At 38.1% G+C, this 72089-nt stretch overlaps 2 protein-coding genes across 2 annotated transcripts; both read right to left on the bottom strand.

Annotated features, from left to right (window-relative positions):
- Positions 1-21548: 21548 nt before the first annotated feature.
- LOC138881673 (uncharacterized) lies at positions 21549-26863 on the bottom strand. The gene is made up of 4 exons (XM_070161923.1): positions 26693-26863; positions 25729-26098; positions 23154-23496; positions 21549-21627 (listed from the first exon to the last, which is right to left on the bottom strand). Exons 1-4 carry the CDS (start codon positions 26861-26863, stop codon positions 21549-21551), a joined length of 963 nt encoding a protein of 320 aa, XP_070018024.1.
- A 38452-nt stretch (positions 26864-65315) lies between these two features.
- On the bottom strand, positions 65316-71734 carry LOC104242532 (double-stranded RNA-binding protein 2). Its single transcript, XM_009797608.2, has 3 exons — positions 71094-71734; positions 67913-68132; positions 65316-66239 (listed from the first exon to the last, which is right to left on the bottom strand). The coding sequence occupies exons 1-3, from the start codon at positions 71337-71339 to the stop codon at positions 65503-65505; spliced, it is 1203 nt and encodes a 400-aa protein (XP_009795910.1). The 5' UTR covers positions 71340-71734; the 3' UTR covers positions 65316-65502.
- Between the last annotated feature and the right edge of the window lie 355 nt (positions 71735-72089).

Here is a 72089-nt window from a genome sequence, read left to right as displayed (position 1 = left end):
AGATATGTCAATAACCACGGGTGCATTGATGTAACGTGGTTCGAGATATATTTTCACGACGTTGCAATTCTCGTAAAAATAATAATAAAAGCGGTCAAGAGTTTAAAACTTGCACATAGGTTTAACATGTACAAAATCAGATAATCAAGCCAAATATAACAGTTGAGCGACCGTGCTAGAACCACGGAACTCGGGAATGCCTAACATCTTCTCCCGGGTTAACAGAATTCCTTATCCAGATTTCTGGTACGCAGACTATAATATGGAGTCATTCTTTTCCTCGATTCGGGATTAAAATTGGTGACTTGGGACACCCTAAACCTCCCAAGTGGTGACTCTGAAATAAATAAACCAATCCCGTTTCGATTGTCCTTTAATTGGAAAAAACTCCCTTGCGCCCTCGCGGGTGTGTAAAAAGGAGGTATGACAGCCGTGCATATGGCCAAGAACACTTTCTGCACTAGCACGACCGTGCTTGTACCGCGCTATGACCGCGCTAGTCCCTCCCACCTGACACATTTTTTTTAACTTAATAATAGTTTTTTTATTTTTTTTCCTTTATTGTGTATGTTAAATCTATTAATTTATTTCCCCTAACTATTCCCCCCCCCCAATCTATTTATTCCCCTCTCTTCACTCCCAAAAATTCCCAAACGCAGAAACAAATCCCCCCAACCCTAACCCCATTATTCTTCAAATTCCATCTTCTTCAAATTCCCAACCCAACTTCCCCAAGTTTCAAGCCACACTCTCCCCTAGTCTTCTTCACTTTTCCCCACATTCTCTCACTACAGGTATGATATCTTTTTGCCATTTCTTTTTTACAGATTTTCGTTTTTATTTTTTTTATTTAGTAGCTTTTTCTTTTCTTTTCTTAGTAGAAATTTGTAGCTTATGTTGTAGTGATTGTGGGTGGTAAGGTTGGAGGAGTTGTAGCTTAACTTAGTAGGTGATTTTGGGGACATTGTGGTGGTATTGGGTTACAACATGCTTGAATTAAGGTGTGGGTATATAATGCCCACAAGGTGTTTGTTTAAATGTCACAGTGAGTGTAAATGAGTAATTATGACCAATTGTGCGCGTTAAGTCTGAGTAACCGCATTGAGTCACATTTATTTTTGGGTTGTGCTAATGTTATTCCTTTTCCAAGTACTATGGTTCCATCTAGGAAATGCCGCACCACATGTGCCTCTTCCAACAGTCAAGCTGGATCGTCCAGGGTGTGCGGGTCAGCTCCTGCTCATCCCTTTGATAGTAGCAGGTTCGTCTCTGCCAAGGCCCACGACCGATTTACGGATAAAGCCCCTAAGAAATCGATACTAGAAAAGGGCATAGATATAGGGTCAGTCCAGCTGGCCCGCCCTCACTTGTATTATGAGCTAGTAAGGCGGGGGGGGGATACAAATCTTTATTGACGAGCCGGACGAGGGAAATGTGATGGTTGTCCATGAGTTTTACGCCAATGTAAAGGAACATGTGAATGACATAGTAACTGTGAGCATAAAGGCGGTGGATGCCTCTGTTGAGGCTATACGGAGGATGTACCAGCTACCCCTCCTATTGATCCATATGAAGACTATTATGAGGGGTATGGAAGATCACACACGCAGTGGGAGATGTTCTTTGAAACAATTTGTGTACCCGGAAAGGAAATTGTCTGGATGAAGTATGGTCAGAAGTTCACTACGCAGCGCTAAACTTTGAAGGTAAGTGCTGGTTGTATGTTATCAACAACCGCCTGATACCGTCCTCCAACACCACAAAGGTGAATGGTCCTCGAACGGATCTGATTTGGTGTTTTATAAATGGTCACAACTTTGACGTGGACAAAGTGATTCACGAGGAGATGTTCACCCGTTGTCCGGTAAAAAGGTATGGGTTCTTCTTCCCTTCATTGGTTACTCGACTTTGCCGGGCAGCTCGGGTGCCGGAAAATCTGGATGTGGATGGGAGAGTGCCAAAAGACCATAAGTTCTGAGCAGATAAGGTCACTACTAGGAAGGAACCGGCGGCAACAGGTGGTGATGATAGTGGTGAATCTGATGACTCTAAGGAAGAAGAGGCTGCACAGGAGGATGTGAGGGCCGATCCACAGGCCCATGAGCAAATTGTAGCAGCTGTAGCGCCATCTGGGACTGCAGCACCATCTGGGTCTGCACGGGTTACTCGGTTCATAGCTTTGGGGCAGAAGGTAGCCAGACTGCGTACCTCGGTCACTGACTTGGGTACACATGTTGACGCACTGGCTACCCAATATGTGAAATCAGAGAAGAAAATATTGGGCTGGCTAAGAGCTCTGGGTTGTGCATGCAATTTGAACCCAGACACGGTCTTTGATCAAGAGTGATCTTTCAAGGAAGTTCCTTTACCTCACTGTTCTTTATTTTGTATGCCATGAGGATATGTCTTTCTTTTAAGTGTGGGGTGGGGGATACTTCAATGTATGTGTGTATATGTAACCGCTTGACTGTTTGATGTTTTCTTTGTTTTTCTTGGTGATTTTGAGTAATAGTCAAATTAGGTAAGTTTAAAGTAGGTAAGTTGACTTGTCCCGACGAGGGATCTCTTTCGAGGGGGTTCTTGAGGGTCTAAGTCGACGTGAAAAAAAAACAAAAATATGTTGGGCTCTTCCTGATGACGGATCTTCTAGACAGTTTTCTTGAGGGAAGTAATTCTAAAAAAAATACCAAAAAGATTTTTTAGGTAGTGTAGTAACTCCCTCTTGGTTTTTCTTTGGGCCAAGGTTCTATTCCAAGGGTTTTGCTTGAACCGGGTGTAGTTAGTATTTTTTTTATTTTGTTTCTAGTTTTTAGTTAGTATTGATGGGCTATGAGCTTTAATAGAAAGAGAAACCCTTGGCGTTGATATACCTGAACACAATAGACACTAGAGTGTAACGCTTAGTCTCAATGGTTGATTCTTACTAAAGTGCCTTAAATTATATGTTTGTAACTGACTTGAATACTCAAACGAGAGTGTCTTGATAATCCAATTTGGGTGATTCATATGTCATGTATGTGTGAGTTGTACTGTATTCTATGCTCTGCATTTGATGCCTAGAACTTGCCCCGTGTGTTTGCAAAGTAAAATAGTAGCTTTATTCAGTCTTAGAAGTGATATAGGCTGTCACACCTCCTTTTGGCCCGCGCCCGTAGTGGCACAGAGGGAGTTTTTCCAATTAAAGGACAATCGAAACGGGATTTGTTGTTTAATTCAGAGTCGCCACTTGGGAGATTTATGGTGTCCCAAGTCACCGGTTTAATCCCGAATCGAGGAAAAGAATGACTCTGTTTAACAGTCAGCGTACCAGAAATCCGGATAAGGAATTCTGTTAACCCGAGAGAAGGTGTTAGGCATTCCCGAGTTCCGTGGTTCTAGCACGGTCGCTCAACTGTCATATTTGGCTTATTTATCTGATTTTAATACATTTTGAACCTATGTACCAATTTTAACCTTGAACCGCTTTTATCATTTATTATTTAAAGAATTGCAACGTCGTGAGAATGCATCTCGAATTGCGCCACATAAATGTACCCGCAATTTTCGATACGTTCCAACTTCGTTGAGATTTGGATTTGGGTCACATAAATGTGCACCCGAGTTTAGGAAGATAACATTGTTAAATACGCGCCTAAAGATACTAACGCGTTGTTATTTTGAGAAAAGTCGTAAAGTTCGTTATGTGGCCTGTCTCGAAATCTAAGCATTTGAAATAACTATCCGTTGAGGGCCCCGCAATTTGTAATTTATTCGGCGAGGCACGCCTCACTTATTTTTAAAAGGGCTAATCAGCCACTTCTATTATTTATTATTTTTAAAGAGATTGCAACGTCGTGAGAATGCATCTCGAACTGCGCCACATAAATGTACCCGCAATTTTGATACGTTCCAACTTCGTTGAGATTTGGATTTGAGTCACATAAATGTGCACTCGAGTTTAGGGAGGTAACATTATTAAATATGCGCCTAAAGATGCTAACGCATTATTATTTTGAGAATGCCGCGAAATTTGCTAAGACTGCATATCCCAAAACCTAAGTGTTTATCATAAGCACCTATTGAGGGCCCCGCAGTTTGCAACTTATTAGGCGAGGCACACCTCGTTTATTTTAAGGATATCCTAAAGCGACTATGGTTCTCTATTTACTTTTGTCTCTAAAGATAGAGAAAAAAGCCTAATTAATTACAAGCGTGCCATATCCCAACTTTTGTTGTTCGAACCAACAACTTAACGATGACGCACCTCAACGACAATGCATACCTTCATTTTAATTGACAGACATGAACTCCAAAATTCCTAAACCAATTTATCAAACCCATTATCTATTACGAACTATGGGTTTTAATGAACCGATTTAATGTAAATGAGCCTTTCTTTTCCTGACTTTTAACTGATTTCAACACTAATCTACCAACAATAATTCAGGTTTTGCTAACTATCGAATTCAGAAACTGTTATTCAAACGAAGACATCCTAATACACTAGCATGATTAATGATAAAATTACTAGCGAGTAGGATGAATATTACTAGATCAGCTCATGAATTGAAATCCTATTACAAGTTCATTACCCTTTTAACCTGACATTAATCTAGATCCACCTATTACTGATGACAATCGAGTTCCTCCAAACTGATTCAACAATCCCATTTCACAAACCTATTGAACTGACTATACTTCATGTCATTCCAAAGGTTCAATTTAACAGTTCAATTTTATACAATGTTTAACAGATAACCCACCTTAAGAAACAATTTTGATTATATACATAACTACCATCTATATAACAGGAAAACATCTAAACTACTATCAATTAAAATGCAGGCAGTCCTCAGTTGAACAATAAACGTGTTCGAACATTTCATTTCAAACTTCAACGAGCTTACATCAATGTGGTTCAGGGTAGTGTACCTGGTATTGGAATACAGGAAGAAGAAGATCAGCAGAGTAGTATGTAACACAACAACATCAACAATAACCAGCAACACAGTGACAGAACAAACCAGTAACAGATTTAAAAGGAACAAGCAGAATTCCAGCAACACCCAATGAAACAGTAGCAAATAACCAATAGCAAACTCAGGAAACCCGTTAGAATTCCAAGCAATACCAACATCAACACAAACACCCAATAACTGACCCCATAGCAGCTTGATAGCAACCAAATATCAATCAAAACACAAGCAGAAACACCCTTGGAATTCAGTAATCAAGAAAAACTCGAAAATACAACTCCACAGTTAAAGCTGAAATTCTTTTTAGTTTCAATGGGATAGCACTAGTTGAACTAGACTAGCTCTTAAAACTCTCTTCCAGTTTTTCAGAATGTTCAAACCCTTAAGATTTCTCGAATCTTTTCTCTTCTAAAGTCTGCCCAAAAGAACAGCCAGACCAGACTAAAAGAGGTCCCCGCCTAATTCTGTCCAGACCCCTATTTATACCCAAACCATAGCCCCTTTCAAGCTCTAAGGAGCACTTAGCTAATTATGAAAGTATTTCTGCCCACTACTACATGTTTTGTTCTCCTTTTAATTCATTTGTTCCCCACTAGAGTATGTTTTGTTCCCCACTAAACTTTTTATTTATTTATTAATCCCACGCATGTATGGACAACCTATTTTTCTATTCAAATCCCTTAAACCTTGTGAAATGGTGCCCATGATCCCTTACACAGCCATCAACCCCCCACTACTGTTTTAAACTATTTCATTAGTTTAATGGTACTTTAGTACCCTACTGTCAGAATATTCAACTAAGCCATTTGCTATACTGATTCAATTATCTAAATGAACTAAATTTAAACTCTAAACACCTCAGCTATAACCAATCCAGCCTATCAAATTCCAAAAATGATTCAATCAGAATTGAAGCCGTATGAATCAAATTATTATCAGGTTATTCTAACATTCAAGCATGTAAAACTAATCGACGACACTTATCCAATCGACTAGACGAATTACAACACATACAATCAATAGAAAATAATCAGAATCGAACAGGCACACAGGTGATTCGAGTCATATTGATAGAAACATGGATTTATAATAAAACTTAACTAGTCGACGGAGCTCATTCGAATCGATTATATAGTTTATTACATACTCGACCATGGCCAAAAAAAGTTTGACCAAATGAAAGGTCTTTGAAGAAGGACAATCAATCGACAAAAAGTTGAAAAATCAATAAAACTACACTAAACAAATAAACAGATATAAACAAATACAAAATGGAACAAACAGGAAAGGAAAAATACCTTAAGAACTCGGAAACTTGACGACCCTGTCTTGGACTCTGACTCGAACCTTTTTTGAGGTCGAACGGACCTTAATCGAGTGTTCTCAACTGAGAACACTTCGACTAAGGTCCACTGGACACCCAAATTCCTTTAATTCGGACAAACTCCAGCATTTGGTTTTCTAGGGTTCTTGGGGTTTGATTTGGGGTTCGAACGGTTTTAGCCTGATTCGAACCAAACCAAAGGTGGTTTGGTAACGAGGGAGGTCTGGGGGTGTCATGGTGTGAGTTTAGGGCTGGTTGGGGTAGTTTCGAGTTTTGCTCGAATCTTCGATTGAAGATTCAAGAAGCTACAGACTGATTCGAGCAAAACGGATAAGGGATTCGTGGAGAGGGTGGTTAGGTGCTCTAGGGGTGTTAGTTTCATGGCCAACGACATCGTTACCGCCGGCTTTCAGGCGAAGGGGTTTCAGGGCGGCTAGGGTTTTGAGGGGTCATCTCTGAGAGACACGATGGGGCGAGGGGGGGTTTGGTTTGGGGGTGGGGTATGGTTTGAAGTGTATATATACGAAGGGACGGAATGAATCCAGGCCGCTCGATCTGATAAGATCAACGGCTTGGATACATTCCTTAATGGGAACGACGTCGCTTCACTTACCTGGATGACCGGATCGGTCTTGGACGGGAATGGGTCGGGTATTGGAGGAGTTGATCTGGATCGTTCGATCCAATCAAACGAATGGTTGAGATTGACTGACTTAAAACGACGTCGTTTGGATTGGTCGCAGGCAGACTGGATTTGGGGCGTGTGAGGTGTGTGAGAGTTTGGGCCTGATTGGTTCAAATTAAGGGATGACCCAGTCCGATTTCATTGCTATTTTTGTTCTTACTTTCTTTTACTTCTTTAAACTAATTTTTCAAAATTAAAAACCTAAAAATCCTAAATTAAATTATAAAATCGACAATTAACTTAAAATATTAGCTCTTAATAATAATTATCACACGAAATTAAACACCAATAAAGATAAAATCACACAATTTGGACATTAAATTCTAAAAATGCAAAGTACATATTTTTTGTGATTTTTCCATTTTGTAAAATAAACTTGATTGTTTAATTAATTCCTAAATTGTAAAATTAAATCCTAAACACAAATGCAACACATATTTTTTATATTTTTCTTAATTAAAGTAGAAATAAACATGCACAGACAAAATATAAATAAATCACAAACAACATAAAGCCATTTTATTTTGAATTTTTGGGAGTAGTTCTCATATGGCAAAAATCACGTGCTCACATAGGCATTTCTTTGTTAAGCCAGATATATAAAGTAGACCCACCTAAATGCAATACATCGTAGTTAACCTCATTGAGCCTATAAGCCTGTTTCCTTGGCAACCACATTACAAACCTTACCCAATTGTTTGAACGACCCATCTGTTTGAACCAATTTACCTCCCATGAACACTTGAATGATTATGAAATATGCAAAACCTAAAGTGTGGGGTGGTGGTTTGGTTTTTGAGTGGAACCGATGAAATAGAGTAAAGGTGCAGTTTTTGAAAATGTAAAAGAATAAGCACCACTTAAAAAAAGAGGAAAAAAATGAGAATGACTAAATGTAGTATTTGATAAGTGGTGACTTGATACAATTGCACCTAATGGAGTGAGATGTTATGAATAGAAATGTGGTGGAATGTCTGGTTGACATAGGTATGGTTTTGAATGTTAATGTGATTGTATTAAAAGTGCTTAGGAAGGTTAGTCATTATATCCAAATATATCCTACTCGTCCCTTAGCCTACATTACAACCAAATGAAGTCCTAATTATTCTTAGACTGAATGGGTTCGATTAGTAGAGTAGTACACTACGGGCAAGCCTATGGTGCATCTGTGTGGCATATGAATTTTCTTTCGGAGAGTGAGCGGATTTTGTCTATATAAGTTCCTAATTATTCTTAATATTATTATTTGTGGAACTACTCTCTTGTGTGATGTGAATGCATGTGATTCACGAAGAAAAGGTAAGTCTTGACTTTTGTATAGAGTAATTTGAGTAAGTACGAATATTGCACGACACGTGAGAGTCGACTTTTGAGGCAAAGATTGTTTACTACTAAATGTAACTTTGGTAATTTGTTCTTGGTGTGATACATTAGGGGAAAAGATTATCGAAGGAACCTTTATAGAGTGTGGTGGATTGCTCGAGGACTAGCAATGATTTAAGTGTGGGGTGTTGATAATAGGCTAGATTCATGTAATTTGGCGACTGTTTATGCCCCAGCTTGACTATGTTTCATTGTTCTAAGATAGTTAAATGACGATAAATTGGCTCTAATTGTGAATTTCATGTTTTGCAGGAGCGAGTTACGCTTATGAGGACTTAGGACTGTGTTTGGAGCTAAATTGAAGCAAGGGAAACCCCCCGAAGCTGAGTACGTTGAGAAGAGATAAAAGAAGAGCTGAAATGATGATCCAGTTTAGCGCGCCTACTAGCGTGACCACGCTAGCCCAGGAATTCGAGGCAAAATACTATGCCATATGCGCGGTCATTAGCGCGACCGCGCTAGTCCAGTTCAGAAAATATAATTCAGGGGTAAACTTGAAAGTTCGGGGGTAATTTCACTTAACCTATAAGGGGTCCAGCTTGCCCAAAGGGACATTATCAAGGTTTTTAAATTGAATTGGAGCAAGAACAAGTGTGAGAAGAGCAATCAACCATTAGAGTTTTCAATCTTCTATTTGTTATCTTTATTTGCACATTATGAATACTTTTGTGGTTTTATCTTGCTTTGCTATGAGTAGCTAAATATATAATCTAGGTTTTTGATGGAACCTGTTGAAGGATGAACTTCGTGTTATGTTAATATAGTTTGCCCGGTTTAATCTCTATTTGTTCAACTACGTTCTTGTTGTAGTTAATTGATAGGATCCTCAATTAGCTGTGCCTATTTAGTATGTATTACTCGGGAGAGAGTGCATATTTAGGTAATTGTTGAACAACACTACTCCCAAAGTATATGAGGGATCAATAACCGAGGGTTTAAAGACAGGATTAGGGATAACGAAGCCTTGGATGCGATCTAAAGTGAGCTGTAATAAAAGCCATCTAGCGTCACTCGGGAGAGTGCGTCTAGTAAATTGCCATGATTATTCGGGAGAGATTTACTGTAATAAGAGTGCTCATGATCGATAGAGACAATTAGGCAAATCTATGCGAAACATAACAGAAAGGGATTCCAGCAATAGGGAAAATCATAACCTTAGATCCTTCTTTTATTTGCATACAACCCAGTCATAGTTATGTTTTAGTTTACTTGCTTACATTCAGTTTTAGTTAGTAAAAATATCTGGAAAGTTGATTACGGAGAATTTAATGAGTCCAACACGAGGAATTGGTAGGTTAATTCCCTGTGGATTCGACTCTGGGCTAAATACTCGAATTATATTTGCGGCGACCGCTTTATCCTTTTTATAAGGCATAGTTGGGCGTGATCAATAACTAAAAATATTTTCGGAGTTCCAAAATTTATAGGGCTAAAACATATGTAGTTGCCTCTTCTTTAACAGAAAGTCGTCTCTGTAAAACTCGTGTTATAAAGTGTCATTTTTTTGTCCATACTGTAGTTATCTTACAAAATTTAATATTAATATTTACATTAGTTTATTTTTTTATTTCTTCTTGTCTGTGGTTTAGTTATCTTACAAAATATAATGTGGAATACTAATATTTATATTGTTAAAAAAATTCAAGTTATTAAGATGTTAGCCACGTATTTACAATGTATAACACTACTAAAACTGCCTAAACCGTTGAGAAATACTAATCGAAATCGGTCAAAAAACTGGAAAAACCGACCGATTTTCGATCAACTTTAATCCATCGAAATTAGATTGGTCGGTAAAAAATAGTGATCGAAGTCGGACACAATTTTTTGAACGATTTTGATCAGTAAATTAATTTTCACAAACGACCCAAAAAAATTCTGTCGAAAAAATCGACCGAATTCGGTCGGTATTTTTAATTATGCAATTAAAAAATGCACCGTCTGGAACTCGATCCAGGGTCTGTACTATGGCAGGATACTATTCTACCACTAGACTATTGGTACATTTTGGTTTAAGACTTTCTTTTAATTTATTTATACTGTTTAATTGCATTTTCACGCGAAAATAACCGACCGATTTCGGTCGGTTTCTTAAAAAATAAATTTCGCAGGATGCTAAAATAATTTCCCGCATTTTTGCGCAAAAAAAATCGACCGAAGTCAACCGATTTCATAAAAAGAAATTAAAAATAAAATATTTTAAAAAATCGATCGACTTCGATCGGTTTTTGACAAGACCAAAGTCGGTTTGTTCGCCGCGGTCGGTTTTGACCGAATTTCTAGTAGTGGTTTCCCGTATAAATAGTCATCAAAAAATTTAATTTTTTTGAATTTTATAAATGATTATATAATTATATTGTTTTCATCAAAATATTTTGAATTTTTTGACCGACCGACCGCGGTCGATTTTGTCGAATTTCTAGTAGTGGTATTACCATGGATCTTATTGTAAAAAATTTAATTTACCAATATAAATATTTGAGTAGCTTAATTCAAAGCTCTAAAATATTTCTATTATTAAAAAATAGACAAGTTTTCTTTCTATTTTCATAAGGGGTTTGTATAAATTTTAATATTGTCTAAGTAAAAATAAAATAAAAAATTTATAACCAAAAATATTTTTGGAATCCCAAAATTTAGAGTCTTTGCTAGCCTTTCCTGCCAACCACCCTGCTTCAACAAGACAATGGCAAGAGGAGAATTACTACGACCAGATAATAGTGTAAATTGATAATGTTGGTGAAAGACAGATCAAATCTAGTTAGTTAGTAGTGATTGAATAGTGGGAAACAATGGTCACATGTCTTGAGGTTTTCAAGTTTGATTGACAATACAATACTTATCATTTTATCTAAATGACCTCAACCTAATCATGGGATTTCAAAATTTTAATCCAATCTCTCAAAGGAAAACAATTTTTTTATATAATTATTTTCTATACAAAATTTAGTGGGATCAGTTGGTTGTGTTGCTGTTTACCATTACTTTTACCCAACTTTTCTTTCTCGTAATTACACTAATTTGCAGTCACATTTGTTAAGTAGAGTAATTAAGAAGGTGGGGTTTTTTGATTTGTCGTTTTCAAGAGTTTAGTTTTTCACATAAATAGTCAAATAGCTTCTTGTTAACATCTAGTTATGCCTCCTTTATTTTTTAACCTTTAGTGGTGTTATGTCTCTCTCATTACCTTTCACTTTTGTTAAAATCTTGCTATCATTACCTTACTTGTTTTCTTTTATTCATAATATTTTTCTTCTTCTTTTCTTCTATTATTTACATTATTATATATAAATATTGTTATGTTGTTTTTGTAAACAGAAAAAGGTTATTATCCATTACCTTCCTGGTTATTTCATACCTCGTGTAATTTAATCATAATTTGTTTTGGTTTGATTTTTAAAATGAATAAAATTTCTTTAGTTCTCATTTGGATTGGTTTTAATACTTAAAAAATTGATTCAATTGGTTTGATTTTAATTTTAACAAAAAAAAAGGATCAAATCCATTAACACTCATAAGTTACACCCTTCCTTCTCGAACCACTCTTTCACGTTTGCAAGTGTGGATCGTCTGGGGTGTCAACAATTATCAACTGAAAAAATATATAACAAAATGAATGTTAAATTGCAATAAATAACTTTATAATTATTTAATATTATCCACAAACACAAATTTTTATTATTATTTAATATCTATTTATAGAATTATTGTTAACTAAATGTGGATACACTGCATGCGAATAATTCAGTTATCACACTAAGTTCGATAGACACGAAGTTTCCTTTCTTTGTATTCTTTTAGTGAAATAATCAAGCGTTGTTGTAAGCCAACTTTAACTTAACTATCTTCTTCAACCAGAAGATATGATGAGCCGATATCATAGTGAAAAACGATTCTATCGATAAAGCTCTTGGAATCCATCAATCTGTTATATATTTTTAACGTGTCTTTAATCCGTTGAGTGAGTGTCCTTCCATACGGTGCATCCGAATCACTACGATCAATTTTATTTATGTTCGATCAGTCAATCTCACGATCACGCAGACTTATACAATTACATTCACGAGCAACATCTTAACTTTAGCCTACCTTCTTCACACATAACAATATAAGAAATTCACACTATTTTACACAAAGGTTGATTTTTTTTAAAAAATCTTCATAAACTTGCAAACTCGCGAAAAAACAAGAATGGTAAGCAAAAATATAAAGGGGTTAAATTTTAAATTAAAAACACAAGGAGGCCTTAGGATATGTGGGAGGAAGAGGGAGGGGACCAGTGAGAAAGTGGATACTGATCTCTCTGAAGGCGGTTTCTTAATTCCGGACCAACACTTGCATTATAAAAGCAATATGCGCATGATGATTATCTCTATATATTATTCTCATTCTTCTGCTTTTCTTTCTGCTCCTCCGGTCCCTCACCTCACATTCCTCGCTCATCACACACTAGTAATATAATGCTCTTTGCCATATCATTTAAGTTTTAAATTCTATAAATTCAACTTTTAAGATTTTTAGTATTGAATTCGTTATATTTTTAAAGTTATGGATTCATATCCATTGTTTGTTATAATTTTAGTAGATATTTACACATAAATTCACAATCATATCACAAAGGTATTAGGTTCAAATGAACTCGCACGGGGCGGATCCACATAAAAATTCACTAAATATATCTTAAGTGAAAAATTAAAAACAATATAGCAGGTTAAATATTATTACAGTGACACAACTTGTAAAAGTGAGGTTCTGCAGGCCACTGGCAACATAGTTCTTTAGCTTAGTGCCTGTCGTGGGTTCGAGTTTGCACTAATTCGAAGAACTTTTCTTACTTTTTCGTCACTAAGTAAGCAAATGATACTATGTGATTTGACCAGATATTTGTTTCCTTTTTATAATTAAGGAAACTTCATTATCGAGGAAAAATATTTAAAATCAAGAAAAAGAATTTAAATATTTTTTTAATAGTATTCTAAATGTTTTACATACCATATGAAAACGAATTTAAATGTTTTTTTAATAGTATTCTAAATGAATTACACACCATTTGTTTACTTTCTTAAGTGTGACACCGCTTATACAAAATCCTGCGTACGCCACTGAACTTGTACTATATCCATCCCTGTCAACGAAAAATTGGTATGGTGAAATAAATAAGATCTGTTCATTCTATATTAAACATTTTGTATTTCAGACTTGAAAATAGAGAAATTTATGAGAAATAATATTTCCTCTAGTGGTCCTAAACAACATGAATCTAAAATTAATTGGACAAAAGGGTTTTGAATAATAAATGATTATACCAAATAGTATGCTTATAAAAATTGAATAACTTTGAATCTCTTTCGAAAGGATATGAGTTACATGCACCTATAGGATATAAGTTACATGCAATTTAAGTGTTTATACCAGTTTTTGTTTTGTTTTGGTTACTATATTAAATATATGCAAAGTTACTGAATGTTATATGTCAACATAATATGACCGTGTAAAAAATCTGTCACGACCCAAAAATTCACCTAGCTATGAGACGTCTAACTCAGCACTAGGTGGATTTTTGGGTCGTGACAAGTTGGTAGCAGAGCAAAATTTTGTGAGAAAAAAAAAGTGACTAAATTCCGGAACAAGTAAAAATAATATAGCAGTGGTTCCACCTTGAATCGGATCCTAGATAATCCCAAAACTCACATTTGATAAGTCCAACATAAGCCTTGTGAGATTACACCCAAGATAACCTTTTGAATCACCCAATTTGGCCTTAAAATGAGGGAGATATGATATTTTGAAGTTTTAAAGGATGTTTGAAAATTTCAGGGATATAATCGGTATTTTCGAAATTGTTTACACCAGAAAAATCAGCAATGACAAAAACTTCGTTTTAGCATCTAAAACTCATTCGGAACCTCCCGGACACAACTGCCATGACCCTAAAACCAACCCGATCGTGATGACGCCTATCATAGAACTAGACCAGCCGACACATTTTTCAAAATAGTTCAACATTTCATTAAGATTTAATAACAACCTTTTTCATACTGAAATCCTCATAAAAAATATAAATTTAAAAACCAAAACACGAAAAATAAAGTCCGACCTCAGGTGTCACTAAGTCATAAGCAATACTACAATTGTTTCGAAATATAACAAGACAAAAATAGTCTGTAAATCAACTACTAATATCTATAGGAAGATAGGAGAGAGAAGGGCAAGGTTGTGATCGCCATACAACTACTTTGCCAACATCAAGTCTCTGCGGCGGATGAAGATCAACGTTCGCTAGCACGTCCGGCAACCCCTGGATCTGCACACAATGTGCAAGGAGTAATGTGAGTACGCCAACTCGGTAAGTAATAAAGATAAATAAAGATTGAGCAGCAAGAAACACAGGAAAATCCACATAACAAAACTCAGTAAGTTCAACATGCTTTCACATCAGTATATGAGTCAAAATCCCCTCGTTAAAAAACCCAGTTTTTCAGAAAAATCATTTGAAGATGCTTTTCAACAGTTTCAACAGAACCTCAATCCAATTTAGAGTAAAAATGATAAAAATCATAATAGCCCCTCGGGAAAAACATAGTTCGTATATAGCCCATCGGGCAACATGAATCATAAACCGCCCATCGGGCATAACATCACTCAGAACCAGCCCCTCGAGCAAATTTCACAGTCACTCGTAGCAGCCCCTCAGGCATAACATCATATCACTCACACAGGGTACCTGCACTCATTGATATAATAAATGAGGGGCTCCTATAGCCCAAATGTTATAACAAGCCACCTCGTGATATAATAAATCAGGCCATCGGCCTCTCATAATCACAAATCAGTAACAACATGCTGCAGCGTATCCCAATCCCATAATATCCTCACAACATAGGCCCTCGGCCTTACTCAGTTAGAAACCTCTCAAGCCACTCGGGCTATTAGTAAAACGAGGTGCTCAGTCCAAAATATTATTTTATGCATCAAACAGAGTAATAAAGATTGAGTTATGAAATCAGTAAAACATAGCATGACTGAGTACAGATCTTAAGTCAAAACAGTGAGAAAATAATAGTAAAAGGCCCCTAAGGGTCCAAACTTGGCACGAGGCCCAAATATGGCATTCAACCCAAACCATAGAAATTCTTTATAAAGCACATAAGTATCAAATAGTTTTCAGTCAAATACGCAACTTAATAGTTGCTAAGGGATAGACCAAGTCACAATCTCCAACGGTGCACGCTCATTACCTAGCATGTCCGTCACCTCAAAATAGTGAAACAATGTGAAATCCAGGGTTTCATACCCTCACAATAAGATTTACAATCATTACTTACCTCGAATCGATCAAATCCCTACTCTACGATGCCCTTGCCTCTGGAATCGGCCTCCAAACGTCCCGAGTCTGACCAAAAGCAATGCAATGCAATCAATATAGGCCAATGAACCAATTCCATACGAAAAACTATTAGATTATAACAAAATCCCAAAATTTACCCAAACCTGGCCACCCGGGCCATGTCTTTGAATCCGACAAAAATCACAAAACTAGAAACTCCTTTCATACCCGAGTCTATACATATCAAGTTCATCAAAATCCGACCTCAAATGGTCCCTTAAATTTCTAAATCAAAGTCTCCAAAACTCAAGCCCTAACCCCTTCGACTTCACCCCGAATTCTCACTAATTTCATGATTAAACAGTAGGAAAATCATCACAAACACAAGTAATAAATCCCAAGTAAACTTACCCAACTGATAACCCTCGATTCCTCTTAAAAATCACTGCCCAAAGCTCAAAACCCAGCCAACAATGGTGAAGAATGGGCAAACATTTGCGAAAGAACTTTATATACATTCTTTCCAGTGATCACTGCCAACTCCACACTACTAAAAAGTAGGAAGAGAGGGTCGCAATAGTTTTTACCCGATATGAGGGTCGGGATCGATTTCCATAGGGAGCTAGGAATGGAGTCAAGTATCTATCTAGACTAGAGTTGTGTAATTGTTCCAAATGTAACTTCCAAACATCTTTTGAATTTTTTTTAACAAAATAATATTATCAATTACTAATTAGAACTAAATTATGCTAATAAAAAAATTGCTAGAGGTGAATCTAATGGATAGAAAGGCACTAGAGTAGTGACTTTCACCTAGGTGGCTAATTGACGGGTAAATGCTTCTAAGGTTCGATTGACATGATTGGGGAAATATGTTATAACCGTTGCACAATTTTACCCACTCGCACACCTCTCGGTAGAGAGAGTGATTTGCCCAATTGACTCTCTTGAGACCAAATGTGTAGGCAAATTAGCTCAAGCAACTAGGGTTCAAGTTGGGTAATTACTCTCTCGAGGTTTAACCCTTTAATTGGGACTATCAATTTTGTTGAGTCCATCCCAATTCCTTGTTGGGTCAATTTTGGAGACTTAGGCTCTCTTTCTCAAGAAGAGCCAAGTCAACTTAGCACAAACCAGTATTTGCAACCACCAATTCATAGATTAAACCATAAAATTGACCCAAATAACAAACACACATAGTCAATCTAACAATAGATGACAACACCCATCAATTATCCACACTAGGGTTGAGCCACAACCCTAGCTAATGGGTTTAGCTACTCATGCTTGAAGGAGAAAATAGAGAAATAGATGAAGAACAAGAAATATTAATTTAAAAGCTAATGTAAATACAGAGAATCTATCGTAAAATCTAAGTTAAGATGCCAAAAATGGCTACACAATAGCTTCTCACGAGCGTAGCTACGTTCTGTAAATAACTAATGACCTAAAAATGGTAAAATGTTCTATTTATACTAGGCTGGAAAAACTGGACAAAAATACCCCTACGGGGTCAGTGCGGGCCGCATAAAATGGACCGCGACCGCACTAGGCTTTTGGACTTCAATTCTGGGCTCTTTAAGCTTGGGCTCCGTGGACCGCGTAGAATGGACCGCGGCAGCGGAGGCAGCTGGCGCGGTCCGCACAATCATGACCGCGGACCGCATGGCTTGAACTTTGGCATTTTCCATCTCTCTGAATCTCTCTTCCTGGGACCGTACAAAAAGGTAGTGCGGCCGTGGAACCTTTACCGCGGATCGCGCAATATGTACTGCGGCCGCATTGCCTGAAGCCTGGTTTTGCCATCTCTCTAAATCACTTAGTGCGGCCACATTCGACTTTGTGTGGTCCGCACTAGGCTTGTTTGCCCTCACTTTACTTTGTCTTTGATACTTGAGCAGATTTCACTCCTTTTGAGCCGATCTTTGACATTTTGTCACTTTGTCGATCAAACTTGCAATCAAGCACAACTTATGAGCCTTTTGGGACTATTTTGTAACAATTTATAATCAAAGCATAGGCAAGAAAGAGCATGAAACTCGTTAAAATCCGTGCTTATCAACTTCCCCAAACTTAAGCCTTTGGTTGTCCTCAAGCAAACAAAATAAGACCTACCCCTTAACGGAAAATCCAAGTATTTCCAACTATCCTAAAGTAACCTCAACAAGCATCAATTGGGACTAACAATTTCCCTCAATGTTAATGAATCATTAATAACATTTAAACTTTGAAAAACTATGGATCAAGTGGGACACAAGAGCATCAAGAGTTGACTCATTACATCAAAGAACTCTCTCAATTACTTTGGTCATTATGGAACCCAAACTCACACATCCTCAACTCTCCCTAAGCAAACCTCACCTTTAAGAGTATTAGCACACAAACCGAGGTTAATGAGAATTCACTCATCTCTCTCAAGGAAAGGCCACAAGTCTGGCTCTAAGTACCATATGCTTGCCCCTCATGTAAGTATCCACTAATGTAAGCGCCATTCAACTCAAGATCATATAGGGCTTTTGACGAGTCAATGTGAAGGCTTTTGGTTCAGGGTAGGAAAAGTTTTTGGTCTAAATGAGTTCCATCTTCCCTTAAGCACTTCTTTTGATTCATTTGGCACAATTCTCTTGACTCTTTGAGTATCTCACTTCTTTTTAAGGGGTTAGAGAGACATAATGTCACTCTTTCTTATGCACTTCAAAGCGTTTCTCCCTTTTCAACTTTTTCCACACCTTTTTCTTGAATCCCTTTTTATTCTTTTTCACATTGGGCTTTCTTTTTGTCTTTTTCTTTTCTTTTCTTTTTCATTGCCTCCTTTTTTCCGCTTTTGTACCTTTTACCACTTTGTTCCCTTTCTCATCTCTCCCCCCAAATTTAGACTTTTGCCATTGCAAGATCGGGTACCAAGAGAGGGTATATTTTAGAAGGGGTATAGTCTTATAGTACTGGTTCTTGAAAGAAAAAGGTTTAAGGCTCAAAAGGGTTAACTAGGGATTATATCATTGGTGGGCTGTGAAATTGTTCAACTATCATTTGGATCAAGGAGAGCCTATAATCACTTCTCAAGCCAAATTTCACTCAAGATTTTGCCTCAACAGACATTCAGTGCAAGTTCTAGACCATTAGCTCGGGACTTGGACTCACAATTCGATTTCTCACCACACAAGCTCAAGTATTGCTAAAGACATAGAGTCGGGGACCACAACAACCTTAGACACGATTGAGCACACAATAGTCCCGAAAGACCACATGATGATTGTTTGGTCAACACAAGAGTCTCAAGGTCACGACTTTCACTATCCTAAACAAAACAACTTGTCTTTGACCATGGGATCAAAGGCAAATGTGTTAGGCCCAAGTGAAGCTTTGCTTGAGGTACCCTTAACTACAACCTACCAAAAATAAAAACAAAAACGGACTCAAACCCTTAAGAAGGTTGTCACGCCATCCATCATCGGGAAGAGCCACCCGATTCACACAATACTCCACCTTTGGAAAGAACCGTGACATTAAGAAAATCAAAGGCTTATTGAAAGCACCAAAAACGAAACAAAAAGCTACGAGCCTATCTAAGAAGCTAAAAACGATTTTTTTTTATGAAAATAGAAAATAGAATGAATATGTACAATAGGGGATTTGAATATAAAACGGGGGATGAATATATACAATAATGTAACTTTATATACAGACCAAAGGGAAGATAAAAATGCGATAAAAGTAGCTAAATGTAAAGTTATATACAGACCAATAGAAAATCAAAAAGGCATAAACTAAATCAGTATATATATACAATCATCCAAAAATAAAATGTAGGGTGTACCCCCTCAAATAAAAGCTGGCATTGTCCCCAATGCCACTAAACAAATAAGCACCAAAAAGTATAAGGAAAGGATATGGGAACTCCCTAAGTTGTGTCCGTCTGCATGGGATCATCAGTGGTCTCCGGGTCCTCTGTATGCGCGGGAACCTCAGACTAGTTCCCGGTCTCCTGATGCTCAGCTGCTAGGACTGGGGCCTGGACCTGGACGGGCTGAATATCAGGAACATCCTGTGGCTGACTGGAGGAAGCCTCCGGTAGGTCCGCCAACTGGATGATCGCCTCATCTGCACTAGGGAGCTTCCTCTTCTTCTTTGGAAGCCTCTGTGTCTGCTCCTGCTGTGGCTCTGCTACTGGAGCTGGATCCTTAAATAACAAATCTAAAGGCAGCTGGTCTGCCTTCAGTTTGTCCACATCCGCTCTAAGCTCCTTCACAGACTCCTTGGAAACCCGTGTTTTGTGCAGCTTCTTGTGCTCCCTGGCAAGCTCCTTCAGGGCCTTGCCATGTGAATCCACTACCTTAGTTAAGGCACCCTAAGTACAGATGATCTTTTCCTGGTTCTCCAGGATCTTCTTCAATGTATCCTCAATGGACTGTGGAATCTGTGCTGGCTGCGGTGTTGACTGAGCCGCAATGGTAGAAGTCAAGGTGGACAACTTGGATGACGCAACTGACATCTAGTTGTTCAAGCTATGAAGTGTCTAGCTCAGCTGGTGGGCAGTGATAGGATGGGCCCGGGAAGATGGAATCCCCGGGCCAGCTGAAGTAGATGGACCATTAGTAGTGGAAGGTCCGGGAGGCATGTCAACAACTGTGGAGGCAGGCTCAGTGGAGATAGGCTCAGTGGAGGGCTCTACCGCAACCGGCTCTTCAGACTGGCCAGTTGGGGCAGAGGCAGACAACTTGTAATTCTTGTCCTTGGGGTTGTCTGGCCCCTTTAAACTGTACCATAAAAATGGAGCCACAGGTTTGACCTTGATGTCAAAAGGTCTCTTCTCCACCTTCAGGTCCCGGAAATACATAGTGGGGGTGTTGGAAAAAAGGTAGTTCCAGTCATGTTCAACCCCCACTGCAGAAATGATGCGGGACATCACATTGCCCATGTTGATAGGGTATCCCGCCATAATAGATGCAACAAGAACAGCCCGGGCAAGTGGAATAGTCTGATCATGGGTAGTGGGGTCAAGCCGACTGCACACAAAAGTCAACCACCCCTAGCCTCAAAGTTAAGGGTCTTTCGAAGGATTTTGGCCCCTGCTGTCAACCACTCTGGAACAGTACCCGGGATTTCCAGGTATGAAGCTAACCACGGACGAACCTCCTCGCCCATTGCGAACTTTTCATTGTAAAGGGATTCATCTTCTTTATTGAAGCGTAGGTATTCATTCAGCGCCTTCCCGGTAAACACCACATTTTTGTTTCGCACCTTGGTCACTTTGGTGCCCTTTAAGATGTGGGCCACATTGCTATAAAACTCCTTGACCATGTGCTCATTCGCCTTTACACAATCATCTATAAAGTGCTCCCAACCTACTCGAGCTCGAAACTGTCTATGCACATTGGGGTGTAGGGGTAGAAGGTCTCTGTCAATGAAGCTCCTCTCAAGAATCAACTTTCATGATGGCCACCATTCTCTTAAACTTGTGGAACGCCACCTGGCTGACGAATCTATCTTCCCAAACAGTGGGATTTCTAGTCCGGTCAACACCCCCAACCTGAGGCACACCACCCCCAGGTACCTCTTCATCTCCCTCATCCTCTCCGTCTGCACTTTCCCCGGATAATAAAGTTGTGGGGGAAGTGGAGTAATCACCGCTGCCGGCTGCTGAGCCCTCAGACGACTCAGTTGAGACATGTTCTGCTGCTTGGGTAGTGGGTGATGCTGGAGGAGAATCATCAGTCAACCCAAATTTGGAGACTAAGTGAGTTGGTACTGAGTCGGAGGAGATGTCTTGAGAAGGCATATACGCATTCCCCGATTGGTCACATGCTCTATCAGCAGCCTTGATTGCTTTCCTTGTGTTCTTTATATTCTGTCTTGCTTGGGGAGTGAGTTCTACTAGTCTGCCTTTGCCTCCACGGGAGGACTCACCTCAGCCGGGTTGTTTTGCGCCTCTACCTCTTTGTTTGACCATTGTCTGCAAGCACAAATATCTAGCTTTGTTAGTATCAGCACAAGCAGTGAATTAGTTGTGGAAAATGAATTGCAGAACAGAAGCCAAAAAATTGCAGAAAATGTTGCAGACACAGTGCACCGTGGCCGGCACAAAAAGGAGTGCGGCCGCACAGGGGGCACCGCGGACCACACCAAAGCCATTGCGGTCCGCATTGGGGCAGGGTCTAGAAAACCACTTCTCTGAATCTCTCCACCGCGGCCCGCACAAAGTGGTATTGCGGCCGCGGTGGGCCAGCGCGGATCGTACAAAGTGGTATCGCGGTCGCGCTAGGCAAGAGATCAAGTTCCTGAAAAAAACCTCACCAAGATACACACATAGTGTTACTGTGGACCGCATCACAGCACCGCGGACCGCACAAAGATGACCGCGGTCCACGGAGGGTGCCAAGTCAAGGCACTGAGTTAGGGTTCTCAAATCTTGCAAATAGTTCAAGATTTTGCCTAATTAATGTCCCTACTCAATTACCCATTTCATTGCACTCACAAAGCAGACAAAGATTACCAGTTAAACCAAACTAACCTAGAAATTTAAGAATTACGGGAAGAAGAAGCTACAGACTAATAAACATGAAAATAACATGAAATTATAAAATTAAACAAAGAAAAATGAATGAAATGTTACCATATGTGACGATGGAATGTAAGTAATCAATCTAAACAAGGATTTACGTGAAAAGAGATGATGAACAGTAGATTTTAGGTCTTTGAGAGTCAATTTTTCGAAAAGGGTAACCGGTGACCCCTGAGGTATATTTATAGAAAACATGTGGGACCCAGCCTCACCTACCAGTACGGCTGCACAAAACAGACCGCGGACCGCGCTGGGTTTGTTCAGAAGAAGTCTGAGAAGGCAACCTCCGCGGTCCACACAAAACAGACCGCGGCCGCGGAGGTTCACCGCGGTCCGCACTAAATGGAATGCGGCCGTAGTGGCAAACTTTAGAGAGTATCTCACTTGGCCTTCACCAGTACAGACCTTAAAAAGTGCAATGCGGCCACACTAGCAACTTTAGAGACTGTTCAAATTTTTTCCTCATGTTTTTGCACTGCATCAACACAATCCCTGCAACATCTCACAACCAATTAGTCCAAAAATCAAACCTAAACTACAAAGAAAATCAAAGAAAATAAGAAGAAAAAGACATGGGTTGCCTCCCAAGAAGTGCCTGATTTAACATCGCGGCATGACGCATGTTACTCGCACATCACTTTAGATTAAGAAGTGCCACCACGTGGTTGTCATCAAATTTTCCAAGATAAAGCTTGACCCGGTGCCCATTAACTCTGAAAACTTCACCATTTTTGTTCCTTAGATCAAGAGCACCAAATAGGGTCACGAACACAACTTCAAATGGCCCACTCTACTTTGACTTGAGCTTACCCAGAAACAGACGTAACCGGGAATTAAACAAGAGGATTATATCTCCAACCTTGAACTCCTTACCCCGAGCATATTTGTTGTGAATGTACTTCATTTTGTCCTTATACAAGGATGAACTTGAGTAGGCAAGGAATCTAAACTCATCGAGCTCATTGAGTTGTTCAACACGAAGAATTGCCACAATATCCCATTCAAAATTCAACTTCCTCAAAGCCCACATGGCCTTGTGCTCTAACTCAAACGGAAGATGACAAGCTTTTCCAAACACCAACTGATACGGAGACATCCCAATTGGGGTTTTGTAAGCTGTCCGATAAGCCCATAGAGCGTCATCCAACTTCTTCGACCAATCGGTCCTATTTGCATTGACCGTCTTTGACAAGATACTTTTAATTTTTCTGTTGGATACTTCCACTTGACCACTAGCTTGAGGATGATAAGGGGTCGAAACTTTATGATTGACACCATACTTGGAAAGCAATGTGTCGAAAGCTTTATTGCAAAAGTGAGACCCCCCATCACTAATAATCGCACGAGGAGTGCCAAACCTTGTGAAGATGCTCATTTTAAGAAATGCAACAATACTCCAGGCTTCATTATTAGGCAAAGCCACGACTTCAACCCATTTTGAGACATAGTCAACCGCCACGAGAATGTAAGTATTCCCACAAGAGCTAACAAATGGACCCATGAAATCGATGCCCAAACATCAAAGATATCCACTTCAAGAATGGTATTGAGAGGCATCTCATCCCTTTTTGAAATTCCGCCCGCTCTTTGGCACTCATCACACCTCTTCACCAAAATGCCCGCATCTTTGAACAAGGTTGGCCAATAGAATCCACAACTAAAAACTTTCGAGGCGGTTCTCACCCCACCATGATAGCCACCATAGGGTGAAGAATGGCAAGCCTCCAAGATACTTAATTGTTCTTCCTCTGGGACATATCTACGAATCACACCTTCCGTGCAAATCTTGAACAAGTATGGCTCATCCCAATAAAAATCCAAGCTATCCCGCTTGAGCTTCTTCCTTTGGTTAGAAGAGAGCTCATACGAGATTATTCCGGTCACAAGGTAATTGGCAACATCGGCAAACCATGGCATATCATTCATTGAAACCGCAAGGAGTTTCGTCGGGAAATGAATCATTTATCTCAAGGCCATCACAAGGCCTCCCCTCCTCCTCAAATGGGATAAGTGGTCCGCCACTTGATTCTCACTACCATTCCGGTACACAAATTCTAGATCAAACTATTGGAGTAGTAGCACCCATCTCATCAATATTGCCTTGGAATCTTTCTTTGTCATCAAGTACCTAAGGGCGGCATGATCGGTGTGCACTATAACTTTGGCCCCCATAAGATAAGATCGAAACTTTTCCATAGCAAACACAATAGTCAACAACTCTTTCTCGGTGACTGTATAGTTCCTTTGAGCCTCATTCATGGTCTTGCTTACGTAGTACACCGGATGAAATATATTGTTGGTCCTTTGGCCCAAAACAGCCCTAACCGCAACGTCACTAGCATCGCACATGAGCTCGAAAGGCAAGATACTATTTGGTGTGGTAATGATGGGGGTAGAAGTCAACTTGAGCTTGAGAAGCTCGAATGCTTGCATATAACTCTCATCGAACAAAAACTTTGCATCTTTCTCTAGCAACTTGCACAAAGGGTGTACCACTTTGGAAAAATCTTTTATGAACCTCCGGTAAAAACCTACGTGCCCAAGAAAACTCCTCACCCCTTTGACATAAATAGGGAGAGGAAGCCTTGAAATCACCTCTATTTTGGATTTGTCAACTTTAATTCCATGCTTTGAGATTTTGTGACCCAACACTATACCCTCTTCAACCATGAAATGACATTTTTCCCAATTGAATACGAGGTTTGTGTCTTCATACCCGGCCAACACTCTATCCAAATTACCCAAACACTCTTCAAAGGAATCACCAACTACGCTGAAATCATCCATGAAGACCTCCAATATATCTTGCACCATGTCGGTGAAAATAACTATCATGCATCTTTGGAATGTCGCCGGAGCATTACACAATCAGAACGGCATCCGAGAGAAGGCAAAGGTTCCATATGGACAAGTAAAGGTGGAAATATCTTCGTCCTCCGGGGCAATTAAGATTTGAATATACCCCGAGTAACCATCCAAAAAGCAATAAAAACACGCCCCGCAAGACGATCAAGCATTTGGTCAAGGAATGGCAATGAGAAATGGTCCTTACGGGTCACCTTGTTTAGCTTGTGGTAGTCCATGCAAACTCTCCAACATGTGACTGTCCGAGTAGGAATAAGTTCATTGTTGTCATTGGTCACCACAGTCATACCACCCTTCTTCGGTACAAATTTCATCGAAGAAGTCCACGAGCTATCAGAAATGGGGTACACCACCCCGACATCCAACTATTTGATCAGCTCTTTCTTCACAACTTCTTGCATAGCCTCGTTCAATCTTCTTTGATGCTTAAAGGAAGGCTTTGCATCCTCTTCCAAGATAATTTTGTGCATGCAAAATGTGGGGCTTATTCCCCGAATGTCAGCTAGAGTCCATCCAATTGCCCTTTTCCGCTTTTGAAGCACCGCCAAAGTGGCCTCAACCTGCATGTTAGTAAGGCAAGAAGAAAGAATAACTGGTAAAGTAGAATTTGAGCCTAAGAATTCATACCTGAGGTGTGGAGGAAGTAGGGCATAACTGATAATTTCCTCGACTCATAAGAATAAGAGCCCATCCCAAGTAGGGCATTCACGCACTCCACTCTACTAACATCATCATTGATATCTATGTTTAAGAGCACTGCTTCAAAAGGATCCTCCATGTTGATCACAACGTTGGTATCAACCACAATCACAGCTATGACAAGGTCTACAAATGAGCACACCTCGGTGCTATTGGGTTGCTTCATAGATTTGCAAACGTGGAAAATGACCTTTTCATCTCCCACTCGGAAAGTGAGCTCACCCACTTCAACATCAACCAATGCCTTCCCCGTTGCAAGGAAATGTCTGTCCAAGATAACAGGAACCTCATAGTCTATCTCATAATCCAAAATCACAAAGTCGGCCGACAATATGAATTTGTCCACCCGGACAAGCACATCATCAATAATGCCCAAAGGTTGATTCATCGATCGATCCGCCATTTGAAGTCTCATTGAAGTTGGCCTAGGTTGCCCGATACCCAAAGTTTTGAAAATCGAGTAGGGCATTAAATTGATACTAGCTCCCAAGTCATAAAGAGCTTTGGCAAAATCCGCACTCCCAATGGTGTAAGGAATGGTAAAAGCACCGGGATCTTCAAGCTTCGAGGCCATTGAGTGCACTATAGCACTAACTTGGTGAGTCATCTTTATAGTTTCACAATCCATAGAACGCTTCTTTGTAACCAAGTCTTTCATGAATTTTGCATAACCCGACATTTGTTCAAGTGCCTCCACCAGAGGCACATTAATAGATAAGCTCTTCATCATGTCAATGAACTTTTTATACTGATTATCATTCTTCTGCTTCACGAGCCTTTGAGGATAAGGTGGAGGTGGTCTTGGCAAAGGAGCCTTGGCTTTTGGCACAACCGGCTTCGGCATGTCAATTATGTGTTCCCTAGATGGGTTCACATCGTTTTGGGTTTCCACCTCGACTTCTTCAATATCAATCCTCACTTCATTGTTCACATTTTCATCAACCACATCTTCAACTACCAAAAGGACTTCGTCCTCTTGCAACTCAACATCATCATCCACGACTTGCTTTTTCTTAGAGGCATTCACATCACTGTCTCTCCCACTTCTTGTTGTGATCGCCATAACATGATTGTTCCCACCCTTTGGGTTCACTACCGTATCACTTGATATAGCACCCTTTCGGGCGAGTATTCAATGACTGAGAGATTTGGCCTAATTGCACCTCCAAGTTTCAGATAGAGGTTTTGTGAGAAGCTAACTGTGCATCCGAATCTGCATTCCTTTTCATCATATGCTCGAACATCATTTCAATTCTACCCATATCATTACCGGAAGAACTAGGACCTTGAGAAGGGAAATGGGGTGGATTGTTCGGTTGTTGGTACATTGGGGGCCTTTGAAAGCCTTGCCCCGGATGCCTTGGTTTCCATTGTTGTTCCACCCACCTTGATTGTTGTTGTTGCCCTAGTTGTTGTTATTTCCATTCCAATTGCCTTGGTTGTTGTTTTGATTACCCCAATTGTTGTTTTGGTTGTTGTTCCAATTGCCTCCACTTTGTTGTTGATTGCCCTAATTTCCTTGGGGTCTTTATTGTTGGTTTGAAGAGTTGGCTCTATTGCATTGATAGTTGTTGACATATTGTACCTCTTCACTTTGGTCATCATAACCATCATTTTGACACCCATCATATTCATCAACAAATTGCTTAGAATTTCCTTGATTTTGTTGCCTCCTTTGCCTTCTCTTGTTGACAAGCATATTAACACCCTCCATGGCATTCACTTGGCGATGATTCTGAACTTGTTGCAACTGCGCCTTAGCTAATTGGTTCATAGTAGTTTTAAGCTCACATATCACTTGCCCGTGATCATGTAATTCCTTGTGCAAATGAATAATCGTAGGGTCACCTTGACTCACATTTGCTCTACTATGCCATGCCGAAGATGTGTCCGCCATTTCATCAAATACATCACATGCCTCCTCATAAGAAAGTTTCATAAAATTGCCCCCGTCCAATTGGTTAACAATGCATTGATTTGTAGTATTTATGCCTCGGTAGAAGGTTTGTTGGATCATGGCCTCGGTCATATCATTATTTGGGCACTCCTTCACCATCGTTCTATATCGCTCCCAAATCTCATGCAAAGGTTCCGTTGGTTCTTGCTTGAAGGCTAATATTTCATCTCGAAGTGCCGCCATATGACTAGGAGAGAAGAATTTGGCAATAAACTTATCCGCCAACTCATCCCAAGTTGTGATGGAATGGTTGGGGAGTCTCTCGAGCCAATCCAATGCCTTTCCCCAAAGTGAGAACAGGAAAAGTCTCAATCTCAACGCATCCTCGGACACATTCGTCTGTTTGCTCCCCGAACATGTATCTACGAACCCCTTGAGATGTTTGTAGGCATTTTGATTTGCAGCGCCCGTGAAGTACCCACGCTGCTCAAGTAAGGTCAACATCACATTGGTTATCTGAAAGTTTCCCTCCCAGATTCGGGGTGGGACAATAGCACTTGCGTAGCCCTGGTTCGATAATACTCTGGGAGCCACTCTTGGAGGAACCGAGAGAGGGTCTGGAATGTTTTCATTTGGATTAGCATTGGCATTCCGGCCTCTTGGTTGACCTAGAGGTGCAAGAGGCACCTCATCTTGCTCAAGATCATCTACCTCCTCCCTGCTATCACGTTTCCAAGAGGATCATTAGCGTTGTTTAAAGCCATGTTGGTACATGAGTAATGACACAAACAAGTAAGTAACAAAGAAGGAAAGAAGAACAATACACAAAACTAACTAAATAGATAGCCAAAACCATTAGCTCCCCGGCAACGGCGCCAAAAAGTGATCACTGCCAACTCCACACTACTAAAAAGTAGGAAGAGAGGGTCGCAATACTTTTACCCGATATGAGGGTCGGGATCGATTTCCACAGGGAGCTAGAAATGGAGTCGAGTATCTATCTAGACTAGAGTTGTGTAATTGTTCCAAATGTCATTTCCAAACATCTTTTGAATTTTCTTTAACAAACTAATATTATCAATTGCTAATTAGAACTAAATTATGCTAATAAGAAAATTGCTAGAGTTGAATCTAATGGGTAGAAATGCACTAGAGTAGTGACTTTCACCTAGGTGGCTAATTGACGGGTAAATGCTTCTAAGGTTCGATTGACATGATTGGGGAAATATGATATAACCGTTGCACAATTTTACCCACTCTCACACCTCTCGGTAGAGAGAGTGATTTTGCCCAATTGACTCTCTTGAGACCAAATGGGTAGGCAAATTAGCTCAAGCAACTAGGGTTCAAGTTGGGTAATTACTCTCTCGAGGTTTAACCCTTGAATTGGGACTATCAATTCTGTTGAGTCCATCCCAATTCCTTGTTGGGTCAATTTTGGAGACTTAGGCTCTCTTTCTCAAGAAGAGCCAAGTCAACTTAGCACAAACCAGTATTTGCAACCACTAATTCATAGATTAAACCATAAAATTAACCCAAATAACAAACACCCAGAGTCAATCTAACAATAGATGGCAACTCCCATCAATTATCCACACTAGGGTTGAGCCACAACCCTAGCTAATGGGTTTAATTACTCATGATTGAAGGAGAAAATAGAGAAATAGATGAAGAACAAGACATATTAATTTAAAAGCTAATGTAAATACAGAGAATCTATCGTAAAATCTAAGTTAAGATGCCCAAAATGGCTACACAATAGCTTCTCACGAGCACAGCTACGTTCTGTAAATAACTAATGACCTAAAAATGGTAAAATGTTCTATTTATACTTGCAGGAAAAAGTGGACAAAAATACCCCTGGGCCAGTGCGGGCCGCATAAAATGGACCGCAACCGCATTAGGCTCTTGGACTTCAATTCTAGGCTCTCTGAGCTTGGGCTCCACGGACCGCGTAGAATGGACCACGGCCGTAGAGGCAGCTGGCGCGGTTCGTACAATCATGACCGCGGACTGCATGGCTTGAACTTTGACATTTTCCATCTCTATGAATCTCTCTTCCGCGGACCGCACAAAAAGGTAGTGCGGCCGCGGAACCTTCTCCGCGGACCGCGCAATGTGTACTGCGACCGCGTTCCCTAAAGCCTGGTTTTGCCATCTCTTTGAATCACCTAGTGCGGCCGCATTCATCTTTGTGCGGTCCGCACTAGGATTGTTTACCCTCAGTTTACTTTGTCTTTAATACTTGAGCAGGTTTCACTCCTTTTGAGCCGATCTTCGACATTTTGTCACTTTGTCGATCAAACCTTCAATCAAGCACAACTTATGATCCTTTTGGGACTATTTTGTAACAATGTATAATCAAATCATAGGCAAGAAGGAGCATGAAACTCGTTAAAATCCCTACTTATCACCCAGCAATTTCCACATCTGTGGTCCTTCTACCGCACCTGCACAACCACTTTTGCGGCCCAATCAACCGCACCTGCAGTTTTCACTTAAACACCCAGGACCGCATCTGCACTCCAGGCACTGCACCTGCAGTCCCGCAAATGCGTCCAGCACAACGCATCTGTGGTTTCTCCTCTTGGCCCCCAAGTTCGTATCTGCGGCTTTCACACCGCATTTGCGACCTCACACTTGTTGTCCCCAATCCGCTTGTACGGAAATAACAAAAGCAACAACTTTAGCTGCACCAACTAAATTTCAACTCTTCCGTTAACCATCCAAATTCATCCCGAGGTCCTCGGGACCTCAACCAAAATACCAACAAGTCACATATCACAAATCAAACTTATTCGAACCTTCGGAACACTCCAAACAACATCAAAACACAAAATACCCCTCGGATTCAAGCCTAAGAACTTCCAAACTTCCGAATTCCGCAAACGATGCCGAAATCAATCAAATCACCTCCGAATGACCTGAAAGCATTACAATAAATTCAAAGCCATGAACAAAGGGGATTGACTGAGAAGTAGAGCTAAGCGATGTAAACCACCCCCTCACCCCCTCTATCTGAAAAGTGGTAAAGAAGGACTCTTTGGGGTCTAATTTTCTTTCTATCTGACAGTACAAAAAACAGGAAGGGGTGGTTCTTTCATTGCTTTGACTTTGAGAAGAGAATCGTTGGTTTAACCGACGAACTACGTGGGAAATATGAGTTGAGAGGACAAGAGGATTCGATCTCCACGAAAGGCTAAAGAAACATAAAAAAAGCGAATCATCTTTATTTCTATATTATACGCAATTTCTAAATAAGGGAAAAAGACATATAGAGAGACGCAAAGGACAGATATGCCAATTAGGGATAAGAAGATAAAGATTTCAATAACTTAGACTCGAATTTTAAAGGACTTCGCGCGAAAGCATTGATTTCCGGTCTCATGGTGGCAAAGAAAAAGAAAGAGGAATGGTTTTTTACTGATCCGCTTTCGAGCTGTCGATGTCACTTGCTCAACAACTGCCTTCTTCCACAGTAGCTTCCCCTCCATCCTGAGGCGAGTCCACAAATCCTATTTTTTCCATTTCAGACGATTGTTCGTGGAGGTTTCTACAGAAAGACCCCTTGGTTCTGGCAAACGGATCACAATTACAGGTACCTGGGAGCTCTACTTGTTCACCTGTGTCGGTTTGGGGTACGGTCAGTTCACCGGGAGGTGATTTTGCACACACGTCACAAATGATACTACGGACCTACTCCAATTTTCAAAATTTCATTCCGACCCCGATATCAAAATTTTCATTGCCGACCGAGAAACGCTAAATTTTTAATTTCGCCAATTCAAGCCTAAATCTACCACGGACCTCCAAATCACATTTCGGACGCGCTCCCAAGTCCTAAATCACCTAACGAAGCTAACCGAACCATTAAAATTCCCATCCGAGATCATTTACATATAAATCAATATCCGATTGGCTTTTCCTACTTAAGCCTACTCAAAAGAGACTAAGTGTCTCAATTCACTCTAAAACCACTCCGAACCCGGTTGGTGAAATACAGCTGAAGGAAACATAAAGAAGCAGAAATGGGGGAAACAAGGCTATAACTCATGAAACGTCCGGCCGAGTCGTTACAACTTACAACAACCATATATGCATTTCAATAATAAAACACACTATGAACCTGCTCGCCACTCAAAACACCGAAAAGAGGTCGTCTTGACCCGATATTGATCGTGGTCAAACTCCAAATTCTTGACTGAACTAGTCTCTCAATTAATGATCCAAAATACACCCGAGCCCCTCCGGATCCCGTCCAATCATATCAAAAAATATAAATACATTATCCAAAGGCTCAAAACATCCATAAGAACACCACAACAAAGAATCGAAACTCAAATCGAATAGAATTTTTCTTTCATTCGTTCAAAAGAGTGACTGAATCACACTTACATACTTTGGATCACTTCCAAACTTTACACACAAATTTAATTCAACTATATAGTTCTATCCAAAGTTTTGGAACACCAATTGGAGTCCAACAAAATCAAAGTCAACTCTTGGTCAAACTTATGAACTTTTAGGTTCTTCAAATTGCCAACTTTCGACAATAGTGTCGAATCCTTCTAGGAACCTCCAAAACCGAATCTGAATACGTATAAGTTCAAAATCATTATACGAACTTATCAGAACTATAAAAACTTGATTTCGAGTCTGTTTACTCAAAAGTCAAACCTTGGTCAACTCTTCCAACTTAAAGCTTCCAAATTGAGAGTCTTTTTTCCAAATCAATCCCGAACTACTCGAAAACTAAAACCGACCATAACGTAATACAAAATTAAAAACGGTAAAGCTCAAAATAGTCGATTAGGCCGTTACATTCTCCTTCACCTAAACATACGTTCATCCTCGAATATGTCAAGAGTTGTTTCAAAGCCATAAAATCACTGTATAAATCCTCCATACACATACTCATGGGGGATTACATGTCTCCTCAATCCATAAATGCCCATCGACACAATCTCGATCGAAAATTCTTCTTTTAACCTTAACCAATAAGCCTTAAAACCAAATTTCAAAATCGAGGACTCCTTCTAAGATCCAATTCTCGGATAAACACTCTGTATCGATCTCAACTAAAGATGTTTATCGGGCGAGCTGAGACGGTTGAACGAAAAAACCAGTCCGTCCGTTATCGGACCAAGTTGGTTAGCGGGCTGGGATAACGGGCTGGTAGAGGATTGGAAATTTTCGGGTTATTTTTGGCCCGTTCGGGTTTGGGCTTAACGAATTCGGGCGGGCCGGGCTAGTGTAATTTTTTTTTCAAAATTAAATTTTATTTTTCTTATTCAATGTTATTGATACTTAAGTGTTTGCAAACTTATAAGGCATAGAATTAAACTTTGAAGTTTAAACTTTAATGTTTTAAATTTGAAATTTAAATTTTAAAATTATAAAATTGATGTCACGCCTTTTTTTTACCTACACCCCGCAAAGGGGCGTAAAGGGAGTTTTTTCCAATTAAAGGACAATCGAAACGAGATTTATTTATTTATTCCAGAGTCGCCACTTGGGAGATTTATGGTGTCCCAAGTCATCGGTTGAATCCCGAATCGAGGAAAGGATTGACTCTGTATTACAGTCCGCGAACCAGAAATCCGAGTAAGGAATTCTGTTGACCCGAGAGAAGGTGTTAGGCATTTTCGGGTTCCGTGGTTCTAGCACGGTCACTCAACTATCATATTCGGCTTATTTATCTGATTTTTAATACATGTTGAACCTATGTGTAATTTTTTTAACTGTTTACCGCTTTTATTATTGTTATTTTTTAACGAGAATTGCAACGTCGGGAAAATACATCTCGAACCATGTCACATCAATGCACCCGTGGTTATTGACACATTTCAACTCTGTTGAGATTTGGATTTGGGTCACATAAATGTGCTCCCGAGTTTAAGAAAGCAAATTATTAAAGACGCGCCTAAAGTGACTAGCGTATCATTATTTTGGGTAAGGCCGTGATATTTTGCTAAAACGGCCCATCCCGAAGTCTAAGTAATTTTACCAACACGTATAGCGGGCCCCGTAGCTTGTGTACTTTTGTTTGTCGAGGCTCGTCTCATTCACTATTTTTAAAGAAATTTACAACGTCGTGGAAATGCATCTCGAACCACGTCACAATCAATGTACCCGTGATTAGCGACACATTTTGACTCCGTTGGGATTTGGATTTGGGTCACATAAATGTACACCCGAATTTGAGAAGGTAAGATTATTAAAATGCGTGCCTAATGCGATTAGCGTATTATTATTTTGGGGAAGGCCGTGAAATTTTGCTAAACGGCCCATCCCGAAGTCTAAGTATTTAAAATAACCAATTATTGAGGGCCCCGCCGTTTGTACGTTTTATTTGGCGAGGCTCGTCTCATATTTTATTTAAAGGATATCCTAAAGCGACTAAGATTTTCTATATTTTTTTTCCTCTAAAGATAAAGAAAAAGTCCTAATTAGTTAATATTATAAAAGCGGGCTTCGAGTTCAAGTTCGAGTCCAAACAAAAGGACGGACCTCTTAATTTGAACTCGCTACCTAACTCAAAGCCCCAAACTTATATTGTGTTAACTATATACTGAAACCTTTAAATCAGGCCCAAATTAAATGGGCCAACTAATTCTACTTGTGAACGAACAACAACAGGTGGGGCTTGAGGCAAGCCCAAAACCGAATGGGGCGTGCCAAGCTGTGTAGGAGAGATCGAGCCCCTGAAGTCAAGCATTTAATTATTCGCTTGCATGTCATTAGATAAGCATCTTGATTTTATAATGAAAGCAGTAAGTCGTTCTACTTGGAACAACTTGAACAAGATAACCACAACACTATTTATGGGCCAACTTAACATGCTATGATGTAGCAAATAAACAGTCCTATTTTAGTACAAAAAATATGACGACCATTACTAAAGGTTTATTGCAATGTGAATCGCTTTCAAATGACTTCACGAAACAAATTACCAAAACTGAAATTAATCTAACTATCCTATTAACCTAACATAAAACTAAATACAAACACTGCTCGAGAACATAGGCTTATATACATTCAAGACATATCGAGTGATAATCTAGCTAATAAAGAAACAGTTTCAGTTTATTTATACAGTCATGTCAAATAGAACTAACAGCTGCATTTCCATTTCTTCTCAACTTCAACTTCAAATTCGAGCTTACATCAACACAGGTTTTTTAGAATGTGTACCTGGAAATGGAATACAATGGAGAAGGAGGAGGAGGATCAGCAGAGCAGTAGCAAACAGCAACAAACAAACAGCAACACAGTGATAGAACAACCCAGTAACAGATTTAAAAGGAACCAGCAGAATTCCAGCAACACCCAATGAAACAGTAGCAAAAAACCAATGACAAACTCAGGAAAACAGTTAGAATTCTCAACAATACCAACAACAACACAAACACCCAGTAACTGACCCCAAAATAGCTTGATATCAACCAAATATCAATCAAAACACAAGTAGAAACACCCCTGGAATTCAGTAATCAAGAAACACTCGAAAATACAACCCCACAGTTAAAGCTGGAACTCTTTTTAGTTTCAATGGGACAACACTAGTTGAACTAGACTAGCTCTTAAAACTCTCTTCCAGTTTTCAGAATGTTCAAACCCTTAAGATTTCCCGAATCCTTTTCTTCTAAAGTCTGCCCAAAAGAACAGCCAGCCCAGACTCTCTGAAAAAAACTGAAAGAGAACTGATTTTTTTTCTCCCCAAAAACCAGCCTCTTTTCTGTTTTGAATGACCCTATTTATACCTAAACCTCAGCCCCTTTCCAGCTCTAAGGAGCACGTAGGCAGAATTTTTTAAACTAATTCTGCCCATGATCTCTTTTTCAATTCCACTAGAATATGTTTTGTTCCCCACTAAACTTCTTTTTATTTATTAATCCCACGCGGGTATGGGTAGCCTATTTTTCTATTCAAATCTCTTAAACCTTGTGAAATGGTGCCCATGATCCCTTGCACAGTCATCAACCCCCCACTACTGTTTTAACTATTTCATTAGTTTAATGGTACTTTAATGTTGCTGACAGAACACTAAGTCATTTTCAAGTTTCAAGTCCAAATGACCCCCTGGGAATATGAACCACTACCCTGTCCTAAACCTCCTAATCTGATTTCTAAGTTATAAACCTAATAACTAATTTCTAACTGATCGCTAAATTACTACAGCTATAACCAATTCACAACCAAATTCAAACACTGATTCAGTCAGAATTGAAGCAGTATGAATCAAATTATCATCAGGTTATACTAACATTCAAGCATGTAAAATTAATCGACGACACTTAACCAATCGATTACACGAATTACAACACACATAATCAGTACAACCAGGTTTTCATTAAACAGGCATGATAGTCTTCAACTGCACAAAAGTTGTGCGGAGAACTAGTAAGAATTGTGCCTGCCATCCAATTCTTGACGCCAATCGAACAGGCACACAGATGGTTCGAGTTGTATTGATAGAAAATAGGGATTTATAATAAAACTTAACTAATCGACAAAACTCATTCAAATCAATTATATAGTTTATCATATACTTGACAACGACCAGAAAAAGTTCGACCAATAAAAGGTCATTGAAGAAGGACAGAATCAATCGACAAAAAAGAATTGAAAAATCAACAAAACTAAACAAAACAATTAAACAGACATAAACAAATACAAAATGGAACAAACAGGAAAGGAAAAATACCTCAAGAACTCGGAAACTGGACGACCCTGACTTGGACTCTGACTAGGACTCTTTGAGGTCGAACGGATCTTAATCGAGTGTTCTCAACTGAGAACACTTCGACTAAGGTCGATTAGACCCCGAATCATCCTTTAATTTGGACAGATTTCAACCTTTGGTTTTCTAGGGTTCTTGGGAGTTCGATTTGGGATTCGAACGGTTCTGGTCTGATTCGAACCAAACCAACGGTGGTCTGGTGACGAGGGAGGTTAGGGAGATGTCCGGTGTGAGTTTGGGACTGGTTGGGGTAGGTTTAGGTTCTGCTCGAATCTTCGATTGAAGATTCGAGAAGCTGGAGGTTGATTCGAGGCAAACGGTTAGCGGATATGTAACGAGGGTGGTCAGATGGCTTAGGGGTGTTAATTTGGTGACCGACGGCGTTGTTTCCGCCGGGTTTCAGGCGGAGGGGTTTCAGGGCGGCTAGGGTTTTGAGGGGTCGTCTCTGAGAGAGACGACTGAACAGGGGGGGGTTTTGGAAATGAAAGGGGGGCAATGGGTCTGGGGTATTTTGGTATATTAGATTGAGGGGATTAATGTGATCCGTTGGATTAGTGAAGATCGACGGTCCAAATTAGGCTGGGGGTCAAACGGGGTCATTTTGGTTAAGTACTGAGGCGGGTTGGTTCGGGGTAGACGGGTCGGGTTCGGTTCTTGGATATGGGTATAGATTGAATCTCAACCGTTGGATCAATTAATCCAACGGCCTTGATTAAGAGTGACCAAACGACGTCTTTTTAAGACGTCTCTGGCCAGGCCAACTGGACCTGGTAAATGGGTGATTTGGGCCTGATCTTTGGTCCAAAATAATAGCCCAATCCGATTTTCACTCTTTCTTCTTTTTCTTTCATTTTCCTTTTAATTCCTAAATACCAAAATTCCTAAAATAAATTGTAAAACCAAGATTATTTAAAAAGATATTAATTAATCCTTAACAACAATTAACACACAAGATCAAATATTGATAAAAATAAAATCACACACAATTAAACAATAAAAATGAGAAAGCTACCAAAAATTCATATTTTTGAGATTTTCATTCTTTAAAATAGGACATGGTTTAATTAATTCAAAAATACATAATTAAATCCTAAATATGCATGCGACATGTATTTTGGTATTTTTTAATTAATTAAAACAAAATAAACATTCACAGACAAAAATAATTATCCAAAATGTCACGCAAAATTCTCAAAATTGTACCCAAAGGCAATTTGTTTTATTTTTCGATTTCTTTTGGAGTAGTTTTCGTGAAGAAAAAATCACGTGCTCACAGCTGCAATTAGAAAGTAAGTGGCTACAAAAATTATTTAATAAGACCAATAGGCAATATGTAAGGAACAAACTCTGAAGGCTTTTATTTTATATTTTTAATACTTCAAATTAATTTGCAAGCTTTTTTTTTTTTTTTGAACTTGCAAATTAAAAGTTTACAACAATTATTAAAATTAAGAAATAGTACATCACATATTTTGCATTATTTTTGTAAGTTCTTCCATGTCAACATCAGGTTCTTGGTTTCTGGCATTGGTTGAATCGAAACCATAAACCATTATATCTCTAATTTTTTGGTCCTCCTCTTCGTCTACCTCAGCACGCCATTGATTTCGCCGTTCTGATCTTATCCAATCTCTGAAGCACACTAGAATTTCCAAAGCGTTGCTGCCCAATGAATGACGAGTATTTCCTAGCTACTGCCTTGCTTGGCTAAATGCGCTCTCTGATGCGACTATTGAAATAAGCACATTTAGCGCGTCTCGAGCCATGGCCGAAAGAACAAGAAATTGATTTGAGTTGCTCTTCCACCAACCCAGCGGTAGAAAATCCTTTGTTAGGGGCTCTGGTGACTTTTTCAAGTAGAATTGGAGTTCATCAATATTTCTGCTACTCGTTTGTTGATGCTTTCCTAGTGTAGACCAAATCAAATAATCTTGAACACCATCATCATCATCTAAAGTTGTTCCAGATGTGGAAGTATCAGTTGAAGGAATATGTGCATCTACAACAGAAGAAGCATCAACAATGTTAGCATAATAATTATATAAAGTTTGTAAATGACTGTGTAGATTAGAAATACAAGTGTCAATATCAGGAGTTTCAGTTGGTCCAATATCCATATAAGTATATAAAGCACTGATTAATTGGCGACACTTTATCCTTTTGATAGTAGGGTTTAAAATAGCACCAATTAGGTAAAATATGGGAAATTGGGTAGAAGTATTTTTTAAACTTATCTAGTATTGATTCAACAACAGAAGTGTATCCTTCTTTCTTCATCAAATTATGTAGTAAAAGAGAAATTCCAGCAATATGAACTAAACCATTTACAATAGTAGGATAATAAGCATTAGAAAACTCAAGTGTAGCCACATAAAATTTTTGTAAAAATTGTACAACATCTTGAATGACATCCCAAGTTCTAGATGTCAACAAACGCCTAGGATCAGTACAATGAGAATTAGCAGCTTCAGTTATAGGCATTCTATATTTATGATAACATCTTAAGAATAAATAAGTATAATTCCACCTAGTAACTACTTCTTCAGACATGAGTCTTGGTTTTAGTCCGTAGTGTACACATATTTTTCTTAAATACATTTAATCTAGCACTTATATTATTTCCTTGAATTACATCGACAGCTCTCCTAACTAAAGTGATTTCATCTCTAAATAATTCAAGGCCACTCTTCACAATCAAGTTATAAATATCACATGAACATCTAACATGAAATATTTCAGGAAGTGGTGGGTGTAGATGCAATTTCAATATTGTAATAGAAGAATTGTTGTTAGAAGCATTATCAAATGACATACACAAAACTTTTTCTGCAAGATTATAAAATATTGCAACTTCATGGATAGTATTACTTATAAATGCACCAGTGTGACTTTGATTTTCATCATATTTAAAAGCAATAATACATTTTTGCATACAAAAATTATCATCTATCCAATGGCATGTAATAGTAAAAAAATCATTTCTATTTACAGCACGACTAATATCAGAAGTAAGAGAAACTCTATAAGAAAGATTTATGAACAAATAACGTATATATGTATGATATAGTCCAAAAAGCTTAAAAATATCACCTCTACAAGTACTTCTAGGAATACCTTTAAACAAAGGGTTATAAATTCTTTGAATATAAGTAACAAGAAACAGTGAAGAAGCAAAACTAGAAGGTAAACAACCTAAAACAATCATTTTAGCTAATTCTTCCCGATCTTTCTTAATATCGTATTTACCCATTAACCCCCAGTACCCGGGTTAAGTTTTTATTGCCCAGATTGCTCATCTACTTTCCAATCAAGAGGTGAATCTCTTCCATATGCCTACGAAGTTGACCCATTCCCCTTCCCTTACCGGGCTCATGTTTATAAAGTTCATTACAAATTTTACATTTTACATAATTTTTTTGATCTTCTAGTCTGTCAAAAAAAATTCAACACTTACTTCTTAATCTTCGATTCTTCTTAATAGGGAGGGGAAGCTTACTTGTTTCATAACATTTTGAGTTTGACTAGCATTACCAGGTGTAGGTGGTGGTGTGTCAAGATTATCGGGTGATTGAATATCATCTAACAAAGCATCTAAATCATCATCTACACCATAATTTTCTTGCATTCGCTCATAATCTACATTTAAATTTTCAGGTGAACTTTCAGAAATATGTGTAAAGCTACTAGAAGAACCAACACCACCTCTTGATCTTTTGAAAGTTTTTTTTACTACCACTACCATCTCTACTAGTGCACGCTTTTTTTGCTGCTCTAAGTAAATCCATTATGTAAATTAAATTAATAATTCTAAATAATAAAATAAGTGTATACCAAATAAGAGAAAGAGATGGAACGAGTGTACCGGAATTTCGGATGCCGCACTAATTTTGATATCAAAAATCAAATTTCAATTGATAGACCGAAAGTCTGAAACTTGATAGTTGATACTCGATAGTACTTGATAATTGATACCACACTTCACTTGAATACTTGATATTTGATAATAATAATTTTGTAATGCCTAAACTAAATAATAGATGAAACTTAAAATAATAAGTAATTGAGATTTGAGAATTTAAGAACAATAATATCAAGAGAGAATTAGAGTAATAAGAGAATGAATTGTGAGAGAAAATGAAGAAGAAGGGGGGATATTTATAGGTTTTAAAAGGTTAAAAATGTAATTTTTCAATTATTAGGGGTGGGAGGGCTACATTTTTAATGGGGGAGGCCGAAATGACCATTTGTGCAAAATCTCGCCGTTCCCCAACAGTCATTTCTGAATTTGACCGTTGGCAACGGTCCAATAATTAAAAAAAAAAATTGTAACAGTAACCGGGCTGAACCGGGCAGCAACCGTTAACAACCCGTTAACGGGTTAGCGGGCTTAGCGGGTTACGGTGCACTGATATCCAAAATGTATTCGTCTAAAACCCGCTCCCGCCCAACCCGTCCCAGGCCGCACCTAAATGCTACAGTACAGGTTGACCCGGGCCGAAGTTGGATTTAAAACGGGTCAGCCCGGCTCGATTAACACCTTTAATCTCAACCAACTGCAATAAATCATAAACATATTCACAAGATATAACCACGTAAGGTAGCTCATCGCTTATATGCCGATAGCAATATCTCTGACCATAAGCACCCAACGTAAACTATTTATGAAAGTGAACTTGTCTTTTCAAAAAATTCAAGCAAACTCTACTTAAAAATGAGTCGTCAAAATATAGCTTAACAATGAAGAGATTACAATTCAAACAAATGTACAAATTTTACATTATTGTACTTTTGAAACGTCGTTACTCAAATTGTCCTTCCTCAATCCTAATTACCCTCGTATTATCAGAATTAGTTTAAAATACTCTCCATTTAAGTATCAGTTCAATTACGGCTTCACCGTTATAGAATTACACTAATATACCCCCTAATTTAAATGGAGGAAGATGTGTCATCCCGTGAACATAAAATTCACATCCAATTTTAATTCCCGATTTCAATTAAAAATTTGCTCCTCATTTTTTATCCATTACCTGACTTAATTTTGCCCAGTTAATATAACCCTTTATTTCGCCATCTTTTAACTTAGAATTTTTCTAAAAAAAAGTAGAGTTTTTTGTATATTTCATGAATGAGATTTATTAAATGAAATTCAAATTAGGCCCATACCTACAGAGACCACCACTCAATTTGTTTTTTAAAAAACAAAATGAAATGGAGTAAACTTTTATGGTATCTTTTTAAATGACATCACATTTTCAAGTGCTTTTAGGAAAGGGCATGCGCAAAAAGAAGCGTCACGTGCTTCCCACGGCTGACCTAGATAACAGAAAAGCCAGCAACTAAGGTAGTACAAATTAATTTTATATTTAAACACAAAAAGTATAAAGTCAATTTTATATGATAGAAGTGGTATTATCTTATTTAATCTCAGTATGAAACGACATGGCTTAACTTTTTCAAAAGCAATGGAGAACAAAGTAAGAGTCAGTGTAACAATTATTTTGAAGTATTTTATAGAGTCGGGTTAGGATCAATCTTTTAGATTCAATCATTGTGTATTTTATTAGGAAATAAATTAAGGGTTTAGTTATTTTTGTTTGTATTTTCTTTCTTTTTGGATATAGGTAGAGAACCATACCTTTCAAAGAACATTCTTATTCTAGAACCATCACATAATAGTAAGTTATGATATTCTAGTATCAAATGAAACTTTAGGAAATGGAAAAAAAAACATGAATATTCCAGGAATATCAGACAACATTACTTGGCTCGTAATTAACCTCATAATTATAAACAGGCTAATTAGAACTTGCGAGATTTTGTTGTTATATACTTATATTGCTAACATTCAATCATGTAGTTTTGTTCATGTTTTTATGTTAGTATGTTATATGTACTCTTAATCAGAAACAGTTAAGATTTTAATTGAAGGGGGTGTTAAAAAATAAGGCCACATAAAACTACTATCTAGACTCACTCTTTTCACATTCATATTGTTGAGATATGTAAGTTGTTTTTATTGAATTCCAACGAATAATTTTATTAGACCCAAGAAGCTACCAGTAAGTTTGCTATAAAATTAAGAGCATGCTCTCAATAAAAATGATTAGCATAATATCTAAGACTCTCTTGCCAACAACAACTAGATTTGTTTGCCTCTTTATCCAAACTAGGAAAATATTAGGATTTTTATTTAGCAAGAAACGACAAACATCTAACGAGGGGCACAAGAGTGCATCGATCAAGTGTAGAATAGGGGTGTTCGTCGGTCGGTGTGGTATGCTATTTAGACATTTCAGTTCGATATTCAGTTTCTTAAAATTCTATACCAATACCGTACCTAATTAAATTCGGTATGGTTTGGTTTTTCTCCTTTCGGTTCGGTAACTTCGGTTTATTCGGTTTGAATACTAACTAGTGCATAGAGCCATAGACTCTAATATTCTTAATTAAAATACTCAAAAATACAAAACTGAAAATATTTGTTTACAAATATTTTGTCCAAAACTAGCAAATATCGACCCAAATAGAGAAAATTATACATAAAAGAATATTTTATCATTAGAAACGTCTTGTTACTTGTTTAGAGTTAATTGATGAACTTAGAGAATAAAGGAAAGTAAAATTTTAGATTTTTTATATTTGTGTTATAATTGATAATATATGTTTTGTGTAATATAATATATATTTCGGTAAGGTATCGGTATTTCGATATTTTATTTTAAAATACCAAATACCATACCTAATACCAATTTTTTTTAAAACTTAAACCAAATACCATACCAAATATCAAAATACCGTATACCAAATACCAAAATTTTCGATTTCGGTACGGTAATTCGGTATTTACCAAATTATGCACAACCCTAGTGTAGAACCATAAAGTTAAGTTTGAGAACTAATGTACATTGGCAAATTTAAACTACCCTTCTTGTTCTGCTTAACATCATTTTTTGTTAAATTCGCATAATTTTCTCCAAAATACCGCACATCATTAAGATAGTCGTACATATTCTACGTATCTTCCTTCTTTTTTCCCCTGTTGGTTACTAATATAAGACTTTTGTTCATATATCCCAATAATCACTTTTTCGAACAAAATTCCACATGGCTCGTCACCAAGCCCCAAAAACTAAGTCACGCATGGCCTATCACCTTGTGGATTTATCTGGAGATTTACTATGTGCTTCCGAGTATTTACGACCACTGAAACCACATTCTAGCTTCTTCTCCAAGCTATCATCGGTAAAGGTAATAAACAACTTAGCTCCACGCCATTATTCCCCTATCTCCGTATGTGTCCCCCATAACCATAGTTGTTGTGTAAATTTATTCCAAAGATGCTTTTAATATAGTACGGTATTGTTTTCTTTGGGTTAATCCCATATAATGTTTCCGCTAAAAAATCTCACATCATTAATAGTATCCCTTCACTCTATATTTAGTTTTCCTTCTTTTTTTTGTTGCTAATAATGTAGAGCTTTTTATGCTCACCCTAACAATATAGTTATATGCACCATAAACAGATCACAACATCGTGACTTTTATATTAGACTAAGTCCGCACAAAAAAATCTTAAGATCACAACATTATGACATTCATATTAGACTAAGTAGCTCAAAAGACACTCTTTAACACACTCTGATTTCGTTTGAAATGGTGTCTGTTTGGTAGAACTAAAATTCTGTTAGTCGCGAATTTGGCCGCTGCGAATCGCAAATTTTAAATTAAAAATTCCGCAAAAAAATATTAGAAAAGAAACTAAATAACAAAAAACTAGAATTAAATTTGGTCCAAAAAATTATCAATCAATCAATTGACCGAAGCCGAAGCCGAGCGAGCGACGACGATGACGACGCGAGGCACCACTCCGTCTCAACTCTTTAAGAGCTAGAAGATGTGCTTTTCTATATAAGCACAAAGATTTCCTTTTTATTTTCCGATGAGGACAAAGTGAATTAGTAAAGGAAACACTTCAAATTTTTCGTTTCCCTCCAAATCTTTTTTCTCTATTTCCTATTCACACCTCTTATTTAATTAGATAAAAAAACTCAGCAATCCCCCACATGAATGGGGAATGACTATCTGAAAATATGCATGCACGAAAAACTGTATGATTTACAAGCAATTATTAATCGCACATGGATAAGTACGTTTCCCTTTGAGATTTTCGTAGTCAACTTATGTTGGATATACTCGGTCAATCGCTAGATTTGATATCTTTGAACCGTCGAACTTTGGTGTATACCTAGACAGCCATAAGTCACACAATCAACCTTTAACTGCCTTTGGTTCTCATTGTTATTTTCGTTCTAGCCATGAACACCGCCTGGTTCATAAGTGCGTAGAGAATTGGACTAACAGAATTCTCCTTGAAGCGGCTAACACTTCACACTTATATATGTGATTCCTAAACGTATTATCTCATAGATACACTATTTGATATACTCCGTATCAAAATTAGAATCCATTACAAAGCCTTAACTCGTTATCCTTGGTACTGAACATTGTCTCATCATGAGAATATACCAAAATTTTATTTGACAATGTTGAACCGTCACTAATGACTTTGTTTGATCTCCTTGAACCTAGATCTTGGAATCTCCACTCTTCTAGGTAGAGTTACCGCCACAGTGGCTTGTTCTCGGCCATAGTCCCATTTTTGTTTAATGATTTATCAACCGCCTATCTATTTAGGCCTTTTATAAGGGAATCCGACACATTATCTTTTGACTTTACATAGTCAATGTGATAATTCCACTAGAGGGTAATTGTCTAACAGTATTATGTCTTTATCGTATATGACAAGATTTTTCGTTATACATAATGCTTCCAGCCCTTTCTATTGCTGCTTGATTATCACGATATATGCATATTTGAGCCGCTAGTTTGGGCCAAAATGGAATATCTTTCAAGAAATTTCGGAGCTATTCAGCTTCTTCTCCAGCCTTATCTAAAGTTATAAACTCAGACTTCATTGTAGAGCGAGCAATGCATGTCTGTTTAGATGATTTCCAAGAAACTGCCCCTCCACCAATGGTAAAAACATATCCACTTGTGGACTTTGTTTATGATGATCCAATGATCCAATTTGCATCACTTTATCCTTCAATTACCGCAGGATACTTACTGTAGTGTAAAGCATAATCTTGGGTATGTCTTAAATACCCCAAAACTCGTTTCATTACCATCTAATGAGTTTGGTCGAGATTACTTGTGTAACGACTCAGTTTATTTACTGCACAAGCTATATCAGGACGTGTATAATTCATGATGTATATTAAACTTCCCAACACACGAGCATAATCCAGCTAAGCTTTGCTTTGACCTAGATTCTTTGTAAGAGCCACATTTACATCAATTGGGGTCTTTGAGACTTGAAATCTAAATACTTTGAATTTTTCAAGAACCATTTTTACGTAATGAGATTGAGACAACGCCAATCCTTGAGGAGTCCTTTGGATTTTAATTCCTAGAATTAAATCGGCAACTCCTAAGTGTGATGACACGCCATGTCATCATGCCACATAGGCGCCATTTGGCATATATTAATGCCATTTGAAAGCTTACATAAGAAGAAGGCTAGCATTTGTGAGAAGATTCTAGAGAGGTATGGACATTTCCTTAGGAATAACCTAGATCCTTATGGATTTGCTAAGAAAGTCCTTGGAATCTTCTAGGCTTGTAGAGAATTCTAGAGAAAGCCCTTATCTTGTAAATATCAAGGACTTGTATAATAATTAATATTTACACACTAGCCCCTTGGAGACTAGTATATAAAGGGGGTCACTCATTTGTAATTCACCAAGCAAACAATTCAAGTTCTCTCTAATACAAAGCTTCGTTTAACAATTCTCTTGTGTTCTTTCTTTCATTATCTTAGCGATCTTGAGTGTAGTAGGGCTGACTTGACATAGCAAGAACGTGAGCAAGTTGTGCAAGATCGTGAGAGTTGTCAAGTGCCGCACATGTACTTAGTTAACAACTAAGGACGTGAAAACATGGTATCAGAGCGAAGGTTTCAACTAAGAGAATGGCGAATGACGGAGAAATTACCGTTGCCAACACCTAAGCCAATGTCATCCAGGATGCTATTGGTAAGAGCGGTCGTAGCAAAAAGAGGAATGCCACCAACAAGAGCCAGGAGGTGCCACTTGAGGTTGTGTCAAACGAAGGGCTTACATCCCAAGAACCATATGCCACAGAGGCGAGCAAGGATGAAGTGGAGGTCCTTCTAGAGGACGTCTCGCTTGGTAAAGAGTGGGTGATGAAGATGAACGCGGGAATGGACGCCGTGGAGATCTTTGGCCAACGCTTGGGGAAGGTGAAAGGCACCCTTAATGTTCTTGAGGGGCACACTCTTGAAGAGATTGAGAGTATCCGAAATGACTTGGAGGTACGTACACAGACAGAGATGGAACTAAGGCAAACCATCACTGCCTTAGAGTGCAGACTCATGGAGGATTTGAGTACTATCGATGCTATGCAGGCAAAGATAGAGTCACTCGAGGAGCATGTCAATGCTGGGGTGACCGAGGTAGCCAGCAATGTTGTGGTGACGAGGGAGGCCAAGATCGAGGCTCCCAAACCCCCGGTGTTCAATGGTGTTCGTGATGCACATGAAGTGGAAAACTTCCTTTGGAACTTGGAGAAATACTTCAGGCACGGCAAAGTGAGGGACGACGAGGCCAAGATCAACACTGCGGTATTGTACCTCTCAGAGACTGCCATGCTATGGTAGAGAAGGAAGATGGCCGACGTGGATAAAGGTCTATGTGCTATTAGCACATGGGATTAGTTCAAAGCGGAGTTCATGCGACAGTTCTTTCCAAACAATGTCTTGTACGAGGCAAGGCACAAACTTAGGGAATTGAAGCAAATAGGGAGCATACGTAACTATGTTAATGAGTTCATTACCCTTATGCTTCAAATCCCCAACCTGACCAATGATGACTTGTTGTTCCACTTCATGGACGGGCTGCAAAATTGGGCTAAGCAGGAGTTGCAACGCCGACAAGTCACTGATATAGACCAAGCCATAGTGGAGGCCGAATCATTGATGGATTTCAGGCATGAAAAGCACGACAAAGGCAATGGCAAGGAGTCAAAGGTTAACAATGTCAAAGGTGAGGGAGACCGTGGCAAAGTCAAGGAGATACAACAACAATACTCCAAGGCTCAAGATTTCAAAAAGTCGAGTGGCCGTCAGGGCTATGCCGAGAAAAAGGTACGGGGTGAGAAGAAGGGATTTTATATATGCGGAGGGCCACATGGCTTCAGGAATTGTCCTGACCTCAATAGCCTCAGTTCCATGGTACGCGAGCGGAAGGAGCAGCCACAAGGAGAGAGTTTGGAAACCGCACAGTTGGGTATGATCAGATTATGTGGTGTTATCACAAAGCAAGCTATCCAACCTACTGAGAATGGCAATTAGTACGTAGGTCTCACCATCAACAACAAGCCCACTCGTGCAATGGTGGATACTGGAGCAACTCATAATTTTGTGACTAAGGCTGCCGCAAAGAGACTAGAATTGAAGCTTGCTCCAACCAACTCTCGCGTCAAGACCGTGAATGCCGAGATACAAAATGCTCGTGGGGTAGCTAATGGAATTGGTGTCAAATTGGGAACTTGGAAAGGTATGATAAACTTTACCTTGACCGTTATGGATATCTTTAACATCATACTGGAGCAAGAGTTCTTTAGACATAGTCATACTTTAATCGACCCCTACCTCCAACGTATCTTGGTTATGGAGCGAGAAGGAGCTTGCATGGTACCTACAGTGACTATGCCACACAGACAGATCCAAGCACAACTCTTAGCTATTTAGGTTGTCAAGGGCATCAAGAAGGGGGAGCCGACATTTGTGGCAACCATTGCAAGTCTAGAGGAAGACAAGAATTTTCAAGAGACAGTGTCGCCTTGCATAGAGAAGTTGCTTGAGGAGAACAAAGATGTCATGCCCGAGGAGTTACCTAAGTACTTGCCGCCTAGGCGAGAGGTGGATCACAAGATTGAGTTGGAGCCAGGGGCTAAGCCACCCGCATTTGCCCCATATCGTATGGCATCACCCGAGCTGGAGGAGCTCAAGAAACAATTGAAAGAGTTGCTGGATGCTAGTCACATTCGCCCATCAAAGGCACCTTTCGGTGCACCAGTATTGTTCCAGAATAAGAAGGATGGATCGTTACGCTTGTGCATAAACTACCGAGCACTTAATAAGGTTACAATGAAGAATAAGTACCCGATCCCGCTCATTACTAATTTGTTCGATAGACTTGGGCTAGCCAAGTACTTTACCAAGGTGGATCTTCGAAAGGGCTACTACCAGGTTCGCATTGCGGAAGGGGATGAGCCAAAGACAGCATGTGTGATGAGATATAGAGCCTTTGAGTGGTTGGTGATGCCCTTCGTCTTAACCAATTCACCGGTCACATTTTGCACCCTTATGAACAGGATTTTTCATCCCTACCTTGATCAGTTCGTGGTAGTCTACCTAGATGACATAGTCATCTACAGCAACACCTTGGAGGAACACATGGAGCACTTAAGTAAGGTTTTCCAAGTCTTGCAGGAGAATGAGCTATACATCAAAAGAGAGAAGTGCGAGTTTGCACAATCAAAGGTGCACTTCTTGGGCCATGTCATTAGCAATGGCGAGCTACGCATGGACGAGGCTAAGGTACATGCTATCCAAGAGTGGGAGGCACCCATAAAGGTAACTAAGTTGAGATCCTTCCTTGGCCTTGTTAACTACTATCGTCGATTCATCAATGGATACTCAGCAAAGGCCGCACCATTGACTAAGTTGCTAAAGAAGAACAAGCCATGAGTTTGGACGGAGCATTGTCAAAAGGCGTTTGAATTCCTTAAGGCAACTGTAACAGAGGAGCCAGTCTTGGTATTACCTGACTTTTCCAAGACATTTGAGGTGCATACAGATGCCTCAAACTTCGCCATTGGGGGTGTCCTGGTGCAGGATAAACATCCCATAGCATTTGAGTGCCGCAAGTTAAATGAGACGGAGCGGCGTTACATGGTGCAAGAGAAGGAAATGACTGTCATTGTGCATTGCCTTCGTACATGGAGACATTATCTGCTCCGGTCGAGGTTCGTGGTCAAGACTGATAATGTGGCTACTAGCTACTTTCAGACACAGAAGAAGATCACACCAAAGCAGGCTAGGTGGCAGGATTTCTTAGCCGAGTTTGATTATGCGCTGGAGTATAAGCCGGGAAAAGGTAATGTTGTAGCCGATACCTTGATCCGAAAAGTCGAGCTTGCTGCAATCACTTTAGTGAGATGGGACATTTGGGAGGCTATAAAAGAAGGCATACAGCATGATCCAGCAGCCAGACAGCTTATCGAGTTAGCTAACAAAGGCAAGACGAGACGGTTTTGGATAGAAGACAGCCTACTACTTACCACAGGTCGGCGGGTCTATGTTCCTAAGTTTGAAGACATTAGACGATGGATCATAAGGGAGATTCATGACACAATATGGGCTGGTCATCCAGGTCAACGTCGCACTAGGGCCTTGGTTGAGTCAGTCTACTATTGGCCACGCATGCGAGATGACATAGAGTGCTATGTGCAGACTTGTCTTATCTGTCAACAGGACAAGGTTGAACAACAACCTGGAGAACTTTTGGAGCTATTATCAGTTACAGAGCATCCATGGGAGAGCGTGACTATGGACATCACTTGCCTACCAAAGTCTGACGGTTATGGTACTATTATGGTGGTTGTGGATAGATTTTCCAAATATGCCACTTTTATGCCCGCCTCACCGGGTTGCATAGCTAAGGAAGCCGCCAAGCTATTCTTTAAGAACGTGGTAAAATATTGGGGCTTACCAAGGCATATGATCAGTGATCGAGACCCCCGCTTCACTGGAAACTTTTGGAGAGAGTTGTTCGACATACTTGGCACGGAACTACACTTTTCTACTAGTTTCCATCTACAAATGGATGGACAAATGGAACGGGTCAAGGCCTTACTAGAATGCTACTTGATGCACTATGTAAGCGCGCATCAGAAAGATTGGGCAAAGCTCCTAGACATAGCCCAATTCTCTTATAACTTGCAGTGGAGTGAGTCCACTGGGCGGACACCATTTGAGCTAGCCACAGGCCAACAACCGCAAACTCCACATTCATTACCGGCCGCCTTCGAGGGAAAAAGTTTGGGGGCTTATCATATGGCCAAAGGATGGAGGAGCAACTCGACACTACTAAGTCCTACTTGGATAAGGCAGCTAAGAATATGAAGCATTTTGCGGACCATAAGCGGTGTCCCACATACTAGAGAGTTAGGGAGATGGTCATGGTGAAGTTTAACCCAAGACAGTTCAAGGCACTACGGGGCATGCATCAGAATCTGATACGTAAGTATGAGGGGTCATTTAAGATCGTCGCCAAGGTACGCAAAATCTCATACAAGCTTGACATGCCATCGTAACTTAAGATCTACCCTGTCTTCCATGCCAGCATGATTAAGCCATATCATAAAGATAAGGATGATCCAAGTAGAGGCCAATCAAGTCGAGCGCCAATGACTATCACCGCCTCGCATGATTGGGAGATTGATGCTATTATAGATTACCAGGCCACGCAAAAACAAGGGCAAAAAGCCACTGCTATGTTCCTCGTCCATTGGAAAGGGCAATCACCGGAGGAGGCCACGTGGGAACGATATGAAGACTTGTGGCAATTCAAAGATAAGATCCGAGAGTTTATGCAACAACAATGCGCCACGGTCGTCGAAATATTGGGTGGGGGAGAGTATCATGACCCGCCATATCATCATGCATATAGGTGCCATTTGGCATATATTAATGCCATTTGGAAGCTTACATAAGAATAAGGCTAGCATTTGTGAGAAGATTCTAGAGAGGTATGGACATTTCCTTAGGAAGAACCTAGATCCTTATGGATTTGCTAAGAAAGTCCTTGGAATCTTCTAGGCTTGTAGAGAATTCTAGAGAAAGCCCTTATCTTGTAAATATCAAGAACTTGTATAATAATTAATATTTACAAACTAGCCCCTAGGAGACTAGTATATAAAGGGGGCCACTCATTTGTAATTCACCAAGCAAACAATTCAAGTTCTCTCTAATACAAAGCCTCCTTTAACAATTCTCTTGTGTTCTTTCTTTCATTCTCTTAGCGATCTTGAGTGTAGTAAGGCTGACTTGACATAGCAAGAATGTGAGCAAGTTGTGCAAGATCGTGAGTGAGTTTTCAAGTGTCGCACGTGTACTTAGTTAACAACTAAGGACGTGACAACTAAGTCTTTCATATCAAACTTGCTAGCAAGCATATGCTTAGTAGCATTTATATCTGCAATATATTTGCTCATTATTAACATATAAACATACAATGACTATATGATTTGAAGTGTTTTTAATGTAAACACATTATCACACTCATTAACCTTAAATCCATTTGCCAACATTGTTTTGTCAAATTTCGCATACCATTGCACTTTCCAGTTATTATGGGGTTGCACCAAGGGTCTGCGCTCAGCCCATTCCTATTTGCCCTGGTGATGGATGCACTGACTCATCATATTCAAGGGGAGGTGCCATGGTGCATGCTATTTGCTGATGACATTATTCTAATTGACGAGACACGAGGCGGCGTCAACGAGAGGCTAGAGATTTGGAGACATGCTCTTGAGTCTAAAGGTTTCAAGTTGAGCAGGACGAAGACGGAATACCTCGAGTGCAAATTTGGAGTTGAGCCGACGGAAGCGGGAGTTGAAGTGAGGCTTGACTCTCAAGTCATTCCCAAGAGGGGTAGTTTCAAGTACCTTGGATCGGTTATTCAGGGGATCGGGGAGATTGACGAGGATGTCACACACCGTATAGGGGTGGGGTGGATGAAGTGGAGGTTAGCGTCGGGAGTCTTGTGTGACAAGAAAGTGCCACCGTTACTAAAAGGTAAGTTTTATAGAGCAGTGGTTAGGCCTGCCATGTTGTATGGAACTGAATGTTGGCCGGTAAAGAACTCACACATCCAGAAGATGAAAGTAGCAGAGATGAGGATGTTGAGGTGGATGTGCGGGCATACAAGGATGGATAAGATTAGGAATGAAGATATTCGAGAGAAGGTGGGTGTGGCCCCCATGGAGGACAAGATGCGGGAAGTAAGACTCAGATGGTTCGGGCACATTCAGAGGAGGAGCACTGATGCACCGGTGAGGAGGTGTGAGCGACTGGCTGTAGTGGGCACGCGGAGAGGTAGAGGGCGACCTAAGAAGTATTGGGGAGAGGTGATCAGACAGGACATGGCGCGACTTAGGATTACTGAGGACATGGCCCTTGACAGGGAATTATGGAGGTCGAGCATTAAGGTTGTAGGTTAGGGGAAAGTTGTGAATATTTCTACAGCACAATAGAGTGAAACTAGCTAGTTAGGAGTTAGACTAAGAATGTCATTGGTCGTCTTTTGATGTAGGGCTTTACCTGATAGTTTTACTATACCAACCATCTATTTCGTATTTCGTATTTCGTATTTCGTATTTTGTATTTCATATCCCTTATATTGCTTTTATTTATTATGCATTTTTATGGTACTAATATATCAGCTCCTATTACCTTTTTGAGCTGAGGGTCTCCTGGAAACAGTCTCTCTACCCTTCGGGGTAGGGGTAAGGTCTGCGTACATATTACCCTCCCCAGACCCCACTTGTGGGATTATACTGGGTCGTTGTTGTTGTTGTTGTATTGTTTGGGTGCTTGTTTCAATTCGTAAAGTGACTTGATATGTCGTAACACCTTTTTTTTCGGGAACCACGAACTATTCGGGTTGTTTCATATAAATTTCTTACTCCAAATATCCATTTAAGAAGGATATCTTTACATCCATTTGATGGATTTCAAGACCATACACAACGGTTAATGCTATTAGCACCCTAATAGATGTAATCCTCGTTACCGGCGAGTGTGCATCAAAATAATCAAGACCTTCTCATTGTCTAAAGCCTTTGACAACTAGTATTGCCTTATATTTGTCAATAGTACCATCAGTTTTCATTTTCCTTTTGAAAATCCACTTAGAACTCAAAAGTTTATATCTTGGAGGAAAATGAATCGATTCTCAAGTATGATTACTTAATATGGATTCTATCTCATTATTAACTGTCGCTTTCCAATATTTTGCTTCCGAGGAAGACATTGCTTCTTTAAACATTTGAGGCTCATTTTCCAATAAAAATGTTAGAAAGTCTGGTCCAAAGAAAGTAGTTATCTTTTGACGTTTACTACGTTTTGGATTTTCCTCGTTAAATGTACTTTCATTTGCTTATTATCGAGGTCGCTTAGATTTTTCACTAGACGTCTCACATTCATTTTTGTACCGATAAATACTCAAAGAATTCAACATTATCGGATTCGATTACCGTATTAATATGAATGTCGGAATTTTCTAATTTATGAACTAGAAAGCGATATGCCTTACTATTTCTTGCATATCTTATGAAAACGTAATCAACCATTTTCTGTCCAATCTTCTCCCTTTTAGGTTTAGGAACTTGCACTTTAACCAAACACCCCCATACTTTAAAATATTTTAAGTTAGGTTTCCAACCTTTTCATTTTTTTCATATGGAATGGATGAGTTTTGCTATGGGGAACTCGATATGTATTTGGTTAGCTGTAAGAATTGCTCCCCCATAAGTTCTGGGTTAAACCCGAACTTATCAACAAGGCATTTATCATCTCCTTTAATTTTTTGTTCTTTCTTTCCACAATTCTATTAGATTGCGGTGAGTAAGGGGCAGTTGATTGGTGAATAATACCATAGTCCAAACATACTTCTTCAAAAGGTTGATTCATATTCGCCACCCTTATCACTTCTTATCGTTTTTGATCTTTTTGATTAGCTGCGTTTCAACTTCATTTTTTTATTACTTGAGTGCCTCGATTGCTTCATCTTTTCTATTAAGTAAGTAAATATAGCAATATCCAGTACTATCGTCAATAAAAGTTATGAAATACTTTTTCCCACTGCGAGATGGTATTGACTTCATGTCGCAAATATCTGTATGAATTAAGTCTAAAGGATTTGAATTCCTTTCAACTGACTTATAAGATGTTTAACATACTTAGATTCCATACATATTTGGTATTTCAAATTATTGCATCCAAATTTTGACAGTACTTTCAAGTTAACCATTTTTCGTATAGTTTTGAAGTTGACGTGACCTAAACGTACATGCCATAAATTATTTGACTCAAGTAAGTAAGAAGAAGCTTGAACGTTTTTTATATCAATAGCTATTACATTCAACTTGAAAATGCCCACAGTTAGGTAACATTTTCCTACATACACATTATTCTTACTTATTACAACTTTTTCAGAAACAAACAAATACTTAAATCCATTCTTGATAAGATGTCCAGCAAAGACCAAATTCCTGCGTATTTCAGGAACATGGAGAACATTGTTTAGAGTCACAACTTTACTCGAAGTCATCTTCAAAGATATCTTCCCAACTCCTTCAATTTTTGTTGTTGCGGAGTTTCCCATAAAGATAGTCTTGTCAAGTCCTGCGGGAACATACGAGGCAAACAACTCTTTGTTACCACAAACATGACGAGTGAATCTAGAATTAATCCACCACTCCTTGGGATTTCCTACCAAGCTGCATTCAGATAACATGACACAAAAGTCCCCCGTTTCATCATTCTTTTCAACCATATTTGTTTGACTCTTCTTCTTGTCCTTCTTCGGTGCACGGCAGTCCACGACCTTATGTCCAACCTTTCCACAATTGTGGAAATTACCTTTGAACTTCTTGCTCGGGTAGATTTTAGGTCCATGCGGCTTCTTTCTCTTTTTGTTGCTTGTAGACACTTCCTCAATAATATTTGCTCCCATTATTATTGAGTTACCGTGTGACTTCTTCTCAGTAGCCTTATTGCCCCATTCAATACGTAGACGAACAATAAGGTCTTCAAGCGTCACCTCCTTACGCTTATATTTCAAGTAATTCTTAAAGTCCTTCCATATCGGAGGCAACTTTTCAATAAATGTTTCATTTATGACTATACCTTCAATTAAAACAATCAATATCTTGAATAAAAATATCGACTTGGTTTATACCTTCGGCAAGGAGGTCATAAACAATAACTTGCAATTCTTAGACTTGTGTTATGACACATTTGTCGTCAACCATTTTAATATCTAGAAATTTGGCGGCCACAAAATTCTTAAGTCCAACATCTTCACTCTTGTATTTCTTTTCAAGAGCATTCCACAACTCTCTTGATGTTTCACGATGCTATAACATTGTACGTGCCGCCTTCCAAGCAACATAAAAATAATTTTTGCATAAGAAGTCAGAATGCTTCCATACCGTGACCACAAATCACTCATTTTCAGGAGTTTCTTCTCCCAAATCTGGAACGTCCTCGCTGATGAAGCGCTGCAAATTGAGTGTGGTTAGGTAGAAGAACATTTCTGCAGCCAACGATTAAAGTCCACGCCGAAAAATTTTTCGAGCTTTTGTGCTAGTGCCATCACCGGTGCAGGCGTTGTGCGACTTGAAGACGCAGTAGCCATTCTAGCAGTAATAATCCCAACAGTACCATTCTATTGTTCCGTACTTGTTGTCATTTTTCTGTAAAAGAAATTGACACAACCAGAATTAATAAGTCGGTGAAGTTTTTATATCTTCAAATCGAATACAAACAACCGAGTAAAAAATTACGAGGAATTTAATCTTGAATTTAGTAGAAAGTCACAGAAACATTAATCTCAAAGTGGAGTAGAAAATCCGAAAATTTTAATCTCCAAAACGGGAGTAGAAAATCGCTAGGATTTTAGTCTCACAAATTAGAAAGTAAGATGAACACAGAATATAAAAACAAAATTTCTTAAGCTTGTTATCAACCTGTGTTTGAAAATAATTTTTGCAAAAAACAAAACAAAACAAAATAGAAACAGAAAGAGAATAGAAACAGAATAAATAAAAGTTCAGAGCTTAACAGAAAATTATGTTTCCTTAAGGAATTTAATCCCCTCATTGTTGCCCAAGGTTATTGGATTAGCCCCTTCCGGAATAGAACGGAACAACTATTCTGTAATACCGGCAATGAAAATTACAAAATTTCGTCGAACTCAACAAACGACAGTAAACCACACTTATGCTTACGTTATGCTTTGGAAAAATAGTGCAGAAATACATAAGAGAGTGGAGAGAATGCAGATTTTCAGTGTTGAAAAATGAGGCTACTCCTCTGTATTTATAGCCAACGATTTGGGTTTCAACAGGTGCCAAGATGCCTCTTCGTTTGAAATGGTGTCAACCATATCAACTGATCGAAGCCGAAGACGAGCTGAGCGAGTAACGACAGCGTGAGACACCACTTCTTTTCAACTCTTTAAGAGTTAGAAGATGTGCTTCTCTATATAAGCACAAAAATTTTCTTTCTATTTTTCGATTAGTGACAAAGTACATTAGTAAAGGAAATACTTCAAACTTTTCGTTTGCCTCCATTTTCCATTCATACCCCTTATCTAATTAGATAAAAAAAACAGTAGATTCTAAATTAATAATTTATGCATAATTCAATAATCTTATAAGACAAATACAGAGTTTGGACAAAAATTACAGGGTTCATGGGCAACATAAGATTATTTCTGTTATTTTCATACTCGTTCTCTCTAACTATTGTGATGGGCTAAATCAGCTCAAAAATACTTTTAATATTGATATAACAGTGGCCGTTTTAGATCAAGCTCACGTGGGTTTTTTCAAAAAAATTCACTAATAGTTTTGCGTATTCATATACTTTATATGCAATTATTTTTTTTCTTATTCGTACATTCAACATTTTATACGTAGAAGTGAGTGTCTTGATTTAATGAAGCTTTAACCAAATTACTTTTTGTTTAGACTTTCTAAAGAACCAAGTCCAACCAATTTGTCGGCTAAAATTACATACACTTGACATTAAACGCAGCCCCTTTTATGGTTCAAAGGTTGTGTACAGAGCCGGTCTAAGAGAGTAGCGTTAAAGCAGGGGTTTCCTTTTACCTTTGGCGTTTGTCATCCCATGTTGTCTCACTTCTCTTATCTATATATTCCAACTTCTTTTCTTTTTTTATGTTACTTCTTGATTTTCAAACTATAATAGGATAAATCACCAAGAATACGATAAAGCAGTTGAGATTACTCCATCCTTAATAAAAGGTATTAAATTCAAGCTTTATAACGAAAACTTTTGGTAAATAGAGAAGCCAACAACTTTTTAATGGAATTCCGAATAAATTGTTTGTATCCTTTTTTGCGCATTTTTCTGATGAAGATAATTCAATTGAATCCTTCACCAAAGGTAACTATGCCAATGAGTAGATTTCCTGGTATAAATTTGAACTAATCAGAGTAGTGAGTTTTGAATATCGAACAGTAAGAAGAAAAAAAATTAAGATGGATATGAAATGCCAATGAGTGGGGTACGGTTGGGGTGGGGGTGGGGGAGAGGTGTTTGAGAAGCATTTATACTTTGACCAATCCATGATCAGATTATTACGATTACAAAGATATTACATAAAGTTTCAGCTCTTGTCCATGCCGTCCTATTTTATTGATTTGATTTTCGGAGGGACTAGGACAGAGAATTCAACAAATTAGTTGACAAAGTTATAAATACTATGATTGAAACTTCTTCTTTTCTTTGAAATTGAAATAATGGGTAAAAGCTTGAATTCAATTCCACCGTTTAAAGAAAATTTGCTGTTGTTTCCTGCTCCACCTCAATACATTAAAACCAAGTGCAATTATTTCCAAAATTTCAAAGTAAAAGAATCTAAGATTTTGACAAAAATCCTTTCATGTTTGTAAGTATATTGCAGTTTTGGTATCATTGTGTCATTAGATTCAACATGTTATGTCTCTCCTTTTATTAAATGGTGATATGACTAAATAAGGACTGTTGTGGAGTGATAAGCACTCGTTCATCTTAATAAGAGGTTTCGGATTCGGGCCCCAAGTATAAAATCTCCTTTGTCAGATAGCGGTTATAGAACTTTCTGACGTGAATTCAAATTTAATCGGATCCCAAAATAGTTACTCAACATTGATTAAGAAACGAAGAAAAAGGAAATGACTAAACATTGACGGAATTTCAACAAAGAAGAATGATTGTATGCAAAGCAACATGTTAAAAAGATGTACCATATAAAATGTAAATTTGGTTGAGAGAATGTCCCCAAAATGACATGACATATACAAAGATTGACTATGACTATAATAGGGACAATATGAGTTCTATTTCTATGTTGTACAATCAATGGTGTATGATGAGCAATGGCAAAGTCAAACAATAAGGTTTTGTATTTTTGTTTCATTTTCTTTTGACAATCTTAACTTTATTAGCTAAGCCTTTAGATAGATTGATGGGATTAACATTCTTCCACTTTGTCCCCTTTCTTTTCTTTTTCCCTAATTTGGTTTTTCCTTTTTTTTTTTCTTTTCTTTTATATTATAATTCCTATTTCCTAATGGGTGGAGGGTACCCATCTTTACTTTTGCCAAGAGCCATTCCTTTTTCTCATAGGGAAGGAATAAAATCCAGTGCTTCCTTAATCCTTTATGGGCCCCACTCATGGTCCAATCAAAGTCCTTACCTTTGAAGTGGGCCCATCCTGTCTGGGCCTAAAATGGGCCCTCTTTAGAATTGTGAGTTGGGTTTGGTGTCGTTGAAGTGGAGTTTTGGGCCCACCACATCAAAGACCATTTTACACATGGATATGACATGCGGCTCTCTTTTTCTTCTTACCTTTGCTTGTTTAGCACACTTATTTTATAGTAACAATAGCACTTTCTTCTTTTACTCTCTCTTTTACCCTTGTCTACTCCTATTTTCTTTAACATCATTCCCACTAAGCGTTAAACAAGGGGGAATGTTTACATTTAGGACTGACTAAACTAGATATTTTATGTATATATTTCGTAATATTGATCTAATGTTATATGTTGATTTCTATGCTTCAAAAATGTTGAACGGTTTTATTTGATTGAATGCTTAGTTATTTATCCAAAGGAACGGATCAATTCCCGCTTAGTATTCATTTTCTCACTTTTTCAATGGTACATTCATGTTTTAAAAATTCTAGATCCGTCTCTATTTACATTCCCCATTTATTGCAGGATTTACATTAGATATTTAGAGTTGTAACAGGTAAGCTTTGACAAGCCCCTTTTCACTATCACTTTAGAAACTATGTCCGTGTAATTGAGACTCTTCTCTCTCTGTTCAACCCACTGAGCCATCTTGTTGGTAGAATCGAAATAATGAGATGTTATGCGAAAGCTAATAAAATATATTTTCAACGTCAATAAATTAGACATAAAAAAAATATACAAAAAGAGATATAAATATTTAATATGGTTCGATCAATTGTCCTACATCTATACGCGGAGATGAGCTATTCACTATATAAAAAAAGTTAATACCCTAAAACCCGCCTAACCTATACAATCTTTGTCAATTGCCTAGCTAAACTATCGCCTGTCCCCGAAAACCCCTTGAACTATATCTCCCTTCATATAAAACCCCCTCGTCACTTTCTTGGCATAAGGTGTGTAACAGATAGCCCAAAAGCGCGTGAAAGATATTTAAAAAAAAGGCCATTAAAATGGCCCACCTGGCAGTGTCTAACACCTAATTAGCCCCCCTCCCCCTTTCTTATAAATTATATTTCTTTTTATTTCTCCTTCTTTCTTTATATTTCACCGTCCTTCCTAATTTTTTACCTTTTTCTCCATTTTTTCATCTCAATCCATCTGAAATTCTCTCTCTTATTATTTATGACTTTATTTTTTCTCTTTCTCGTTTTATGCATCATTCATTTCTTACCTAAATTTATTTGAAAGAGGGAATACCCTTTCAAGTATTTGTAGAGCATGAAATTTAATGCCTTTCAAGAAATTAGAGAATAAAGAAATAGAACCTATGTGTAGCTTGTTGGGATATATGCTATTAACAATGAGTTTGATTTAGATATAGTATTTATTACGAAATAATTATTTATTCAATTTTAATAAAGTTTTAAATAGATCATATATTAGTCTGTGTCTTTTGCTTATATAGTAGATGATTTAGTGTATAGAGTTTAGCTTATATACGGAAGATTAAATCATCGGTTCTTATAAGTATAAAGTTTGAGTTCACAATCTAATGATGGAATTGGACAAACCATCAGGAATGATTGTAGCACAAGATTAAATATAATTTATCTTGATTATGGGAATGGTTTAATTCCAAACTTCTTGTGCTAATACATTTTGTATGTATTGAACGGACCAGGTAGAGATAAGTATTTTATACTGATTTAATAAAATAAACTCTCTAGCCATTAAATGTACTTATACTCTTAATCTTGATATAATTATTATTAGCTGTGTATATTATTATTGTTTTGATTTATTAAAAGGCGAGATTCTTTTGTGGGTCAACATGCCTAGTAAATTGGATAATAAGAATGTACATTGGTGAAGTAATAGCTAGTTGATGGAATCCATGTCTCGGTTTAGAGATTGATGATATACCTTTATGAAAGCTTATAAGTTTTCATGTGTAAATTCGGTCGGTGGATTTTGTATCCGACACATGAAATAAGTTAAGCGAATGTCTAAAGGAAATAATCAATAAACTAAATCGTCAGTAATTTAATTTACTTGATTAGTATCTGAATCTTAATATGGGGAGTTAAATAAGATTTAATGGATGAATTTCGGAATTGGATAAGGAGTGCAATTACGGATTTTTAGTGGAATAATTCGTAATTAATTATGGTAGATATTAATTTCGAAAATTAGAAATTAATTCCATAATTGAAGCATTGTTAATTAAATTCGGTGGTCCCTATTGTGCCTAAATAATAGGAAATAAAGGAATCATTTTTCTGGTGGAAAAGAAAACCCAACAAGTTTTGGAAAAGGGTCTTAACCCTTAAAACTTGTGCTATAAATACATAATCTTTTCCACCTAGAAGCGGGAGTACATGGTGGCTGAAATTTTCAGCCAAGTTTTCCTAGAAATTTCGCTCATACGAAATTTCTATTTCCGGCATTATTTGGGTAGCACAGTAGAAGACCGTGGAACGTTCGAGGATCACGATTGTGCGGGTGATGGAGGTTCCATTGAGAAGTTATGGAACTGAAGGCTCACGTGATAGAAGAGATATGTTCACGCTTCAAGAGGTAACCCGTGAAACCCTGTATATACTAGTTGTCTAGATTACATGTGATTTTGATACTGGGATTGCTTCCGCTGCTTATTATAATCCATCATAGCTATCGTCTTTAACAATTTAGGTATCTTCTTTAAAAAATCTTGAGAACTTAGGTTTGTCAAACCCTAGTCTTCTATATCGATTTAGGAGAAGAAATCCTAATTTTTACCCCAATTTTCGAACATAAGCAAAAATAGACAAAGCAATCAGTGTTAGAACGAAGATTAATGGAGAAAATCACGCTACAGAGAGATTAGTGCAGCCATTCTCCGATGAGGGCAAAGACTTCGATGAGAACAAAGAGAAAATGAGGTTTTTACAATTGACCCACTAGTTTCATACCTAGCCCCTTTTTTATTTTTACCATGTAATTTTTTACAATGATATAATAAAGAGTATTAAAATTCTTAATTAAGTCCGTTTTTTAGATTAAACGAAACAAATATCCACGTAGATTGTCATGTGATAGATTTTAAAAATAAGTTGGAGAGTGTATTACACGCACCAGTAAACAGCGACGAGGTTTTTTTTTTATTATGAACGGGGATATAATTCAGGGAATTTTTGGGGACATACGATAGTTTAGGTAGGCAACTGACAAAAGTTATATAGTTTTGGCGGGTTTTAGGGTATTAACTCTATAAAAAAGTATAAAATATTGAGAAAATAACCTCATAAAGAGACACACAAGTGACATGATGACACTTGTCTCAAAAACTCCCCGCCCTAAATAAGACTCTCAAACCCTTTAGGCTACATTGTGAATGCTACTGAATAAGAAAGAAGGATCATCAATTTATAGAAATCTAAAATATTTTTCCTACAATAAAAAGAACTAGGCAAATTGATATGGGAGATTTATAATTTTTTTTTAGGAAAAGAAAACCAATTATGCTATATATTGTCATTTCTTTAAGAGAAAGATCAACTAAATATGGTAAGAAAATAATGGCAAAACACTTCTTTTTTTTACTCAATACCCACTCATTGGCTTATCGAGTTTATTTTTTTATTTCTACTTGAAGCTCACTCTTCAACTTGTTGAACCTATTCTCCTTTTCTCTGCTCAACAATCATTCTTCAACTTGCAATCTCTCTATTTTAGGTTCACTTGTCAACACTCTCTAAAAACACTAAAAAGAATTAAATCCATGTAAACCATAAATTCAGTTACACGTGCAAGAGAACGTTGAGAATATATCATATGACCTTCTATCAGAGTTTTCAAAATAGTTACTTAATAACCAATTTTGATGAAAAACATTTCATCAATTTTTGCCATCAAATCAACTGAATGCAACTCTATTTGAAGTTCCCGTTAATCTTCTAAATACATTTAAGAAATATATAGAATAAGTCGTGACCGGCACTTGATGCCATAAATTAACCGAGCGAACCTTCTATATTATAATTAATTTCTAACTCTATTCTGTCATGCAAAAAAACAGTGTTGATATACTTTTTGCTATAAAATTTTGTTTTACGACTTTGCTTCACTTTAGTTGGATGAATATCCGTAAAAATTAAGGAAAAAAGATACTCTATAGCCACTCTCAAATAATAGTCAATTTTTTTTTTATATTTTATATATATACATTTTGTATGTTATATACAAATTTTATACATTTTTTCGGCTATCGAACATAAATAATTTTTGGCACGAGCTAAAAGTGATAATACCCCTAAAATTATCCGTTCGCCCTCTAAACTTTCACACACCTTTTCAAACATATATACCTTTAACTATAGAATGCTAGCATATCTTATTCAATATATCTAACTGGGTCCAAATACAATTAAAGAAAGTTGAATTTCTGCTTGTTACTCCATAGATAGCAAAGGGATAAAAAATCAAAGACAAAAGTAGTTTCATATACACAATAAATGAAGAGCAAGGATAAATTACCAATCGAGTATTCTCATGGCTCAATCATAGAAATGGTCCAAATTTTAATGTTTCCCCTACTATTGTAGTAATGACAAAAAAGAAACTGACTTGTACATAAGTTTTGCTGAAACAGTTGAGAACGTGAAATTTCTAGGGGTCCATACTTTGCTTCTGTTTGAATTTAAGAGCAAGAATTTATTACTAGTGAACCATAATGTACTGTACAATCTTTCTTGGTTTGTGTTAGAAGATTTAGACTAGTCACATTTGATTTAAAGAGTGTTGTTTCATGCTTATTCGACTAAGTAGGTACAAAAATTTATGACTTCCTTTCTCTTTGATTTGTTTTATCAAGATCTAATTCATTTGAATGCTTGGTTTTGTAATCTTATACTAGTTAGACGAGACAGCAATGTGGTTGTGCAGTGATTGTTGGTAACGTAGTTAGTGAATGGAATTAATTGAAGTTTTTGAGCTCGGAATTGAATCTAACTCTCCTTAATTCTAGTATTGAAGGGGAGGTTTGGCACAATGGTAAGAGTTGTTGTCGCAAATATTTTGCAGAAATGGAAGGTAAAATTATGTATAAAGATCTAATGTAGTTTGACCCCGTCCATAGTCAGGGGCGGAGCTAATGAAGAAGTTACGGGTTAAATAACTGCAAAAATAGATTCTGAACGCAGTAAATTAAACGCAAAGTGGTAGAGTTTCGAATTTGAACCCATAAAATTCAAATTCTGGATCCGCCTATGTCCACAGTGTACGATCTTTGTGCATTGCTTCTTACTTCAAGTCTCGTGCTGAAGGGGTGATTTGGCGCAATAGTATAAGAGCTGTTGTCATGTGACCAAAGGTCATGGATTCAAATCATGCAAAATAACCTTTTGCATAAATCCAAGGTAAGACTGCGCATAATAAATCTAATGTAGTTTGAACGGTCCATAGCAGGAGCTTTGTGCATCGGTCTTTACTTCGTGTGGTGCTTTGTCAACAAGCTTGTCTCTCTTACTACACTTGGGAGGTGAGAAGGGGAAGGTATTCTCAAAATGTCTTGGTTGACGGAGGACTACCATTGATTGTGGCCAGCATATGTTATTAAAATCCAACTTCTACAGTGTGACTAGCAATGTCTTGATTAAGCTTAAAATTTGACGTTGGATTAGACTAAAGCTAATCTTTGAATTACTAGGGCGTGTACTCTGTTTTTTGAAATGGACAGAGTATTATACAAGTTAATATGTGCTCCAGCTTCATATATTACATGCTCTTTCTTTCCGACCTATTTGACTCCTATGTAAGTAATACTCCAGGATCAGTTTTTTTTTTTTGGGTACATATTTCAGTTGAAGGGGAGCCTTAGCGTAACTGGTAAAGTTGATGTCATGTGACCAGAAGGTCACGGGTTCAAGCCGTGGAAACAGCCTCTTGCAGAAATGCAAGGTAAGGCTGCGTACAATACACCCTTGTGGTCCGGCCTTTTCCCGGAACCCGCGCATAGCGGGAGCATAATGCACCGGGCTGCCCTTTTTTATACATATCTCAGTTGGTAAATAAAATTCTTTTAATTACCAAAAAATATATTCCAGGATCTGAAACATATGATGGTCATAAGCATAGCAGCTAGCCCAAAGTTTCAGAATATTGTTCAGAATCCATTCCCAGAAGAATAACGGAAACTAGATTAGCTGCATCAACATGCACAACACAGAAAATGGACACTGAAAATAGGGAAGGGGATCAAACAAAAGAAAATGGAAGTAGATACAGAAATGTTAACACAGATATAAATAGATTTAACTATGTCCCGGTAACTATCATTCTTTGAAGCATTTCATTTCCATTGACTGTTAAACCACCAAGCATTAAAAGTAGACACAAAAATGTTTGACATAGGTATTGGTAGACTCAAAGGACCAAGCCACTGTCATAAACTGAGCTCCTCCAAGCACTTCATTGCCGTTGATTCATCAACCTCAGTGCCAGAATTGTCCTCAGTTTCCTCGGGCTGAGCTAACGGCTTGCTTGGCATAGTAGCTCGTGCCTCAGTTTCCTCGGGCTGAGCTAATGGCTTACTTGGCGTTGTAGCATGTGCCACGGTTTCCTTTTTGGCTGGTGGAGCAGAAAATACTGGGATAGCCTGCCTAACACAGACAGGTGGTGCAACTCGAACAGGTCGGGCTTGCATCATTTGAGGCGTACATCCAGTAGGTTGTGGACGAGGCGGAGCAGAGAAAACTGGCACTGCTGTTCTTATTGTAACAGGTGGAGCAATACCACGGTAAGGTGTCCTATATGGTCTAACTGGCATATATGGAGCTGCGCGGCCTTCTGATGATGAAGCCTGTGATTGTGGCATAGGCTGTGAAAATGAGGAATTGCTGTCATTTATTGTCGTGGAGGATGATGATCTGTAACGAGTAACTGTTTTTGGGCAGATTAAGGGGAGGAGTTTGGATGTAGTAGCTGCAGGACGTTGTGGACTAGATGGTCGAGGAGTTGGAATTGGAAACTTCTTCTGGAATGGTATTGAGACATTGCCGAATTTGGCCATTTCTAACTTTTCCTTCAAACGATAGTTTATTAAAGCCCTTGCTATTCTGATCTGTTCCTGCTCATCATTGTTCTCTGATTCAGACGATGAACTTGCATCTTGTTGTGCCACTGTAAAATTAATCCAGTTTAATTTTTAGAAAGAAACAACGACCTATATTAATGATAGCAGCCGCATAATGAGGAGCAAAAGGAAATTTATCTCAATAGCAAAACATCAGAAGTCAACACAAAATAATGGGTAGAAGTTGTGTTTTAATTAGTTTATGCATAAATTTTTCAAGAACCTTTTGCATTATTTCGGGAAACCAAAATCCCAAAAAGAATTTGTCTGATTTACAGAAACCAAAATATGTTTCTTGAATAAACCAAACAGGGCAGGCTGTACAGATCTTGCTTTTAATTATTTGGTTAGCCCAGTAAAATTGGTCAGCCCGGTGAGAAATGTTTATTTTCATCAATTAGCTTAAGCGTTTTAGTCCGTCTTAACACCATCCTCTCACAGTTATCATGAATAGCACAAGTTAATCGATATGAAAGTAGCATGAAATATGAGCTTTTAGCAATAAGTTGTAGATGCAAAACTATCAGCTGTTAGTCTGATGATGCTATTTCAATGTCATATTTTAATCAAGTCTTATGCTAAATCTGTAGAAAAAGAGAGAAGGGAAGTTGGGTATCTTTTGGCCGGCAAGAGGTAAACAGAAAGGATAGGCCGAAAAACAGGAAATGAACTTGTTGCCTTCTTCATAATGACTCTTTTTGCTACATCAATTTTTTCCAAATTCTTGTTTAAATTTTCAACTGGAAATCTGAATGAACAAGTTTTACAATATTTTGAGTTTTCCGTGGGGAGTTGGGAGAAATTTTTCAAAAGCAAGAGTATATGCCAACTGAATACTAACCAATAATAAGATGACTGTATGAGCTACAAGGAAAAGGCAACCTTGTTGTAGCTTTAAATGGGAGAATTCATGCATTCTAACGCCTAACATTAGCAAACTTCATGTTGGACACTAAGGCAATTGATACGAAATTCTTTCAAATTTTGAATTTATCTTATTAGCCACGCATAATACATAAACAGACCCTCAAACTTGGCCTCAGCCGGCAAATATGCTCTTCTACTTTGAGTGTGCACAAGTAGGCATCTCAACTTGTCTCCACTTTGTTAGTTGAACACTCCAACTTATAAAATAATCATCTAGACACCTCCAAAATTTATGTGCCGCGTCAGTGCCGCGTCAGCATTTGTGTTTACTTGTTTAACTCCATACAAGTTGAGGTGTCTACTTGTGTACCCCCAAAGTTGGAGGGCATAATTGCCAGCTAAGCCAAGTTTGAAGGCCTGTTTATGTATTATGCATATTAGCTATCCTATCCCAGGCCTGATTGACCGTTAAAGTACTTTCTTTCCGTTGTCCATTTTCTTCATCATTCCAATGTTCTCTGCCAAATATTGTAGTGGCTAAACCTCCAAACGACAAAGGAGAATTGATACTGAAGCATTTTAATCTATAAATTAGCAGTGACACGTATGAAGCTCCTTCCCCTCGAATCTCTGATACTTATAAGGAGCACAGGAAAGACAAATATTTCTGAAAAACAAGAATAAGGAGGAGCACATATGAACCTACTACCACACTACTGGACACTAGTAACTCATACCAGTTTGGTGCACTCTTACACTGACCACGAGCAGCACATGCAGGAAAATATCAACTATAGAACTATGCCTAATTACTCAAAGTATAATATTTTTCTTAATTGAGTGGGAGACTTACATTGTTTCAAAGATGACCAAGCTGCGAGGGCAGCATTCTTCTCAGCTTGCTTTTTGTTCTTTGCGGGTTCACCAGTAAATGTGATTCCAGCCAATTCTACTGTTCCTGTAAAAACGGGTTGGTGCCCAAGTCCCGACCTATATGTTGTGTACTGAGGCAAAGGAGCTCCGACTCTTTGCGCTATCTCCTGTAATAGATTTTTATAGACGCCTGTTTCATCCTACAAGGAGACAAAGAGAACAACAAAACTTCAGTGATGCCATCACACTAGTCATCACAAGAAAATTGGCTTCTTGATTAGTGAATTTGTAGGGGCGAAATGTTAAATTGAAAATAAAGGGGATCTGCAACCATACCTCCAAAAATTTAAAGTTTAAAAAGTAGATTTTCAAAATTTTCGTAGGCTACAGGCTATGAGACCCCAGCCCCTCTTGTTCTGCCCCTATACCTTAGTTATGCCCAGGGGCGGAGCTAGCCCATGAGCTACGGGTTCGGCCGAACCCATAGCTTTGGTCCAAACCCTCTATTTGTCTTATGAAATTCATTGAATATGTACTAATTATTAATTTAGAACTCAGTAACTTAAAAGAATTAGAACTCTGAACCCATAACTTTTAAATCCTAGCTCCGCCTCTGGTTATGCCAGGTGACATCATAAGTTGTAATGCTAAATTGCAAAGCAGTAAATGTTTAACACTATCATACCCAAATCCAAAAAATATACAAGTATCTCAATGTTTCCTATGTGGAACAAGGTTACAAGGCCAACGCAAAACACTCCCATTTTCCATTGTATGGTTTGACTCGGCTTATAGTCGAAATCGCTTAACTTGATTAAGATACATTAGAGTAATTTAATGGATTGTTTTGTGTAATCTGCTAGGGATTAAGGCATAGTTGTTGTGGTAGTATTTTGTGAAATCTGGTTTATCATGAAAAAGATCAAATTGAAAGCATAAATTGAGTTGCTCAGCATATTCCAATAAATTTTTGAAAGGTTTTTAACATTATTGTAAGGGCCGTTTGGTTTACAGTCTAGTTATGTGGGAATTATAATGCAGGAATTGGAATTGTTTTTAAGGTGAATAATAATGCATGTAATGTTTTGTGGTAAATAATAATATATGGATTGTTATCGGCGAATAATAATACATGGATTGTTTTGTCTTTAGATATTGTCGTCCACATATTGCTAAAACACATATTCTTATCCAATTTTAATTATTTATCAAATAATACATAGTTTCTTGCAAATTAACCTCCGATAAATATGCATAGATTATATTAGTTATGCATAATTTTATACTGAAAACCAAACATTGTATGAGTAATATGAAATTTTATAGAAAAAAATGTAGTCACACATAAATGTAGCATATGGCAGTTTAATACGACATTTATATGAAGAGACCTCAAGGAAGTGGACGGCCACATGCATGTGCTTCTTAAAATATAGAACAAAGTTTATATAGGGAGACAAAGCTATAAATAGGAAGATTGGGCCAAATACATTTTCCACAAGTGCCATACATTATTTAATACCCAATATTTCGATACGTCATATACTTACCCTCAATATTGAATAAATTATTACAATGAATGAGCCAAAGTTCACACACATGATCAAAGTCAACAATGCCCCATGTTCAGTCTCTCTCATAAAACTGCTCCATTAATATAGAAGCAATTCTAGATCCAAATTATTTTTTTTGATTGGCTTCTAGATTCAAATTAATTCAACACTAAGTTGCTCAGCTTCCACACATGTGCCATACTCAAAGTTTGCCACATTCATTTTTTTTAAATAACGGTGGTGGTCAGGTCAACCTACATTACCTCGACTATTTGACCGACCCCCTTTACTTCCCATCTGTATATGTAGCAAGTAATTTTATCTACTAGACTTGAGCAGATAGGCAGATGGAAAGATATCGCCTAAACTTTAGCAGTTGCCGTGTTCATTTTCTCAATGCATTAATACTTATTTCAACATCATAATTGGTAGAATATTAATTAACAAATTAGGAACTCAGTAATTTTTAACTATATGTCTTTATCACATAACCTCCAATGTTAATTATTATTCATAATACAAATCTTTGAAATGTTGACTGATTCCTACCACCTTTGACAGGACTCATCTACATTTTCCACACATATTTAATATGGGGTCTTTAAGATTAGAATCAGTAAAGTAGGTAGCAAAATTAATATGCAAAATCACTTGTGATAAGGAAAAAAAGAAGTAAAAAGCTAAAAATGTCGTTGTTGAGTACTAAAATACCCTCATTTAAGGAAATTAATTATGAAAACAGTACAAGGAGACCCGAACCAGCTGTTATGCAAATGTGAAGGCAAGAAATACCTTATGGGTCAAATTAGTTATGGTCCCTCCACGAAACTTCCCCTAAACTTTTTTATTCCCCTGTACTTTCATTAACCAACCATTTTTCCCCAAAAAAGGAGAAGATTCTACTGCTACATTTAATACATGATAGTTAAGTTAAATAAATTAATAGTATAATTGAGTTTTACACCATCTATTTAATTTATTCCGTTATAATAGATTATTTCTTAGAATCAGTAAATACAAGTCTCCTTAAACTACGGAAGTACATGCTACAGCAAGTGGCGGAACCACTCTTTGCCGAGGGAGTCAATTGACACCTCTTGGTTAGAAAATTATAGTATATAAATAGGTCAATTTTATTTTTTACATATATTTTATATATGTTGATTCCACTTGATTTCTTCTTGCATTCACTTATTTAAAAATTCTGACTCCGCTATTACCTAAAGATAAACTTACACTAAGGATGTATATAACTTAAACTCTATTGCTTATACTAGGTTACCAATTAATGCTACAAGTATTAAATACAGTTAAATGCAATTACTCTGATTGGTAAATATTTTTTTTTTACACGAGTGCATAGAACTTAAATTCTAAAATGAGGATAAGGACATTTTGGTCAATTCAACACCCATTAATTTCCCCAACTAACCTCATAAAACCGGAGTCATCATTTCCGGTTAAGAGCTCGAAAAAGGACAGTAAACATGTGCACACATTAACACAGTCAACACACACGGCGCACATTAGCAAAACTCCGGCGGAAAACACGGCAAAATGCCGACGGAACCCTAACGGAAAAAACAGCAATAAGATGAATACACTTACGAGTATACGCGCGGCAAGGGAGTGAGAAGGGCCACGATTAGAGAGGGCGTTAAGGGCAACTTCAGCTGCAGCGTGTTCAGCTTGACGGAGAGTGGTACAGTAGTGAGGGCTCTCAAAGTTCTCGCCGTTAAAGTTAACGATAGCTTTAAAACGCGGCGCGTGGTCAGGACCTTCTCTTATGCATATGTAAGAGGGCAAATTGAAACAGCTCCTCTGTGCTAACTCTTGTAACTGGTTCTTGTACATATTGAGTCGGGTCGGATATATGAAATGGGCAAATGGGTCGAAGAAAAGAGCTTTTTGGGTTTAGATAGGTTCTCGAACAAGTAGTCCCATTAAACTTTGGCTTTGGACACTAATATTATTGAGCCGCCCGTAAGAATAAGAAAGCCAAACATGGCTGTAGAGTGATAAAAAGAAGAAGAAAGAAAGAAGTGTTAATGAAAGAGATAGAGCAAAGCTTTGAATTTGAGTGGGGGAAGAATTAATGAGTTCTTTTGATATTGTAAGTTTTTGGTTCTACCAAAGTCAGGAATAATTTTGAGGGGGTGGGGTGGGGTGGGGTGGGGTGGGGTGGGTAGGGGAGTTGGGAGTTGGGAGTCAACTTAACGTTAGGCTTTTTGCATGGATATGATTCTGTCTAACAAGGAAAAAGCTATAGTCTGTATGTGTTAATGGGAACCTAGATTTTCTCAATTTTTGTCAGTCTTCAAAGTGGATTTTCCACTTTCTTTCAACACCACCTTATCTCTCTCTCTATGTATCTTTTCTTCTAAATTTATCTCTATTTCATCTTTCTTAGTGGACTCTACTCTATTGTCTTCTTTATTATAGTGTTATTCTTTTTTTTAATCTTTTGACCAAGTGGAAAACAACTTACACATTAATAGAGTAGGATGTAAGGTCTTGAGTTAGCAGATACAAGATATTAATTGGAATATATTCATTATAAAGAAAGTGGATCCAACGGTTGGATTGATCGGTGATAGTAGGGAT

The sequence above is a fragment of the Nicotiana sylvestris genome, chromosome 11 (genome assembly GCF_000393655.2).
Source record: "Nicotiana sylvestris chromosome 11, ASM39365v2, whole genome shotgun sequence".
Classification (NCBI taxonomy): Eukaryota; Viridiplantae; Streptophyta; class Magnoliopsida; order Solanales; family Solanaceae; genus Nicotiana; species Nicotiana sylvestris.
This window is presented reverse-complemented; position numbering and strand designations above follow the sequence as displayed.

Coding starts and splice junctions, on each gene's coding strand:
- LOC138881673 (XM_070161923.1), bottom strand. CDS start 26,863: ATGGCGATCACAACAAGAAGTGGGAGAGACAGTGATGTGAATGCCTCT. Junction 26,099..26,692: donor TTGATATTGAAGAAGTCGAG/GTGGAAACCCAA, acceptor TTGGATTATGAG/ATAGACTATGAGGTTCCTGT. Junction 23,497..25,728: donor CTACTTCCTCCACACCTCAG/GTATGAATTCTT, acceptor TCAATCATAAAG/TTTCGACCCCTTATCATCCT.
- LOC104242532 (XM_009797608.2), bottom strand. CDS start 71,339: ATGTACAAGAACCAGTTACAAGAGTTAGCACAGAGGAGCTGTTTCAAT. Junction 68,133..71,093: donor CCCTTGCCGCGCGTATACTC/GTAAGTGTATTC, acceptor GTCTCCTTGTAG/GATGAAACAGGCGTCTATAA. Junction 66,240..67,912: donor TTGGTCATCTTTGAAACAAT/GTAAGTCTCCCA, acceptor TTAATTTTACAG/TGGCACAACAAGATGCAAGT.